At 43.9% G+C, this 72,089-nt stretch overlaps 2 protein-coding genes across 2 annotated transcripts in view; one reads left to right on the top strand and one right to left on the bottom strand.

Moving 5' to 3' along the window:
- The window catches only part of tmem242 (transmembrane protein 242), an 8,695-nt gene extending 6,044 nt beyond the window's left edge, over positions 1–2,651 (bottom strand). Inside the window, exons 1-2 of the mRNA XM_014204864.3 lie at positions 2,532–2,651; positions 2,213–2,313 (exon numbers count right to left, since the gene is read on the bottom strand). Of these exons, the coding sequence (XP_014060339.1) occupies positions 2,213–2,313; positions 2,532–2,616 (186 nt within the window). The 5' untranslated portion in view covers positions 2,617–2,651. The remainder of the gene's footprint in view (positions 1–2,212; positions 2,314–2,531) is intronic.
- A 17,759-nt stretch (positions 2,652–20,410) lies between these two features.
- LOC106607667 (zinc finger DHHC-type palmitoyltransferase 14) lies at positions 20,411–70,101 on the top strand. Its single transcript, XM_014204863.3, has 9 exons — positions 20,411–21,581; positions 45,431–45,591; positions 57,285–57,443; positions 57,696–57,833; positions 61,027–61,075; positions 62,575–62,677; positions 63,097–63,206; positions 66,996–67,098; positions 68,827–70,101. The coding sequence occupies exons 1-9, from the start codon at positions 21,337–21,339 to the stop codon at positions 69,247–69,249; spliced, it is 1,491 nt and encodes a 496-aa protein (XP_014060338.1). The 5' UTR covers positions 20,411–21,336; the 3' UTR covers positions 69,250–70,101.
- Positions 70,102–72,089: the final 1,988 nt, after the last annotated feature.

The raw sequence follows: 72,089 nt of genomic DNA, 5'->3' as shown, positions 1-72,089 counted from the left end.
TTCAACAGTCTCTCATTCACAATTTGACAAGCAAGTGATAATGCCTTGAATTTCACAGCGGCATCCCCTTTGTGGCTGTAATGCTCAATTTATAATGGACCATCATCATGCACCCGTCTCGAAACAGGGGCAGTGGGAACAAAAATATATGTAATCTATGCATTTGAATAGCGAATGGAGGACGCTTTTCCTGTGGGTTATTTTCATGCCAGCCAGGTTGGCTATACTCCTGTTGTAAAGATGAACAATGTGCTTAATATTAGGAAATTTGATAAATAAATATAGTAGGCCTAGTCTATAGAAAGCTAATGGGATCCTCCTCTTTTTAGTAGAGGCCATCACTCTGTTTTCTCGCCCAATTGCATAGCCTATAGAAATGTTGCGCAACATGAGCTCACGAAGTGTTTGATTAGATTTGATTACATTTGCATTGATGTCAGAGTGATTAGAGGGACAATAGAGTTCCGGGTACCAGGCAGTTAGCAAGTTTGGTAGACTACTAATGACCATCAGCAGCATCAGAGCTAGGAGAAGCCTAATTACCGTGACTAAACGGTCACGTGGAATGACTGCCTTCATGACTCGTGACCGCTGGTGTGGCGATAATTTGGTCACAGCAACAGCCCAAAGCAGGACATTCATACAAGCCTTAAAATCCAATTATAAACCAAAAGTAGTGTGAAATGCACTCATAAGCAACATGTAAATAGAGGCTTTTTTTTTTTGGTGCCGTTCTGTAAGAACTCCCTCCCCCTTGTTCTGCCACCAAATTGCACGCATCGCCCTAGTGCGTAAATCTTTGCAAACACAGAAAGGGGTCTATACAGCATGCTTCAGACCACGATAGTGAATGTGACCATCCATCAAATGTTGTAATGGTAAAACTTTTTATAACATTTTTGCCTGACAGGATCACTTTGCCTACTCTTAATTATTGCCATGCATAGCCTTTTTTAATGACATTTTTATGGTTGTTAAGTGTAATTTGCACAATATTACCGTTATCAACACACTCATCGTCACTCCCGTTTAACAACTAAATTGCTTTGGCGCGGTAGGCATCAAGTCACTTGCCGATAATGTTGCATACAACGTTGACAGGCCATCATTTTCATCAAACACTATCAAAGTTAACATAAGCACTACAGATGCCTTCAATTGCACAATTTATAGGCATGCCCAATTTAGAGATATTTTTAACAACGTGATGTTGCGTTCCAAATGGATAACTTGAAATAACATGATCTAGGTAATTAAATAATCCAAAGAAAATCATGTATTTATTAGCCTAGTGGTTATAAGTATTTAGGCATGCCATGTAAAATATGTCTTGTGAAATTGTCAAGAGATACTACTATTACATGTAAGTCTAGATTATTTATGGATTGATAAAATATCAAAACATTATTAACAACTCAAAAGCAATTGCATGTGACAGGAACCACTGACTCGCTGCAATTTTCTATTATCAAGACACCTGCTGGTAACTTTTTATTGGATTTATTTCACCTTTATTTAACCAGGTAGGCAAGTTGAGAACAAGTTCTCATTTACAATTGCGACCTGGCCAAGATAAAAGCAAGCAGTTTGACACATACAACACAACAACACAGAGTTACACATGGAGTAAAACAAACATACAGTCAATAACATAGTAGAAAAATAAGTCTATATACAAAGTAAACAAATGAGGTGAGATAAGGAAGGTAAAGGCAAAAAAGGCCATGGTGGCGAAGTAAATACAATATAGCAAGTAAAACACTGGAATGGTAGATTTGCAGTGGTTAGGACAGCTTATTGGGTGTCCTAAATACTGTAACTGTTCGAATCCCCAAGCAGACTAGGTGAAAAATCTGTTGATGTGCCCTTGAGCAAGGCATTTAACCCTGATTGCTCCTGTAAGTCACTCTGGATAAGAGCGTCTGCTAAATTACCAAAATGTAAACATTATCCCACCAATGTAGCAATTTTGTAGGAACAGCAGTTACAGGGTAAGCACACTTGCTACCAATTGTGCTGTGCCATAAAGATACAGTTGTGCTTGCCTTGCATACATGGAGGTCATGGAATGCAATTAATGCTATACATTTCAGACATTGTCATTATGTAGCCCAGCCCTATACAATATCACTTCGTCATGGGTCAAGGCTAACATGAATGTAACTTAACCTGTATGTAATGGAATGCTATAGCTATATCAAATCATAGCTACCTTGCTAAACCAGCCTGGACTCTTTTTCTTGGCCAAGGCTAACGTGGAGCCGAATCCTGCTATCATCCCAGCAGATGCGACAGTCGTCAGGAAAGCTGCACCTGAAAAAGGTTGATGGGACGTTGGTTATGGGTCACAAAAAAAATTGTCAGGTGAGTAATAATCAACTGTACTAGCTACTGTACTAGCTAGCCAATAATTCAATCATTTGCAGTGAGTATGTCAGGGTCAAGCTAATGTAGCTAACAGCAGCAATACAATTTTTTAAAAAGAATTCTGTGCAAACAGTGAAACAATTGTTAAAGAAGCAGTCGCTTGCCTTTCATTAGCTGTAGTTTGTCGTCGTTATCTGTCACAATTGCAGTAGTGACATTCAAACTCGTGTTTTCTTTCTCAGCTGTCATTTTGTAAAAGGCAAGCCTCTGTCCGTCACTTAAATAATTCCGGTGGAAACATGCTAGGAACATTTCATTCGTTTTTAAGGTTCTGTCTTGAAAATCTAAGCCATTTTAGGGCTACCTAATCAATACATTGTTGTATAATGATTCAGTACTGTGCATTTGAACATGGGAATGTATAGTTCCATTTGAGAGTTAAATACAAATACGGGTACAACGATTCCCATGGCACTACGTCAGTGGTGTAAAGTACTTAAGTAGTACTTTAAATTATTTTTACTTAACTTTTACTTCACTACATTCCCAAAGAAAATAAATGTACTATTTACGCTGTACATTAACACCCAAAAGTACTCATTACACTTAGAATGCTTAGCAGAACAGGAAAATTGTAAAATTCACAGACTTATCATGAGAACATCCCTGGTCATCCCTACTGCCTCTGACCGGTCTGACTCACTAAACACAAATGCTTCGTTTGTAAATATATCTGAGTGTTGGAGTGTGCCCCTGGCTCTCCGTAAATAAATTAAAAAACAAGAAACTGGTGCCGTCTCGTTGTCTTAATGTAGGGAATTTGAAATGATTTCTGCTTTTTCTTTTGTACATTTTGTAAAATGTACTTAAGTACATTTTATATTTAAAACCAAATACTTTTAGACTTTTACTCAAGTAATATTTTACTGGGTGACTTTCACGTTTGCTTGAGTCATTTTCTATTAAGGTTTCTTTACTTTTATTCAAGGATGACGATTGGGTACTTATTCCACCACTGCACTACTTGCGTGCGCTCGTATCTGTCCACTAACGTGTGCGCACCTGTGTTTCTGGGAGCTGCATTACATTATAGACAGCGGCATCGTGAGGCTGGGCGGGCTGTCCTTTTAGTGATACAAATGTCCCAGCTTTCAAATCATGAACACAAAAATGCGCTCCACAAGAAATTATGATATTATACCATAATAATTGGGAATATGTGAGATGTATCAAAGCATCCTGCTGGACACGACTAGCCCACTACCTGTAGGCCTATTCATGAAAGTACAGTATCTTCTGGTCGGGGGAGACCGTTCATTCAGGGCAGGTGGAGCAGAGCCTGTTTTGCATGTTATTTTGGCATTAATATGTGCCACATAACAGTTTGCAAACAATGTAAAATAATATATATCATTGAGTTAATAAAGCTGCATACAAACATGGTCTCTTTTTTGTTTTCTTGAGTAAGGCAGCTCCAAAATGCAGGTGTTTCAGCCTAGCTCAGTGTTTTCTGTGGTGTTGGGGGAGGTCAGAAAAAAATACAAAGCGTTGCGCCGTGATTAGCTCAGTGTTCTGTCACTCATGGGGACTTTACATCACTGCCAAGTGTAAGAGGAGACATTGAAAATTCTAGCCCTTCGGCTGCTGCCATAGAAGTGCCAATCCATGAAGGCTCAAGGTCATTGGTCACAGATAAAATTATGTCAAATCACGTTATATGTACAGTAGCTTTGATTGTGAAAGTATGATGTTGACATGATCAGTCCAATCTTAGCTAGCAGTCATCATCATGAATCAAGTCAACAATCTACTGGCAAATCATTTGTAATCCTTGTCATATGAAGAGAAATAATAGATAAAACGTGTCAGTGCTCATCGGCCATAAACATTACACAACAAGTTGGAAATCGCAAATTCAACGAGTGGTTTCAAAGGAATCGGTGACAGTGGCTCTGTGGTCCCAAATCTGGGATTAAGGGGCTCTTTTCCAAGTTTAAAATGATAAACATTCAACATTGGCCATGCTGTCATTGGCCCATTTGTGCCGCGCACAAAACAACTGTTAACTCGGAAGGCCGAGATCCTACGGTCCTGACTTGGTGAACAGGGAGAACAGTATAGAAATGGCCCATGTTCTGAATTTGGTCACTGTACATTTCAAAAGTGCTAAACAAATAGTTTATATTGACTAACATTACATCCGTCCAAGCTCGCTCATTGTCTTAATCGAAATTACGGATTGCCTCTTATCCGCTTGTCGTCCCCTTATGCCATAGTTTGCACATCTCAATTGTCATTACAAACCACATTTGTTTAAGCAAGTCAGCCATGTTTTTTTAAAAGGCAGTAAATGAGGCTGAATGAACTCTTTCACTGCCAGACAAGGCTGCGCTAATAGCCAGGTGTAGCAGTGGTAAGATGTTGGGACTGCTGTTGGGACAGCTTTATGTAGGCCCTAACAGTTTGTGGGCACCATTTGTCGCCATTATAGTGCAATTAATGCATAGTGTTGTGTTGTGTAGTGGCTTTGCTGGCATGCATCCCACTGGTTTTGGAAACATAAGGAATGTATATTTAAAAGTAATTTTCAAAAAGCAAAAGGTTAAATTAAAGATGCAGTCCAGGATCTTAAGCAATTACAAATTCGAAACATATTGTATGAATTGGAATTCGTAACATATATTAATTGCCCCCCCCCCCCCCAATATAAATACATATAAACTCAGCAAAAAAAAGAAACGTCAACTGCGTTTATTTTCAGCAAACTTAACATGTGTAAATATTTGTATGAACATAACAAGATTCTACAACTGAGACATAAACTGAACAAGTTCCACAGACATGTGACCAACATAAATTGAATAATGTGTCCCTGAACAAAGGGGGGGTCAAAATCAAAAGTAACAGTCAGTATCTGGTGTGGCCACCAGCTGCATTAAGTACTGCAGTGCATCTCCTCCTCCTCATGGACTGCACCAGATTTGCCAGTTCTTTCTGTGAGATGTTACCCCACTCTTCCATCAAGGCACCTGCAAGTTCCCAGACATTTCTGGGGGGAATGGCCTTAGCCCTCACCCTCCGATCAAACAGGTCCCATGTTCTCAATGGGATTGAGATCCGGGCTCTTCGCTGGCCATGGCAGAACACTGACATTCCTGTCTTGCAAGAAATCACGCACAGAATGAGCAGTATGTCTGGTGGCATTGTCATGCTGGAGGGTTATGTCAGGATGAACCTGCAAGAAGGTTACCACATGAGGGAGGAGGATGTCTTCCCTGTAACGCACAGCTTTGAGATTGTCTGCAATGACAACAAGCTCAGTCCGATGATGCTGTGACACACCGCCCCAGACCATGATGGACCCTCGGTGTAACGCTCATTCCTTCGACGATAAACGCGAATCCGACCATCACCCCTGGTGAGACAAAACCGCAACCGAGCACTTTTTGACAGTGCTGTTTGGTCCAGCGACGGTGGGTTTGTGCCCAAAGGCGACGTTGTTGCCAGTGATATCTGGTGAGGACCTGCATTACAACAGGCCTACAAGCCCTCAGTCCAGCCTCTCTCAGCCTATTGCGGACAGTCTGAGCACAGATGGAGGGATTGTGCGTTCCTGGTGTAACTCGGGCAGTTGTTGTTGCCATCCTGTACCTGTCCCGCAGGTGTGATGTTCGGATGTACCGATCCTGTGCAGGTGTTGTTACAAGTGGTCTAACACTGCGAGGACGATCATTTGTCCGTCCTGTCTCCCTGTAGCGCTGTTTTAGGCATCTCACAGTACGGGCATTGCAATTTATTGCAGTCCTCATGCCTCCTTGCAGCATGCCTAAGGCACGTTGACAAAGATGAGCAGGGACCCTGGGCATCTTTCTTTTGGTGTTTTTCAGAGTCAGTAGAAAGGCCTCTTTAGTGTCCTACGTTTTCATAACTGTGACCTTAATTGCTTACCGTCTGTAAGATGTTAGTGTCTTAACGACCGTTCCACAGGTGCATGTTCATGAATTGTTTATGGTTCACTGAACATGCATGGAAAACAGTGTTTAAGAGGACCCCTTCGAGATAGGATCCCGTTAACGGGATTGATTTTGACAACAGCCAGTGGAAAATCAGAGCGCCAAATTCAAAACAGCTGTCACGTCTGATTTGGACTGGCGTAGAGGCGGAATCAAATGCAGGAGACAGAGGTGCTGGAGGTGAGTGTCTTTTAATAAAACTGACACACACAAACGCCGAAAAGCACAGGGCGCTATACAAAGTTCGCCTGGGAGAAACACTTTCCCATAAAACACCAAAATATATATTCCAAGGCACAAAAGGCAAGGAGCGCAGCCCGGTAAATCCTTCGACAAAACTGTCGGTAAACACAACGTGGACAATAAACAATCCCGCACAAAATCCCAACTGAAAACACACATTAAATAAGCCCCCACTAATGACATACACAAAACAGGTGCAGAACAGACAGACAAAACTAAAAGACACAGAAACAACGATCAGTGGCAGCTAATAGGCCGGCGACGACGACCGCCGAGCGCCGCCCGACCGAGGAGGGGCGCCACTTTCGTTGGATCCTGTGATAGTACCCCTCCCCTGACGCGCGGCTCCTGACGCGCGGATCCAGCCGCGCGCCGGCCTCGGGGACGGCCCGGAGGGCGAGGCGCCGGCCGATCCGGTCGGCGACGGTGGAAATCCAGCAGCGTAGAGGGGTCCAGAACGTCCGCCGCCGGAACCCAGCACCTCTCCTCCGGACCGTACCCCTCCCAGTCCACGAGGTACTGCAGGCCCCCTACCCGACGTCGGGAGTCCAGGATGGCTCGGACTGTGTACGCCGGGATCCCCCCGATGTCCAGGGGGGGCGGGGGGGCCTCCAGCACCTCACTGTCCTGCAGCGGACCAGCTACCACCGGCCTGAGGAGAGACACATCAAACGAGGGGTTAATGCGGTAATACGAAGAAAGTTGCAACCTGTAACACACCTTGTTTATCCTCCTCAGGACTTTAAACGGCCCCACAAACCGCGGACCCAGCTTCCGGCAGGGCAGGCGGAGAGGCAGGTTCCGGATCGAGAGCCAGACTCTATCCCCCGGGTTAAACACGGGGGCGTCACTGCGGTGGCGGTCAGCGCTCTCCTTGTGTCGTTCGCTCGCCCTCCTTAAACATTCCTGGACCGCGTTCCAGGTCTCCTGAGAGCGCTTGACCCATGCCTCCACCACAGGAGCCTCTGTCTGGCTCTGTTCCCATGGCACCAGGACCGGCTGATACCCCAGCACCACCTGGAAGGGTGACAGGTTAGTGGAGGAGTGGCGCTGAGAGTTCTGGGCCATCTCGGCCCATGGCACGAACTGCGCCCACTCCCCTGGCCGGTCCTGGCAATACGACCGCAGGAACCTGCCCACATCCTGGTTAATGCGCTCTACCTGCCCATTACTCTCGGGGTGGAACCCCGAGGTCAGGCTGACCGAGACCCCCAGCCTCTCCATAAACGATTTCCATACCCTGGATGTAAACTGGGGACCCCGATCAGATACGATGTCCTCGGGCACCCCATAGTGCCAGAAGACGTGGGTGAACCTGTCCACAACGACCAGGATCGCCGTGTTCCCCTGAGACGGCGGGAGATCCGTAAGGAAATCCACCGAGAGGTGAGTCCAGGGCCGCTGTGGAACGGGGAGGGGCTGTAATTTCCCTCGAGGTAGGTGCCTAGGAGCCTTACACTGAGCGCACACTGAACAGGAAGAGACATAACGCCGAACATCCTCAGCCAAGGTGGGCCACCAGTACCTTCCCTTCAGGCCCCGCACTGTCCGTTCCACCCCAGGATGACCCGAGGAGGGTAGAGTATGGGACCATCGGATCAGGCGATCGCGAACACCAAGCGGAACGTATTTCAGGCCCACGGGACACTGCGGTGGAGTGGGTTCTGACCGACCCGCCCGCTCGATGTCCGCATCCACCTCCCATACCACCGGTGCCACCAGACAGGAGGCGGGAAGTATGGGAGTAGGATCGATGGTCCGCTCCTCGGTGTCGTAGAGACGCGACAGTGCGTCAGCCTTCCGGTTCCGGGAACCTGGAATGTACGAGAGAGTAAAGTTAAACCTCGTAAAAAACATGGCCCACCTTGCCTGACGGGGATTAAGCCTCCTCGCTGCCCGAATATACTCCAGGTTACGGTGGTCGGTCCAGATGAGAAAAGGGTGACGTGCCCCCTCAAGCCAATGTCTCCACACCGTCAAAGCCCTGACCACGGCTAACAGCTCCCGGTCCCCCACATCATAGTTGCGCTCCGCCAGGCTCAGCTTCTTAGAAAAGAACGCACATGGGCGGAGCTTCAGAGGAACGCCCGAGCGCTGCGATAGCACAGCTCCTACCCCCCGACGCGTCCTTCTCCACTATGAATGGCAAAGAGGGGTCCGGATGCGCCAGGACAGGTGCATTGGTAAACAGAACCTTCAGACGATGGAAGGCTCTGTCCGCCTCTGCTGACCATCGTAGCCGCACCGGCCCCCCCTTCATCAGTGAGGTAATGGGAGCTGCCACTTGGCCAAAACCCCGGATAAACCTCCGATAATAATTAGCGAACCCCAAGAACCGCTGCACCTCCTTCACAGTGGCTGGGGTTGGCCAATTACGCACAGCCGTCACGCGGTCACACTCCACCTCCACCCCCGAGGTGGAAATGCGATATCCTAGAAATGAGACGGCTCTTTTGAAGAACTCACATTTCTCAGCCTTGACGTATAGGTTATGCTCCAGCAGCCGCCCAAGCACTTTTCGCACCAGGGACACATGCTCGGCGCGTGTGGCGGAGCAGATCAGGATGTCATCGATGTACACCACCACACCCTGCCCGAGCATGTCCCTAAGGACCTCGTCCACAAAGGATTGGAAGACAGCGGGAGCATTCTTTAACCCATACGGCATGACGAGGTAATCATAATGGCCCGATGTGGTACTAAATGCGGTTTTCCACTCGTCTCCATCTCGGATACGCACCAAGTTATACGCACTCCTGAGATCCAATTTCGTGAAGAAGCGCGCCCCGTGAAATGACTCCACTGCCGTTGCAATGAGAGGTAGTGGGTAACTGAAACCCACTGTGATAGCATTTAGACCTCTATAGTCAATGCACGGGCGCAGACCTCCCTCCTTCTTCTTCACAAAAAAGAAGCTCGAGGAGACGGGGGATTTAGAGGGCCGACTGTATCCCTGTCTCAAGGACTCAGCGACGTATGTATCCATAGCCACTGTCTCCTCCTGAGACAGAGGATACACGTGACTCCTAGGAAGAACCGCGTCAGCCTGGAGGTTTATCGCACAATCCCCTCGTCGATGGGGTGGTAATAGAGTCGCCTTCGTCTTACTGAAAGCGATAGCCAAATCGGCATACTCTGAGGGAATGTGCACGGTGGAGACTTGGTCTGGACTCTCCACCGTAGTCGCACCGATGGAAACTCCTATGCATCTACCTGAGCACTCCCTCGACCACCCCGTTAGAGCCCTCTGCCCCCACGAAATCTGGGGGTTGTGTGTGGCTAGCCAGGGGATTCCCAGTACCACTGGAAACGCTGGGGAGTCAATGATGAACAGGCTGATACGCTCCACATGACCCCCCCATGTCTGCATAACCAGTGGCACGGTGACCTCCCCTACTTGGCCTGACCCTAGCGGTCGACTATCTAGGGCGTGCACGGGGAAGGGGTGTTCCAGCTGAACCCGGGGAATCCCTAACCTCTTAGCTAACCCATGGTCCATAAAACTCCCAGCTGCACCTGAATCGACTACCGCCTTATACTGGAAGTGAGGGGAAAAATTAGGAAAACAAACGGAGGTGTACAAGTGGTCGACAGGGGGCTCTGGGTGTGGCTGGTGCGGACTCACCTGGGGGGTCGAAGCAGTGCTCTGCCTGCCCTCCGAACTCCCGGAGGGACCTCTCCAGCACCGGTCTACAGTGTGTCCTCTGCGCCCACATCGGGTGCAGGAGAGACCCCCCCCTCCGGTCCTCCTCGATGCAGCCCCCCCTATCTCCATGGGCTGTGGAGCGGGAGGACTGGGAGGCGGAACGAACAGGCCCCGACTGGAACGTCCCCGGGCAGCCAGCAGGTTGTCCAATCTAATGGACAAATCCACCAGTTGGTCCAGAGTGGAGGTGTTGTCCCTACATGCCAGCTCCCGGCGGACGTCCTCGCAAAGGCTGCACCTATAGTGGTCTATCAGGGCCCGCTCGTTCCACCCCGATCCAGCGGCGAGAGTCCGGAATTCCAACGCGAAATCCTGAGCGGTCCTCGTCTCCTGTCTCAAATGGAATAGTAGCTCACCCGCCGCCCTGCCCTCCGGGGGATGATCGAAAACCATCCGGAAGCGGCGGGTGAACTCAGGGTAGTCACCCCGGGCCGAGTCTGGACCATCCCAGACCGCATTGGCCCATTCCAGGGCTCGACCCGTGAGACACGAGACGAGGACGCTCACCAACTTTGATCAATATACAAGTGTTATGCACAGAATTATAGATAGACTTCTCCTAAATGCTACCGCTTTGTCAGATTTCAAAAAAGGTTCACGGCAAAAGCACAATTTGCAATAATCTGAGTACAGCCCAGAAGACACCAACAACTAGCAAACAGAAACCCGCCATCTTGGAATCAATAAAACTAAGAAATTACATTATACATATTCACTTACCTTTGATTATCTTCATCAGAAGGCACTCCCAGGGACCCCAGCTCCACAATAAATGTTCGATAAAGTTCATATTTATGTCCAAATACATCCATTTTGTTCACGCGTTAGGTTCACTATCCAAACCCACAATGCGCATGCTTACTTAGTCCAGACGAAAAGTCAAAAAAGTTATAGTACAGTTTGTAGAAACATGTCAAACGATGTATAGAATCAATCTTTAGGTTGTTTTTAACATATATCTTCAATAAAATTCCAACCGGACCTATCCGTTCTCTTTAGGAGTGAATATGAACTCAGCTCGCTCCCAAGTCCTTGCGCGTGACTGTACCCATGCCTTATAATGGGACACCTACTTCCTTGGGCTGTTATTCCCATCAAATTCACCATAGAATCCTCAAACAAGGTTCTAAAGACTGTTGACATCTAGGGGAAGCTTTAGGAAGTGCAAAATGAACCCTAAGTCACTGTATACTTTGAAGGCAATCACTTGAAAAAACTACAACCTCAGATTTCCCACTTCCTGGTTGGATTTTTCTCAGGTTTTTGCCTGCCATATGAGTTCTGTTATACTCACAGACATCATTCAAACAGTTTTAGAAACGTCAGAGTGTTTTCTATCCAAATCTACTAATAATATGCATATCCTACCTCCTGGGCCCGAGTTGCAGGCAGTTTAATTTGGGTACGTTTTTCATCCGGCCGTGAAAATACTGCCCCCTATCCCGAAGCGGTTTTAAACTCTTTACAATGAAGATATTTCGATTTTTACGAATTATCTTTGAAAGACAGGGTCCTGAAAAGGGGATGCTTCTTTTTTTGCTGATATATATATATATATATATATATATATATATATATATATACACACACATTTTTAAAAAATTATTATTCTCTTTTTTTGCAAGACAGAGCTAATAAGCATAAAGGGAGGAAGTGTAGCGAAAGTGTAGCGAAAGTGTAGTTCGTAGGTGGAGGCACACATAGCCTTATGGATCTGTGCAAACCTGCTACAGTAAGTGTATCTTTGTAGTTTGAAAGATTGTTTCTGATAAGTTCCATGTTTTGTAAACCGTATTCCAAGTGATTTTCCACTAGGTCTCATAGATTACACGTAACATAGTAAACGTAAATCCGGGGAATGTAAATCCGTAACTCCAGGATACTGAAATCAGTATGATATGTTATGTTTGGTATGGTAGCATAAGACAGGTTACTTAAGGCAAAAATGAAAGGAGGGTAGTTGGTCGGGGTGGATGTGTAGGAATATAACGCAAATGTCTATCAACCCGATGGTTGTTTAAGTCTCATCAAGGACAACTTTAGAATTTGAGCTAATTAGCAACTTTGCAACTACTTGCTACTTTTTATCTACTTTGCAACTACTTAGCATGTTAGCTAACCCTTCCCCTAACCTTAACCCCTTACCTTGTTAACATTAGCCACCTAGCTAATGTAAGCCACAACAAATTGGAATTCGTAACATATACGAATTGTAATTCGTAAAATATCTAATGAAATGGTTGATGGACATCCACAAATGAATACATACGAAACATATTCTAGCGACCTTAACACAAGACCTCATCTTGGTGTAACGGTTAAGGTGTTGGCTTGACAGTCGCTGGACCTGGGTTTCAAATAAAAATGTAAAATCAAATAAAATCTTATTTGTCACATGCGCCAAATACAACAGTGAAATGCTTAACCGACAAGCCCTTAACCGACAATGCAGTTTAAGAAAATACCTAAAATAATTAAAGAGCATCAGTAAATAACAATAGCGGGGCTATATTTTACCTTCATTTAACTAGGCAGGTCAGTTAAGAACAAATTTGTATTTTCAATGACGGCCTAGGAACAGTGGGTTATTAACTGTCTTGTTCAGGGGCAGAACGACAGATTTTTACCTTGTCGGCTCAGGGATTTGATCTTGCAACCTTTCGGTTACTAGTCCAACGCTCTAACCACTAGGCTACCTGCTGCCACAGGGGGTACCGGTTCAGAGTCAATGTGTCAATGTGCGGAGGCACCCGTGTCGAGGTAATTAAGGTAATTATGTACATGCAGATAGGGTTATTAAAGTGGCTATGCATAGATAATAACAGAGAGTAGCAGTAGTGTGGGGGGGGGGGGGTGCAAATAGCCTGGGTAGCCATTTGATTAGCTGTTCAGGAGTCTTATGGCTTGGTGGTAGAATCTGTTTAGAAGCCTCTTGGACCGGAGCTCTGGTACCACTTGCCGTGCGAGAGGACAGTCTATGACTAGGATGGCTGGAGAATTTTTAGGGCCTTCTTCTGACACCGGCTGGTATAGAGGTCCTGGATGGCAGGAAGCTTGACCCCGGTGATGTACTGGGCTGTACACACTACCCTCTGTAGTGCCTTGCGGTCAGAGGCCAAGCAGTTGCCATACCAGGCAGTGATGCAACCCGTCAGGATGCTATTGATGGTGCAGCTGTAAAACCTTTTGAGAATCTGAGGACCCATGCCAAATCTTTTCAGTCTCCTGAGGGGGAATAGGTTTTGTCATGCCCTCTTCATGACTGTCTTGATGTGCTTGATACCATGTTAGTCTGTTGCTGATGTTGACGCAAAGGAACATGAAGCTCTCAACCTGCTCCGCTACAACCCCGTCGATGAGAATGGGGGCTTGCTTGGTCCTACTTTCCTGTAGTCCACAATCATCTTCTTTGTCTTGATCACGTTGAGGGAGAGGTTGTTGTCCTTGCACTACACGGTTAGATCTCTGACCTCCTCCCTATAGGCTGTCTCATCGTTGTTGGTGATCAGGCCTACCACTGTTGTGTCATCAACAAACTTAATGATGGTGTTGGAGTTGTGCCTGGCCGTGCAGTCATGAGTGAACAGGGAGTACAGGAGGGGACTGAGCACGCACCCCTGAGGGGGCCCCGTGTTGAGGATCAGCGTGGCGGATGTGTTGTTACCTACCCTTATCACCTGTGGGCGGCCCGTCAGGAAGTCTACGATCCAGTTGCAGAGGGAGGTGTTTAGTCCCAGGGTCCTTAGCTTAGTGATGAGATTTGAGGCCACTATGGTGTTGAACACTGAGCTGTAGTCAATGAATAGCATTCTCACATAGGTGTTCCTTTTGTCCAGGTGGGAAAGGGCAGTGTGGAGTGCAATAGAGATTGCGTCATCTGTGGATCTGTTGGTGCGGTATGCAAATTGAGTGGGTCTAGGGTTTCTGGGATAATGGTGTTGATGTGAGCCATGACCAACCTTTCAAATAATTTCATGGCTACAGACGTGAGTGCTACAGGTCAGTAGTCATTTAGGCAGGTTACCTTAGAGTTCTTGGGCACAGGGACTATGGTTGTCTGCTTGAAAATGTCAGTGAAGACACTTGCCAGTTGGTCAGCGCATGCTTGGAGTACACGGCCCAGCGGCCTTGTAAATGTTGACCTGTTTAGAGGTTTTACTCACATCGGCTAAGTTGCTAGATCGAATCCCCGAGCTGACAAGGTAAAAATCTGTCGTTCTGCCCCTGAACAAGGCATTTAAACCACTGTTCCTAGGCCGTCATTGTAAATAAGAATTTGTTCTTAACTGACTTGCCTAGTTAAATAAAGCTAAATTAAAAGTAAATAAAAAACATTGGCAGCAGAGAGCGTGATCACACAGTCATCCGGACCAGCTGATGCGCTCATGCATGTTTCAGTGTTACTTGCCTCGAAGCGAGCATAGAAGTTATTTAGCTCGTCTGGTTGGCTCGTGTCACTGGACAGCTCTCGTCTGTGCTTCCCTTTGTAGTCTGTAATAGTTTGCAACCTTTGCCACATCCGACGAGCGTCGGAGCCGGTGTAGTACGATTTGATCTTAGTCCTGTATTTACACTTTGCCTGTTTGATGGTTCGTCAAAAGGCATAACGGGATTTCTTATAAGCTTCCGGGTTGGAGTCAGATTAACTTTCACTATTGTTATTATGTGTATGTGAATAACTGACGTCGGAGAGAGTGTGGTAAAATGCAAGCATAATCCTTTACTCAGGTATTACATGTTACAGGTCACGACATCCTAATCAGACACTCATAATGCACCTGTTTATATATCCTAGATATGTAGTCCCATCTCTTGGTTGGCATTATACCCATTATCTTAACATCTTCCTTTTCATATATAATTAGCTTGAGCACTTCATACCATTTTAATACCACAGTGAAAATACCTATTTACATTATCATCACCAACATCATTGTCCATCTCTGAAGGGACGTAGTCCCCATACCGCAGGGGCAGTCTTATGTTGGCCCTTGTCCTAGTGTGTCGCACTGGTAGCATATTGTGCACCTCTGGGATGTTGGGAACCTCTGGGAGCCTCAGGGCCTCTCCTTCCTCTTCCACCGCCTCCTGAAATTGTGGAGGCACAGTCGGCAGAGAACTGCCCTGGTGGGGTCTTCCCCATTTCCACATTATGTGTCCTGGCCACACCATCCAGAGGATATTCACAGTCTTCCCATGTGGCCTTCCTGTGCCCTATGCTCTCTTGAACTGGGCGTATGTCCTTCCGGTTCCTTCCATATTTTCGGCCCTTTACTTCCACTTCATATGACCTTGCGCTGATGTGCCCTATACATGTGCCAAGACTCCATGTGGCATCCCTGGTGTGAGGTGACAAGAGCACTCTGACAGGTTGGCTTTGTTTTATTACAGGCAGATTCTTTGCATGCTGGTCATAGTAATGTTTTGACTTGTCCTGACGTGCACGTTTGTGTGCCCGAACATCCCTAATGACCTTTGGTGCGAGGAGCTTGAGAGTTGTTGGCAACAGAGAGTGGGTGCGTCTAGACATTAAGCGTTGTACAGGACTGCTGCCGAAGCCCTCTGTGGTAGTATATCTCCACGCCAAAATGGCTTGCCACATCGGTGCCTACCTGCATAGCCTTTGTGATGACAGTCTGCTATTTTCACTGCTGACTCCGCCTTACGATTATTCTGACAGTGGTAGAATGAGGAGGTCACATGATGGAACTCCGTGGCTTTTGCAAACAAAGCAAAGTCTTGCCTCGTGAACTGGGGCCCATTATCTGTGCCTACACCACTGTCAGGTAATGCAAGCGGCTGTTGTGTCAATCAATTTCTCCACCTCCCAAAAATCTAAATATTAATCCACTATAATCAGGAAAGGAACGTTCTTTACTGTGAACAGATCCATTCCCACATTAGACCAAGGACGTGCTGGTACGTCATGTGGGTGCAGCGTTTTCTTTTGCTGCTTAGGTAGATTAGCGTTACATATGCTGCACACAGCCACAAAACATTTAATTTCTTGGGTCACGTTGGGCCGGAATACTGAGTCTCTGGCTTTGCTGAGACTTGCTTCGACCCCTGAGTGTTCTGCATGGGTATGAGAGAGAATCATTGGGTGTAGAGTTTCTGGCACTACCACCCTGTCGCCTTTGTAGACGACCTCTTCCTTCATTGTGAGTTCGTCTCTGTATGTCCAGTAGTCCTTCACCAGGATGGGCATACTCTTTCTTGTATCCGGCCAGCCTCTTAGGATAAAAGACTGAAGCATTTGAGAAGTATTGTCCTCTGCTGAATGAGCTTTGATAGCATCCTTTGTCTGTGGGGAGATGTTTTGATCAGTAGCATAGTTCACATCTTCAACCTCAGCCTGTAGAGCATATACTGTCTCATTTGTCCAATATTGTGGGTAACTAGCTGTTGGTAGTTCTGCTCTAGACAAGAAATCTGCAATGTGAAGCTCTACTCCTTTCTCGTATACTACCTGTAGTTTGTATTTGTAGTTATTATGGATCCCCATTAGCACTCTTCGGGGGTCCAGCAAAATTAAGGCAGTTTATACCATTTTTAAAAACATTACAATACATTCACAGATTTTACAACACACTGTGTGCCCTAGGCCCCTACTCCACAACATATCTACAGTTCTAAATCTATGTGTGTGTATGTGTGTGTGGTGTGTGTGTGTGTGTGTGTGTGTGTGTGTGTATGTTATCGTGTGTGCCTATGTTTGTTTGTGTTGCTTCACAGTCCCCGCTGTTCCATAAGGTGTTTTATTATCTGTTTTTTAAATCTAATTGTACTGCTTGCATCAGTTACTTGATTTGGAATAGAGTTCCATGTTGTCATGGCTCTATGTAGTACTGTGTGTCTCCCATAGTCTGTTCTGGACTTGGGGACTGTGAAGAGACCTCTGGTGGCATGTCTTGTGGGGTGTGCATGGGTGTCCGAGCTGTGTGCCATTAGTTCAAACAGACAGCTTGGTGCATTCAACATGTCAATACCTCTCATAAATACAAGTAATGATGAAGTCAATCTCTCCTCCACTTTGAGCCAGGAGAGATTGACATGCATATTATTAATATTAGTTCTCTGTGTACATCCAAGGGCCAGCCATGCTGCCCTGTTCTGAGCCAATTGCAAAAGTCATTTTTTATGGCACCTGACCACAAGACAGAACAGTAGTCAAGGTGCGACATAACTAGGGCCTGTAGGACCTTCCTTGCTGATAGTGTTGTTAAGAAGGCAGAGTAGCGCTTTATTATGGACAGATTTCTCCCAATCTTAGCTACTGTTGTATCAATATGCTTTGACCATGAAAGTTTACAATCTAGGTTTACTCCAAGCAGTTTAGTCACCTCAACTTGCTCAATGTCCACATTATTTATTGCAAGACTTAGTTGAGGTTTAGTGAAGGATTTGTCCCAAATACAATGCTTTTAGTTTTTGAAATATTTAGGGCTAACTTACTTGCCACCCACTCTGAAACTAATTGCAACTCTTTGTTAAGTGTTGCAGTCATTTCAGTTGCTGTGTTAGCTGTATAGTGTTGAGTCATCCGCATACATAGACACTCTGGCTTTACTCAAAGTCAGTGGCATGTCGTTAGTAAAGATTGAAAAAAGCAAGGGACCTAAACGGCTACCCTGGGGAGTTCCTGATTCTACCGGGATTATGTTTGAGAGGCTTCCATTAAAGAACACCCTCTGTGTTCTGTTAGACAAGTAACTCTTTATCCACATTATAGCAAGGGGTGTAAAGCCATAACACATATGTTTTTCCAGCAGCAGACTATGATCGATAATGTCAAAAGCTGCACTGAAGTCTAACAAGACAGCCCCCACAATCATTTTATCAATTTCTCTCAGCCAATCATCAGTCATTTGTGTAGTACTGTGCTTGTTGAGTGTCCTTCCCTATAAGCATGCTGAAAGTCTGTTGTCAATTTGTTTACTGTGAAATAGTATTGTATCTGGTAAAACACCATTTTTTCCACAAGTTTACTAAGGGTAGGTAACAGGCTGTTTGGTCGGCTATTTCAGCCAGTAAAGGGGGCTTTACTATTCTTGGGTAGCGGAATTACTTTAGCTTCCGTCCAGGCCTGAGGGCACACACTTTCTAGTAGGCTTAAATTGAAGATGTGGCAAAAAGGAGTGGTAATATCGTCTGCTATTATCCTCAGTAATTTTCCATCCAGATTGTCAGATCCTGGTGGCTTGTCATTTTTGATAGACAACAATACTTTTTTCACCTCTTCCACACTGACTTTACAGAATTCAAAAGTACAATTACCGTCTTTCATAATTTGGTCCAATATACTTGGATATGTAGTGTCAGCGTTTGTTGCGCCATGTCATCCCTAAGTTTGCTTATCTTACCAATGAAAAAGTCATTAATGTAGTTGGCAATATCAGTTGGCTTTGATGAATGAGCCATCTGATTCAATGAATGTAATTTATGGTGCCCCAAAGCCTTTTACTATAATTCTTTATATAATTTATCTTTGTTTCATATTATAGTTTATTTAGTTTAGTCACATGATTTCTTAATTTGCAGTACGTTTGCCAATCAGTTGGGCTGCCAGACTTATTTGCCATACCTTTTGCCTCACCTTTTGCCCTCTCAACCACACAATTTTTCAATTCCTCATCAATCCAAGGGGATTTAACAGTTTTTACAGTCATTTTCTTAATGGGTGCGTGCTTATTAGTAACTGGAATAAGCAATTTCAATTTCCTTTGTCACTTGCTTCACATTGTAGGGTCACTTCTTCAGAGAGGTCATAGTACCTCAGTATTGGTTGGTTGCTTACCAATTTCTTGATTTGCTCCAATGCATCATCACGTTGAGGAAGCCATGCCCACAGCACATTCTTTATTGGTCAGACAACACAATGGCTCACATACGTCAGACATAGGAGGTAAGAATTTGGCTAAGTAATTTACAAAACCAAGCAGTCGCTGCAATGCTTTTGCCTCTGTAGGTGGCGGCATTTGCTGTACTGCCTCCATCTTCTTGGGGTCTGGCTTCAGACCTTCAGCTGTCAAAATATGTCCCATGTATGTAATACTTGTGAACCTGAGCTTAACTTTGTCTTTATCTGCACACTTTAGGAAAATTGTTAGTTTTTCCACAGAATTTGCATACAACCCCATGTGCTGGGCATTTGGCTCTTGCGTGTGTTGATCCACAGTACATGCACCCATCTTTAGTATTTTTCCATCTTGCATCACTGTCCGATGAATGTTTCCATTTTTTATCAACATGATCTCTGTATTTGTTCTGAGTGGCATAATTTACAGATTCTGCCTGTTCAGGGACAGTGTTCATCTTTTTTAATTGGATCGGTGTCTGTTCGCTTGCTTTGCAGATATCTATGGTTTTAGACAGCGTAAGTTGTGGTTCGCGCAGCATACTTGCTCTTACTCTGTTATCTTTACACCCAATCACAAGTCTGTCTCTGATCATTTTGTCTGTCATTGATTCAAAATAACAAGAATCAGACAATTGACGCAGCCTCAACATATTTACCAGACGTCTCTGCTTGAGTTTGTTCACGTGTTAAAAATAAATCTTTCATAAATCACATAACGAGTGGGTTCAAAATGTCTTTGTAAAACGTCAAGGATATTCTTTGATCTTTTTCGATTCTGTTCCTCCAGATCTAGGTGACACTGAAACATATGGCACTCTCTTCCAATAATACTAAGCAGTGTTGCCACTCGCACATGCAGGTCTTTTTATTAATCAGGTCTTTTTTTTAAATCTAAGCAGTAGTGATTTCATAATTCTCCCACTGATCACGGAAAAACAATTTGACTGAGAGACATTGCAGGCTCTTTGCCCTCGCTCAGCTGTCCCACGTTTATTTGACAGCGATTACATTGTCCACATACCTTATCCTATTTTCCATATTCATACCACTTCTGGCACCATGTTATTATGTTTATGTGAATAACTCACGTCGGAGAGTGTGGTAAAATGCTAGCATAATCCTTTACTCAGGTATTATAAATTACAGGTCACACATCCTAATCAGATACTCATAATGCACCTGTTTATATATCCTAGATAGGTGCCCCACTAGCGCCATCTCTGGGTTGGCATTATGCCCATTATCTTAACAACTATGTTACCTCTACCAGCGACAACAATTAACGTTTACTATGATACCTCTACCAGCTGAGTCCAGGTTGGATTATTGATGTTTCTAAATGTTGAAACAGAGCTTCGGGATTGTAGTTTACATGGTCCCACCGGTAAAGGGTGTTTATAGCTGAGAACCTTTGTGATTTGCATAATGCCTTGTTTAATGCCTTGGGTTCTCGAGAGCAAGGGCACGACGTTATTGCGCTGGCGGCTTGCAAGAAATGCCGTGCCACCACTTCTAGGAAATCTAATAGGCGCTATTCTGCAGTAAAATGCTCGTCTTTTATTTGTCGGATATCCTCGTTGGAGAATTGCATTTTTCTACACTTTGAGTGGCTAAAAACATGTGAAAAGCATTCTTCTCTTTTTAAGGACACTCGAAGGACGTATTTATGACTGGGTTTCTTCTCGTTTCCTCTCCAGATTTGTGATTTGCATGGTGTTTACATAAGTCTGGCCACTTGACAGTAACATCGGTCGCCTAGGGTGGCTACAGACAGTTCGTTTTTTTTTTTTTTAAACACAATGGAAGTATTATTCAAACAATTGAGGCAATGATGTTTCTTTTCTCAGACCAAGTGGCATATCTGATCAAATTCAGGATGATGCAAGGCCGAAAAGGAAACGTAATTTAAAAAGTAGGCTATGTTTTATTATTTGAATAAACGATCATCATGATGTTTATTCTTATCCCACTAACCTGAGTGGTGGAAATGTATTGTTCAGTAACGGAACTTTTCTTGCTCTGACAGCATTGCATCACCACTGTGGCAAAGGAGTATCTCTGGAACAAGCACGGAGCACATCTTTACCCCCCATTTATCAGCTTCCCCTTGATTCTTTGTATTGTTGTAAAAGGTGCACTATTTACAGATGTATCTCGGACTTGATGAGCCTGTGCGGGAATGCCAGTATAATCAGATCTGCACGCGCAACTCGTTACCTATGGAGACCTTAGGGCTCAAAAAGAAGAAGATTCCCCGAAGGAAGTGGCAGGTCTTTCCCGGTCGAAATAGATTCTACTGTAATGGAAGGGTCATGATGGCGAGGCAGACCGGGGTCTTCTACCTAACCCTAGTCCTCATCATGGTCACCAGCGGGCTTTTCTTCGCGTTCGAGTAAGTTTAAATTACACACTACAGTTGCTCATGCAAGACCTTAACGCAATTCACTGGTGGAGCACATTTGTGAGCAAGGGGTGGGCTATGTAACCGCAGTCAATTTGTTTTTAATTTCGATATTCGGAGTTCATTCGTCAATAGCTCTCAGACGCAAGGTCCTAGGATGATGATAATTATATAACTACAATCAGATGATGGTAGAGAGCAAGGGACACCATTTGTTTTTACCGACGGTCGAACTCTTCCATTGACAGAGCCGAAAAGGAGGCGATATGCAATTTCTGGCGCTCAGGTGCTTTAGGGACCGTCGTAAAAGTGCAATATCGGTTTCATTCCCATCTAAGAGGGTTAGCCCTATATCAACATTACACATTGCATAGTGCCTCGAGTCGCTAAAGGGCCCAACATGTTTATTAGTTACTTCTAACTACTAAGGGTGCTATATTTTACCTATTTACAAAGATACCAGGTGAAATTGTGATGTAAAGCCACATAATGTGAGGTCACTGACCCCCGTCCCATCCATGCTACATTCATTAGAATTCCAGTTCACCACCCTGATTTTTACCTGAACTTTTCCTGATATTTTCAATAGCTCACTGTCCATATGAGTTACAGATATACAGACAAGTGTGTTGGGTTTCTTGATCTCTTATCAAAAGTACACCTCAGAATTGATTTTCCAAAAATGTTCGCCAAGTACAACTGTGGTTATTAATTAATGTACAGATCTAATTTTCAATAGCTTCGAGTCCAAATGACGTACAGTGCCTTGGAAAGTATTCAGACCCCTTGACTTTTTCCACATTTTGTTACATTACAGCCTTATTCTAAAATGGATAAAAGAAAATAAAAATCTGCAGCAGTCTACAAACTATACCCCATAATGACAAAGCAAAAACAGGTTTTTAGAGTTTTTTTGAAATGTATTATAAATAATACAGAACCTTATTTACATACAGTACCAGTCAGAAGTTTGGACACACCTACAATTTGTTTTATTTTTTACTATTTTCTACATTGTAGAATAATAGTGAAAACATCAAAACTATGAAATAACACATGGAATCATGAGGTAACCAAAAAAGTGTTAAACAAATCAAAATATATTTTAGATTTAGATTCTTCAAAGTAGCCACCCTTTGCCTTGATGACAGCTTTGCACACTCTTGGCATTCTCTCAACCAGATTCACCTGGAATGCTTTTCCAACAGTCTTGAAGGAGTTCCCACATATGCTGAGCACTTGTTGGCTGCTTTTCCTTCAACCTGCGGTCCAACTCATCCCAAACCATCTCAATTGGATTGAGGTCGGGTCATCTGATGCAGCACTCCATCACTCTCCTTCTTGGTAAAATAGCCCTTACACCGCCTGGAGGTGTGTTTTGGGTCATTGTTCTGTTGAAAAACAAATGATAGTCCCACTAAGCGCAAACCAGATGGGATGGTGTATCACTACAGAATGCTGTGGTAGCCATGCTGGTGAAGTGTGCGTTGAATTCTAAACAAATCACAGACAGTGTCACCAGAAAAGCACCATCACACCTCCTCCTCCATGCTTCAGGGTGGGAACCACACATGCAGAGATCATCCGTTCACCTACTCTGCGTCTCACAAAGACACGGCGGTTGGAACAAACAATCTCAAATTTGGACTCATCAGACCAAAGGACAGATTTCCACCTGTCTAATGTCCATTGCTCGTGTTTCTTGGCCCAAGCAAGTCTCTTCTTCTTATTGGTGTCCTTTAGTAGTGTTTTCTTTTTGCAGCAATTTGACCATGAAGGCCTTTTTCACGCTGTCTCCACTGAACAGTTGATGTTGAGATGTGTCTGTTACTTGAACTCTGTAAAGCATTTATTTGGGCTGCAATTTCTGAAGCTGGTAACTCTAATGAACTTATCCTCTAAAGCAGAGGTAACTCTTGGTCTTCTTTTCCTGTGGCGGTCCTCATGAGAGCCAGTTTCATCATAGCGCTTGATGTTTTTTTGCTCTTGAACTTGAAGAAACTTTCAAAGTTCTTGAGGTTTTCCTGGATTGACTGACCTATATGTCTTAAAGTAATGATGTACTGTTGTTTCTCATTGCTTATTTGAGCTGCTCTTGCCATAATATGGACGTGGTCTTTTACCAAATCTTCTGTATACCACCTCTACATTGTCAATACACAACTGATTGGCTCAAAAGGAAAGAAATTACACAAATTAACTTTTAACAAGGCACAACTGTTAATTAAAATGCATTCCAGGTGATTACCACATGAAACTGGTTGAGAGAATGCCAAGAGTGTGCAAAGCTTTCATCAAGGCAAAGGGTTGCAACTTTGAAGAATCTGAAATATAAAATAGGTTTTGATTTGTTTAACAACTTTTTTATTTACCACATGATTCCATATGTGTTATTTCATAGTTGTGATGCCTTCAGTATTATTCTACAATGTTGAAAATTGTAAAAATAAAGAAAAACCCTGAAATGAGTAGGTGTGTCCAAACTTTTGACTGGTGCTGTACGTATTCAGACCCTTTGCTATGAGACTCGAAATTGAGCACAGGTGCATCCTGTTTCCATTGATCATCCTTGAGATGTTTCTACAACTTGATTGGAGTCCACCTGTGGTAAATTCAATTGATTGGACATGATTAGGAAAGGCACACACCTGTCTATATAAGTTCCCACAGTTGACAGTGCATGTCATAGCAAAAACCAAGCCAGGATTGTGTCGAGGCACAGATCTGGCTAAGGGTACCAAAACATTTCTGCAGCATTGAAGGTCCCCAAGAACACAGGGGCCTCCATCATTCTTAAATGGAAGAAGTTTGGAACCACCAAGACTCTTCCTAGAGCTGGCCGGCTGGCCAAATTGAGCAATCTGGGGAGGAGGGCCTGGGTCACGGAGGTGACCAAGAACCCGGTGGTCACTCTGACAGAGCTCCAGAGTTCCTCTGTGGAGATGGGAGAAACTTCCAGAAGGACAAGCATCTCTGCAGCACTCCACCAATCAGGCCTTTATTGTAGAGTGGCCAGACGGAAGCCACTCCTCAGTAAAAGGCACCTAAAAACTCTCAGATCATGAGAAACAAGATTCTCTGGTCTGATGAAACCAAGATTGAACTCTTTGGACTGAATGCCAAGCGTCACGTCTGGAGGAAACCTCGCACCATCCCTACGGTGAAGCATGGTAGAGGCAGCATCATGCTGTGGGTATGTTTTTCAGCGGCAGGGACTGGGAGACTAGTCAGGATTGAGGCAAAGATGAACTGAGCAAAGTACAGAGAGATACTTGATGAACACCTGCTCCAGAATGCTCAAGACCTCAGACTGGGGCATTTAACCATGGAAAGATGACTGGGAATATGGCTGAATACAGACAGTGTAGTTATTTCCTCTGCAAGGCAATCAAACAAGAATGTCGGTATAGGGACAAAGTGGAATGGCAATTCAACAGCTCAGACACGAGACGTATGTGGTAGGGTCTACAGGCAATCACGGACTACAAGAAGAAAACCAGCCACGTCACGGACACCAACTTCTTTCTTCCAGACAAACTAAACACCTTCTTTGCCTGCTTTGAGGATAATACAGTGCCACCGCACAGCCTGCTACCAAGGACTGCGGGCCCCCTCCTCTCCTTCTCCGTGGCCGACGTTAGTAAGACATTTAAACGTGTTAACCCTCGCAATGCTGGGCCGGCATCCCAAGCCGCGTTCTCAGAGCATGCGCAGACCAGCTGGCTGGTGTGTTTACGGACATATTCATTCCTTCCCTATCCCAGTCTTCTGTCCCCACATGCTTCAAGATGGCCACCATTGTTCCCGTACCCAAGAAGGCAAAGGTAACTGAACTAATTGACTATTGCCCCATAGCACTCACTTCTGTCATCAGGAAGTGCTTTTAGAGACTAGCCAACGATCATATCACCTCCACCTTACCTGCCACTCTAGACGCACTTCAATTTGCATACCGCCCCAATAGGTCCACAGACGACGCAATCGTCATCACACTGCACACTGCCCTATCCCATCTGGACAAGAGGAATACCTATGTAAGAATGCTGGTCATTGACTACAGCTGAGCATTCAACACTATAGTACCCTCCAAGCTCATCATCAAGCTGGAGGCCCTGGGTCTCAACCCCACCCTGTGCAAGTGGGTCCTGGACTTCCTGACGGGCTGCCCCCAGGTGGTGAAGGTAGGAAACAACATCTCCACTTTGCTGATCCTCAACACTAGGGCCCCACAAGGGTGCGTGCTCAGCCCCCTCCTGTACTCCCTGTTCACCCATGACTGCGTGGCCATGCATGCCTCCAATTCAATCATCAAGTTTGCAGACGACACAACAGTAGTGGGCTTGAATACCAACCACGACGAGACAGCCTACAGGGAGGAGGTGTGAGCACTTGGAGTGTGGTGTCAGGAAAACAACCTCTCACTCAACGTCAACAAAACAAAGGAGATGATCGTGGACTTCAGGAAACAGTAGAGGGAGCACCCCCCCTATCCTCATCGACAGGACAGCAGTGGAAAAGGAGGAACATTTTAAATTCCTCAACGTATACATCATGGACAATCTGAAATGGTCCACCCACACAGACAGCGTGGTGAAGAAGGCGCAACAGCGCCTCTTCAACCTCAGGAGGCTGAAGAAATTTGGTTTGTCACCTAAAACCCTCACAAACTTTTACAGATGCACAATTGAGAGCATCCTGTCGGTCTGTATCACCGTCTGGTACGGCAGCTGCAACGCCCACAACCGCAAGGCTCTCCAGAGGGCGGTGTAGTCTGCACAACGCATCACCGGGGGGAAACTACCTGCCCTCCAGGACACCTACAGCACCCGATGTCACAGGAAGGCCAAAAAGATCATCAAGGACATCAACCACCCGAGCCACTGTCTGTTCACCCCGCTATCATCCAGAAGGTGAGGTCAGTACAGGTGCATCAAAGCTGGGACCGAGAGACTGAAAAACAGCTTCTATCTCAAGGCCATCAGACTGTTATACAGCCATCTCTAACACAGAGAGGCTTCTTGCCTAAATACAGACTTGAAATCATTGACCACTTTAATAAATGGATCACTAGTCACTTTAATAATGCCACTTTAATAATGTTTACATATCTTGCATTACTCATCACATATGTATATACTGTATTTTATACCATCTATTTTATCTTGCCTATGCCGCTCGGTCATCGCTCATCCATATATTTATATGTACAGTTGAAGTCGGAAGTTTACATACACTTAGGTTGGAATCATTAAAACTAGTTTTTCAACCATTCCACAAATTTCTTGTTAACAAACTATAGTGGTAGATGGTAGAGGCAGATTTGCCGTCGTACCCACTTGCCGTCGGATCCTTACAAGGCACCTGGACCTACGTCCCCGATATCTCTTTCTCATGCGAATTATGGGGATTTGGGACTTGTCGGGTGTCTGAAGTAAATCCTTCGCATCCGACTCATTAAAGAAAAACTCTTCGTCCACTACGAGGTGAGTAATCGTTGTCCTGATATCCAGAAACATTATGTACAAAATAAGTTACAAATAATGCAAAAAAACACACACAATAGCGCAATTGGTTAGGAAACTGTAAAACGGCAACCATCTCATCCGGCGCCAACCTTGTAGCGTCATACCCAAGAAAACTCGAGGCTGTAATCGTTGCTAAAGGTGCTTCAATAAAGTACTGAGTAAAGCGTCTGAATACTTATGTAAATGTGATATTTCAATTGGGTTTTTTTATTAGCAAAATTTTTTTTGCTTTGTCATTATGGGGTATTTTGTGTAGATTGGTGGGGGGGGGGGAAACAATTTCATTTTAGAATAAGGCTGTAACGTAACAAAATGTGGAAAAGGTGTGGGGTCTGAATACTTTCCGAATGCACCGTATGCAGTACATCTAAAACTACTTGATGTTAGGTCAATGACATCCCTCCTTCATAGTATACTCATTAGAATTGCCATTTTTCATTTAATTGAAAATACATTAATATTTCCTGTCCATATGAGCTACAGATCTACAGACAAATGTGGTGGGTTCCTTGACCTCTTATCAAAGGTACACCTTTATTTTCTTAAAATTCAAAGTTTGATGTTCTGAAAAATAAAATATACTCTACACTGTGCATTTTTATAAAATTATGAGACTGGAGAACACATTGGGAGGAATCTTAGACCTTTCCTCCATACAGCATCTTTCTAGATCCTTGATATCCTTTGTATGTGCTTATGGACTGCCCTCTTCATTTCAAACCACTGGTTTTTAATGGGGTTCAAGTCAGGAGACTGAGATGGCCATTTCAAAATGTTGATTTTTTTTGTCGTGAATTTACCATATGTTTGTAGATTTTTATGTATGCTTGGGGTTATTGTCTTGCTGGAAGATCTACTTGAGACCAAGTTTCAGCATCCTGGTACTTGGTAAAGTTCATGCCGTTGACCAGTGTAAGTAAAATAGCCCCATAACGTCAAAGATCTGCCACCATATTTTACAGTTTCTCGACGCCGAAGAGCTCTATTTTCATGTCATCGGACAATAGCACCCATTCCATTCCAAGTGCCAATGTTGTTTATCAAACTCCAGGCGGTGCTATGGTCAGATTTTTTGAAAGTGTTTTACTCAATTATTTCGATCAATAGTGAGCTCACCCGTGATGTGATGAATTACAAATAGTAATTGCTATTAGGTAATTCATATTATGGTTTCTGTCAGCCGAGAGTTATCTAAATATGACTGCTTGTGTTATGTCAATCTTTCCTCAGTTAGCGCTAGGACAAATGTAGCCTATATTTTCCAGTTTGGATGATTGTGTTATGCAGTCGCTACTTCTGCGAATGACATTGTATTCAAAAATAAACCGGTCACATTCAGGACATAACGTTGTAAGGACTGTGTTTGTGCAGAATGTTTCTGTGAAAAAACTGTGGCCGGCTCAAACGTTGACTGTTGCGTCAATCGAAACTGGACTCTAATCACTCCGGTTTGAGCGTACGTTTCAGGGATCACTGTAGATCGATCACATCCGTGTGTTGGTACGTGTCAAAGGGTTAAACCAACTTTGTTTTCCCCACAACAATTTATGTGAAAAAATACATGTTCATAAAACGTAAATAGACCTATGATCTTTCTCACTTTACTGTAGCCTACTTGCATGACCCAGAGAGCTAAAATCACTGGGAGCAAGGTCACTCATGTCCCTAATTCATGATACACCAAAAAACAATTCCCAATTTAAAGTTTATAAATAAATATTTAATGTCATAATTATAAATGTTAATGCAACACATACGCAGGGAGTCATGAAGCAGGTGCAGAAGGTGAGTTTAATAATAAGAAACATGAAGATAATCAAAATTGTAGTAGCGTACTGAACGTAAACAAAACCACTACTGTCTGAAGACTGAGGCTAATGAGAGCTAAATAAAGGGAGAATAATCAGGTTGATGATGAAGTCCAGGTGTGCGTAACAATGGGGAGCAAGTGTGCACAATGATGGTTGCCAGGTGTGTGTAATGTGGGTTGCCAGGACTGGTGGTTAGTAGACCGGCGACGTCGAGCGCTGGAGCAGGAGAGTGTGAGTAGACATGACAGTGCCCTGCCTCCTGACACACGGCTCCAGCCGCAGGACAACGCCGGCCAGGGGGACGGCCTCGATGGCGAGGAGTGGGCTGGTCCGGACGGCGGAGGTGGAAATCCACCGGGACCCAACAGCGCTCCTCTGGACCATACCCCTCCCAGTCCACCAGGTACTGGATCTGACCCCCACGACGTCAGGAGTCCAGGAGGGACCTGACGGCATAGGCGGGGCTCCCATCAATATCCAGGGGAGGTGGAAGGGTGTCGCGGAGGACGGCACCAGCCAGGGGACCAAACCTCCTCTGCGCGCCTGAACCACTCGTCCACCGCAGGAGCTTCGGTCTGGCTCGGGGTCCATGGAGCCAGGGCTGGCTGATATCCCAGGACACACTGGAAGGAGGTCAGCCCGGTGGAGAATTGATGCTGTGAATTCTGGCCGTACTCTACCCAGGGAAGAAACCGGGCCCACTCCCCCTGGCAGTGACTCGTAAGGAACCTCCCCAGCTCCTGGTTCATCCTCTCTACCTGCCCGTTGGACTGAGGCCGGTACCCGGATGTGAGGCTGATCGTGACCCCCAGCTTCTCCATGAAGGCTTTCCATACCCGTGACGTGAATTGGGGGCTGTGGTCGAAGACGATGTCCTCTGGAAATCCATAGTGCTGGAAGACCTACGGGAACAGTGCCTCAGCGACCTGGGCGTTAGGGAGACCAATAAGAGGGATAAAATGGCAGGATCTCGAGAATCTGTCCTCAACAACCATAATAGTAGTGAAACCATCAGAAGAGGGGAGATCAGTGACAAAATCAATGGACAGATGAGACCAAGGCCGCTGAGGCATGGGAAGAGGAAGGAGTTTCCCTGCTGGAGCGTGCCGGGGAGATTTAGTTTGGGCACATATGGAGCAAGAGTTGACATAGCGAGCGACGTCCTGCGCCAAGGTGGGCCACCAGTACTTTCCAGAGATAGATTGAATAGTGCGGGGATACTTGGGTGTCCAGTGATGAGATGTGTTGCACCCAGGTAGGGCTGGGCGATAAATCAATATCAATAATTATCGAGGTAACTAAAACGTTTAACTTTCGATAATGTTGATATAGAATAATTCGGTACAGCAGTCCATTTCACCTCTGTGACGCAGCAGGAATGTGAGGAGAAGTGACAATATGCATGTGGAGAGGTATACGCCAACTAAAAACCACTTAGCACCTCGAGTGATTGAGTAGCCACTATTAACTATGAAAAATGTGTGATTTACATTTCGCTCACACCGCACTGCCTAAACTCTACACCGAGTGTAGGGAAAAAGTTGAGGAACAGCTCAAGACAGATTTGACGTATGTTGCTACTACTACCGATCTGTGGTCTAGTCGCACGCACGTCAGAGCCTTATATTAGCCTCACTATCCACTATATTGACAAAGAGTGGAATCTTCTAAATATATGGCTTCAAACATCATACTTTCCCGACGACCACATGGGTGAAGTTATAGCAGAGGGGCTCATTGACGCTCTCACCTCCTGGGGACTCAGTCAAGACAGACAGGTCTGCATTACAACGGATAGTGGTGCGAACGTGGTGAAGGCCGCTCAAATCAACAAATGGACCTGACTGCAATGTTATGAACATCGTCTGCACTTGGCCATTGGTAAGTAACCTTGTCAATTGTGTATATTGAAGTGATTGGTTAGATGAAACTAAATGTGCATTTTTTTTATCAACTGATTAAGTTAAATATTACATTTGTACATAACTAAAGGGTTTATTGTGATTTTAAAATTGTATTAAAATCTCTTGATTTCTCTTAGAGAGAGTGGGTAGAGACAAACGGATGGATCGAGCAATTGGAGTGTGTAAGAAAGCGGTAGATTACTTTTCCTATTCGTGGAAAAAGGAGACCTGGCAGTTGCTCAAAAAGAACACAACCTACCCCAGCACAAGTTGGTGACAGTCACCTACCAGGTGGGGATCACGCCAAAAGATGTTGCAAAGAGTACTGGAGCAGGAGAAAGCCATTTCACAGGTCTTGTCCAGTGACCAGAAGACCCGGCACTTAGCTCCCACCTATACTGATATAGATGTTCTTGAGTCCATCAACCAGACATTGACCCACTCCTACAATTCACAGATGCTCTGTCTGGTGAGTCTTATGACAGTGTGTCTTACCTGAAGCCAGTACTACACCTGTTCAATACAGAGGTCATGAAACCCGATGATGGTGAAACAGAGCTCACCCAAACCATCAAAACGATAGTCATGAACTATCTGAATGAGAAATATGATGACCTAGCCACAGATGACCACCTGGACATAGCCTCGTTGGTCGACCCTCATTTTAAAACACATTACATCAAAGAGGAGAAGGTGGGCCACATAAAAGCAAGAGCTGTCTCAGAGATGGTCAATGAGGGACATGAAAACCCAAGCCCAGCACAGAGAGACGTTGCTACCGCTTCACCACAACTGACAGCTAAAAAGAGAAAGTAATTGGGCAGTTTTTTTCAGAAATCCATGCTCCATCACCACAGGTCTTACTGAAATCCAGCTGGCAGAGAAGGAACTCAGCTGCTACCTTCAGTCTCCTGATGCTGACAGTGAAACCAATCCACTGAACTGGTGGAAGATCCACCCAAAAAACTTTTCCCAAGTCATCCACCTGGCAAAGCGCTACCTGTGCATTCCTGCGACCAGCTCCCCCTCAGAGCGTGTTTTTAGCACCGGTGGAAACATAGTGACCTGCCATAGGGCAGCTTTAAAGCCAGAGACCGTAGACAAACTTGTCTTTCTTGCTTGTAACTTGTAAGACAACAACTAACCCAACTTCAACTGTGATGTGCCATTAGGCTAACAGTTATAATGCATATTGACTTGCACTATTTGTTTTTAGTTTTTTTTTTTCTTGTTCACAACTTGTAAGGGTTTATAGCTTTAAAAAAAAGGTGGAGTTAATGTTATTTGTGAGTTATTCTACTTCTGACAATAAATAAAAAACATTTAAGCCTTAAGCAGAAATGACCCTTTTTAAACATTAATTGATTAAAATTGTGATAATTATCATTAAAGCTAGAGACAGTAGACAGACTTGTCTTTCTTTCTTGTAACTTGTAAGACAACAACTACCCCAACAAACTGTGATGTGCCGTTAGGCTAACAGTTATAATGCATATTGACTTGCACTATTTTATTTCTTACTCATGAATTGTAAGGGTTTACAGCTTTAAACAAATGTTTTAAATGTTATTTGTGAGTTCTAATTCTGACAATAAATAAGAAACATTAAAGCCTTTGGTTTGTTCAGGCTGCAACGATCGTCGTAGAGAGGTGACCAAGATGCAGCGTGGCACGTGTTCATGATAATTTATTTAAATCAAACAAACACTCGAACAAAATTAACAACGGGAAATGAAAGCACACAGTTCTGTCAGGTACAGAAACACAAAACAGAAAACAACTACCCACAAACACAGGTGGGAAAAGGCTGCCTAAGTATGGTTCCCAATCAGAGACAACAATAGACAGCTGCCTCTGATTGGAAACTATACCTGGCCAAAACATAGAAATATAATGACATAGAATGCCCACCCCACACCCTGACCTAACAAAATAAAGAAATAAACCGTCTCTCTCAGATCAGGGCGTGACACAGGCATTCTTGAGTCTGAAGCAGATATGCACCTTTTAAACATTATTTGATTAATATTGTGATTAATTATCTTTATCGAATGAAAAATATATACATACATATCGTGATAATTTATTTGCCATATCGTCCAGCCCCACGCCCAGGGCAACAGCCGATCCCTTATCCCTGTGGGAACGTGGGTTCCCTCTCCAGAGCCTGGCGAATGTCCACATCTATGTCCCAAAGCACGGGGGCAACGACTCGGAAGGGCAGAATGATGGGTGCACTCAGGACAGAAACATCTCCCACATCGTAGAGACGGGACAGGGCATCGGCTTTGATGTTCTTTGAACCTGGGTGATATGACAAGGTGAAGTCGAATCTAGTGAAGAAAAGGGCCCACCTTGCTTGGCGCTGGTTCAGCCGCCTCGCTGTCCGTATGTACTCCAGGTTCTGATGGTCGGTGAGGATGAGAAATGGGTCCTTGGTGCCTTCCAGCCAGTGTCTCCACTCCTCTAATGCCAATTTCACCGCCAAGAGCTCCGGTCGCCAAAGGCATAGTTCCTCCCTGCAGGAGACAGTTTTTTTGTTGTAGTATGCACATGGATACAATTTCTGTGGGTTACCTTCACGTTGGGACAAGACGGCCCCCACGCCCACTTCTGAAGTGTGTACCTCCACCTCGGAGAGGCAGCATAGGATCTGGGTGTTTCAGCAAAGGGGCGGAGGGGAAACGCCCCTTCAGTATACGGAAGGCCTCATTGACTGCAGGACTCCACACCAACTTATGAGGACCACCCTTGAGGTGGGAGGAGAGGCGATGGAGCTGAAGTTCCTAATGAAGCGGCGGTAGAAGTTGGCAAACCCCAAAAACCGTTGTAGCCCATTTATGGTGGTTGGGACTGGTCATGACTGCATCGCCCTTCCTCTCCTCCATCATAACTCCCTATGGACTGATCCTAAGAAGGAAACAGCGACCTGATGGAACTGGCACTTCTCCGCTTTCACATACAGGTGATTCTCCAGGAGTCGTTCCAGGACTACTCTGACGTTGGCGATGTAATCCTCCAACGTGGCCGAGTAGACCAGGATGTCATTGATATACACAACCACCTCCTGGCACCCAAGCATGTCCTGGAACACCTCGTTAACGAATGCCTGGAACACTGACGGAGCATTGGCTAATCCATAAGGCATCACCAAGTACTCATAGTGACCAGACATCGTGCTGAATGCCGTTTTCCATTTATTCCCCTCCCGGATGCGGATCAGATTGTATGCACTCCGTAGGTCCAATTTGGTATTAAAAGAAACGGGACCCGCTGAGCTGTTCGATCGCGGCCAGCACCAACGGGAGAGGGTAGCAGTACTTGGTGGTGAAGGAATTGAGTTCTCTGTAATTGATGCACAGGTGTAGATCTCCGTCCTTCTTGGCAACGAAGAAGAAGCCCGCCAACTCAGGGGAGGTGGACGTTCGGATGAAACTCTGTTGGAGAGCTTCCTGGATGTACTCCATAGCCTTGGTTTCAGCCACCGACAGAGGGTAGATGTGGAGGCGTAGAGCCTGCAAGCAGGTCGATGCCACAGTCCCAGGGGTGATGAGGACAGAGACAGACAGGTGGCGCAGGTCTTGGAGAAAACGTCCCGGAGATCCTGGTATACTGAGTAAAGGGTCTGAACACTTATGTAAATGTTTTTTATGTTTTTATACATTTGCAAACATTTCTACAAACCTGTTTTTGCTTTGTCATTATGGGGTATTGTGTGTAGATTGATGAGGAAAAAATGATTTCATGAATTTTAGAATAAGGCTGTGATGTAACAAAATATGGAAAAAGTGAAGGGGTCTGAATACTTTCTAAATTTGTATTTAAAAAATATATATTTAACCTTTATTTAACCAGGTAGGCTAGTTGAGAACAAGTTCTCATTTACAACTGCGACCTGGCCAAGATAAAGCAAAGCAGTGCAACACAAACAACAACACAGAGTTACACATGGAATAAACAAACATACAGTTGATAATACAATAGAAAAAGTCTATACACAATGTGTGCAAATGAGGTAGGATAAGGAAGGTAAGCGAATAAATAGGCCATAGTGGCGAAAAAATTACAATATAGCAATTAAACACTGGAGTGATAGATGTGCAGAAGATGAGTGTGCAAGTAGAGATACTGGTGTGCAAAGGAGCAAAATAAATAACAGTATGGGGATGAGGTAGTTAGATGGGCTATTTACAGATGGGCTATGTACAGGTGCAGTGATCTGTGAGCTGCTCTGACAGCTGGTGCTTAAAGTTAGTGTGGGAGATATGAGTCTCCAGCTTCAGTGATTTTTTTTTTTGCAGTTCGTTCCAGTCATTGGCAGCAGAGAACTGTAAGGCAAGGCTGAATGCAGTGTACATAAATGTTAACTAAGTCAGCAAGACTCATAGTCATCCTCTGTGATCCTTTCTCACATGTTGAAGGTCTGTGAAACGTTTTCATAGATCTCTAGGCTTCCTTTTTATTCAAATTGTTTTAATATAAATATTTAAACAATACAAAACATACACATACAAATGACAACAGACACATACAAACATCCACAACATCACCCCTGCCCAGACCCACCTGCTTACACCCCCATCCATCTCCAGCACCCGTGTCACTCTCCGCCACATGGCCTCAAACTGCAGCATTTTATTTCTCTCAGTTGCCCATGCACTTTCAACATTTAGATAATAAAGCATTTGACTTTTCCATTTTGTTAACGATGGAGCATTGGTTGATTTGTAGTTTTGAAGTATACGTTTTTTCAAGATGATTGAGGAGAAAAGGATCGTCCAACCCATCGATCTCTAAGGTTCTGCAGGTTTCCAAAGGGTCATTTTTAAAGGTTTATATAATTGCAATCAAAACAGGTTTCAATTAAGAACCTTTTTGGATGTGCTTAGTGTATAAGCCTGAAAAGCCTGCAATTCAATGGCCTACCCATTGAGTGCTAAAATGTCACAAATATAAGGCAATTAAGTCACATACACAGATGTCTTCAATTAGAATTGTTCATGACAGCTTGTAAAGGCCTAATGTTATCACATGCAAATTCATTCATTTGACATCAATGGTAATATGCAGAGAGTCGAGGGATGACTGACAGAGATTTTCCTGTCTCTCTCCCCATCCCCCACCTTTCCCTCTGTGGTCTTTCATTCCTCCCGCATTCCATACCAAAACATGGCACCGTAGTGTTCCTGTTTCCGTAGTAACAGTTTCCTCTAGAGCTCTTTGTGTCCTGTCGAACCAACAGCTTGCAAGGCAACTGGAGGAGAGTCACCGATTAGTCACAGTTTGATTTGGGTTGTATCCTGTTCCCTATATAGTGCACTACTTTTGACCAACGCCTGGTCAAAAGTAGTGCACTACAGTGCCTTGCAAAAGTATTCATCCCCCTTGGTGTTTTCCCTATTTTGTTGCATTACAACCTGTCATTTAAATGGATTTTTATTTGGATTACATGTAATGGACATACACAAAATAGTCAAAATTGGTGAAGTGAAATGAAAATAATTACTTGTTTCAAAAAATTGTGTGTGAATATGTATTCACCCCCTTTGCTATGAAGCCCCTAAATAAGATCTGATGAAACCAATTACCTTCAGAAGTCACATAATTAGTTAGATTGCACACAGGTGGACTTTATTTAAGTGTCAAATGATCTGTCACATGATCTCAGTATATATAGACCTGTTCTGAAAGGCCCCAGAGTCTGCAACACCACTAAGCAAGGGGCACCAGCAAGCAAGCGGCACCTTGAAGACCAAAGACCTTTTTCCCTGAGACAAAGTTGTGGAGTAGTACAGATCAGGGTTTGGTTATAAAAAAATATCAGAAACTTTGAACATCCCACGGAGCACCATTAAATCCATTATTAAACAATGGAAAGAATATGGCACCACAACAAACCTGCCAAGAGAGGGCCGCCCACCAAAACTCACAGAGCAGGCAAGGAGGGCATTAATCAGAGAGGCAACAAAGAGACCAAAGATAACCCTGAAGGAGCTGCAAAGCTCCACAGCGGAGATTGGAGTATCTGTCCATAGGACAACTTTAAGCCGTACACTCCACAGAGCTGGGCTTTACAGAAGAGTGGCCAGAAAAGCCATTGCTTAAAGAAAAAAATAAGCAAACACATTTGGTGTTCGCCAAAAGGCATGTGGGAGTCACCCCAAATGTATGGAAGAAGGGACTCTGGTCAGAGGAGACTAAAATGTAACTTTTTGGCCATCAAGGAAAACGCTATGTCTGGCGCAAACCCAACACCTCTCATCACCCAGAGAACACCATCCATGCTGTGGGGATGTTTTTCATCGGCAGGGACTGGGAAACTGGTCAGAATTGAAGGAATCATGGATGGTGCTAAATACAGGGAAATTCTTGAGGGAAACCTGTTTCAGTCTTCCAGAGATTTGAGACTGGGATGGAGGTTCACCTTCCAGCAGGACAATGGCCCTAAGCATACTGCTAAAGCAACACTCGAGTGGTTTAAGGGAAAACATTTAAATGTCTTGGAATGGCCTAGACAAAGCCCAGACCTCAATCCAATTGAGAATCTGTGGCATGACTTAAAGATTGCTGTACACCAGCAGAACCCATCCAACTTGAAGGAGCTGGAGCAGTTTTGCCTTGAAGAATGGGCAAAAATCCCAGTAGCTAGATGTGCCAAGCTAATAAAGACATACCCCAAGAGACTTGCAGCTGTAATTGCTGCAAAAGGTGGCTCTACAAAGTATTGACTTTGGGGGGGTGAATAGTTATGCACGTTCAAGTTCTGATTTTTTGTCTTATTTTTTATTTGTTTCACAATAAAAAATATTTTGCATCTTCAAAGTGGTAGGCATGTTGTGTAAATCAAATGATACAAACCCCCCCAAAATCTATTTTAATTCCAGGTTGTAAGGCAACAAAACAGGAAAAATGCCAAGGGGGGTGAATACTTTCGCAAGCCACTGTACACAGGGAATAGGGTGACATTTGGGATGCAGGCAGCCTTGGTCTCTGTTGGTTGTGTTTGACTCAAGGATAAGACTAAAGTAATTACAATCCTCTAGCCTGAGTGAAGAGCCAAAACATTCATCCGTTTATAGTCCAACATGCTCTGGGATTTGCCTGGGAAACATAGCACAAATGGTCAAATGAATGTGTCGTGATTCAACCATGGAATGGATCAACTGCTGGTTAACGTTTGCATGTTGTTTAGTGATTTTTGCATAGAGCATCAGAAAATGAAATGATGGAAAGACGATCATGTCTGAATGTTTTCACTTCTCCTCTTCTCAAGGCTGAGAAACATTCATTTGATTCATTGGGATACATTTATAATAATAGGGCCCAGAACACCATTGCCTGAAATTTTGGGTCAAGAAGATATTGTCCTTGTGTATTTTTAAGCTTCCATTCAGACTATTTTTCCAGTACACTATCTATGACTGTCCATATTCCATAGTCTGTACACCAAGGGCACAGTCCTTTACAAAGGCAGTGGAATAGAGAAGTGCAGCTATATACTGTAGATTGAAAGACTCACTACCATGTCCCTACCCAACCTTTCCCTCCACTGTGTGCCAGATTCACCAAGCCCTCTGACAATTATCCCCGTTTTGGGTAAAATGCCAACAACAACATTGGGAAAGGGAGATACAACTGACTAGGTACAACTGAATGCTTTCAACTGAAATGTGTCTTCCACATTTAATCCAACCCCTCTGAATCAGAGAGGTGCGGGAGGCTGCCATAATTGACATCCACGTCTTCTTGGTTGATAACCCCCTCCTTTAGCAGGACTAAAAAAAGGAAGGACTAAGCTACTACTTGGAAACTTTCTGCAGCTATTTCCAATAACAATTATGACGGACCGATAAGGTCTCTGGGTTTCAGTCTAATTCAATTCCAGTGTAACCGCCTCACAGAGCTAAAGTGGCAGCTATACTGCTCTCATATCAGTCAACACTGACTATGCAACAGTAAGTCGATAAAATAATGATATTTCACTTCATGACTACTACCATTTAAGATTTAATATAGTTTTAGAGGTGCCGCTCTACCCTCTCTGCCTAGGCTATAACCTGCAACCAATTAATCAAACCTGAGCTCAATCAAACCTGAGCCCCCCTCATGAAATGTCGGAGATCTCAATGTCTGATATTGGAACAACCCATAGAGCACTTTATTAAGGGAACCTACATGGGGTTATTTCATGAGATTTTGATTTCGATATTGTACCCACTAAAATATGAATGGACATCCAATCCTTGTTCTAATCAAATCGTTGTATAATAGATAATACTGAATCTAATTTAGGAAGGAACATTCCAAATCTTTCCAAACCTGTACAGTGAGGGAAAAAACTATTTGATCCCCTGCTGATTTTGTACGTTTACCCACTGACAAAGAAATGATTACTCTATCATTTTAATGGTAGGTTTATTTGAACAGTGAGAGACAGAATAACAACAAAAAAATCCAGAAAAACGCATGTCAAAAATGTTATAAAATGATTTGCATTTTAATGAGGGAAATAAGTATTTGACCCCTCTGCAAAACATGACTTAGTACTTGGTGGCAAAACCCTTGTTGGCAATCACAGAGGTCAGACGTTTCTTGTAGTTGGCCACCAGGTTTGCACACATCTCAGGAGGGATTTTGTCCCACTCCTCTTTGCGGATCTTCTCCAAGTCATTAAGGTTTCGAGGCTGACGTTTGGCAACTCGAACCTTCAGCTCCCTCCGCAGATTTTCTATGGGATTAAGGTCTGGAGACTGGCTAGGCCACTCCAGGACCTTAATGTGCTTCTTCTTGAGCCACCCCTTTGTTGCCTTGGCCATGTGTTTTGGGTCATTGTCATGCTGGAATACCCATCCACGACCCATTTTCAATGCCCTGGCTGAGTGAAGGAGGTTCTCACCCAAGATTTGACGGTACATGGCCCCATCTATCGTCCCTTTGATGCGGTGAAGTTGTCCTGTCCCCTTAGCAGAAAAACACCCCCAAAGCATAATGTTTCCACCTCCATGTTTGACAGTGGGGATGGTGTTCTTGGGGTCATAGGCAGCATTCCTCCTCCTCCAAACACGGCGAGTTGAGTTGATGCCAAAGAGCTCCATTTTGGTCTCATCTGACCACAACACTTTCACCCAGTTGTCCTCTGAATCATTCAGATGTTCATTGGCAAACTTCAGACGGGCATGTATATGTGCTTTCTTGAGCAGAGGGACCTTGCGGGCGCTGCAGGATTTCAGTTCTTCACAGCGTAGTGTGTTGTTTTCTTGGTGACTATGGTCCCAGCTGCCTTGAGATCATTGACAAGATCCTCCCGTGTAGTTCTGGGCTGATTCCTCACCATTCTCATGATCATTGCAACTCCACGAGGTGAGAGCTTGCATGGAGCCCCAGGCCGAGGGAGATTGACAGTTCTTTTGTGTTTCTTCCATTTGCGAATAATCGCACCAACTGTTGTCACCATCTCACCAAGCTGCTTGGTGATGGTCTTGTAGCCCATTCCAGCCTTGTGTAGGTCTACAATCTTGTCCCTGTCATCCTTGGAGAGCTCTTTGGTCTTGGCCATGGTGGAGAGTTTGGAATATGATGGATTGATTGCTTCTGTGGACAGGTGTCTTTTATACAGGTAACAAACTGAGATTAGGAGCACTCCCTTTAAGAGTGTGCTCCTAATCTCAGCTCGTTACCTGTATAAAAGACACCTGGGAGCCAGAAATCTTTCTGATTGAGAGGGGGTCAAATACTTATTTCCCTCATTAAAATGCAAATCAATTTATAACATTTTTGACATGCATTTTTCTGGATTTTTTTGTTGTTATTCTGTCTCTCACTGTTCAAATACAAATAAAAATTCTAGACTGATCATTTTTGTCAATTCTAGACTGATCATCTTTGTCAATGGGCAAACGAACAAAATCAGCAGGGGATCAAATACTTTTTTCCCTCACTGTATGTTATGGGCTACGTCCCAAATGGCACCCTACTTACTACACAGTGCAGTACTTTTGACCAAGATGCCATTTGGGACACAACCATGATCTGAGAATGATTGAAGTCTTGTGAGAGGAGCCAAAGTGGAGTATTTTGATGAATCTCCCCACCAAGCCAAGAATAACAGGGTCTGGGGCTGTTCTTACTAAGACCAGTCGCTCTGTCCTCTCAGTCTTGCAGACAGAGGCAAAGTTCTTAATGTTAAGGTTACCTAAGAATATGGATCATCAGTACTAATTGATGTTTTAAGTATATTGACCAGAGTGCTAAAGGTAAGATATTAGTGATGTGGAAAAAAATCGATACAGTAGAGTATCGCAATACATTTTTTTACGATATCGATTTATATGACAAAGTGTTGATTCCAAAAATGTTCGCTAAGATGTTACCATTAAAGAGGCAATCTGCAGTTTCTACATCCATTTTTTAGACCTTTAAATTGATGATATATACCCATTGATTCTTGAAGAATATAACTTAGATGCCTATGAGCTTAGTTCAACTGTCCTACCCCATCAGAACCCAAAATATAAGCTTGTTTTTGTCTTTATTTGTAAACTAGGTAAATATAAACAAACACTGTGTAATTTTGATATCATGGATGGTCAGTCCTTGTATCCATAACTCTATCCATGAGTTTGAGAATGGTTACATTTCTCTAGCCCCATCCCTCAGCGTTCTACCAAAATAGTGGCTTAGAGACTGCTTTGTTATTGTTTGAACTGCAGATTTCCACATTAAATTGTGAGCTAATATGTTTTGATCACTTATTTCCATGACTGATCAAACTCATTTTCTCATGACTCTCTCTTGTCCCTCTACAGGAGAAATATAGTGACCAATGTTTGGAACAGTGAATTGCATTGAAATTGCCATATCGAATCGTAATACATATAGAATTGTCATACATATAGAATCTAGGGCTGTCCCAGACCAAAATGTTGTCTGTTCTTTCAACCAATCAGTTGGTTGAAATTGTACCATATATAGACACACCCTATGTGGTTTAATAAAATCAACTATATGCACTGAGCTTAATGCTTTAAGTGCACTGTTTGAATAAATAATTAAGACACACAAATGACTCGAGGCAGCCAGAGATCAAGATAACCCCATGGGAACAAACTGTTCCCGACCCTCCTGCTCATGCCGGCCTTCGCAGATTCTGCCGTTATGCTCCTGAAGTTGCTGGTAATAGGCTACACCAGGGGTCTGAAAACTTTTTCATGGGGAGTGCTAACCTGACAATTTATCAATTTTTTTTTTTACATACATCATTTATCTTACAATTTCTAACCGATCTGCATGCCAGTTATGATTTTCATATACACATTTTCGTGGAACATTTCAATTATAATAATGTATTTTTGTACTATTGCCAACTAGGTAAAAAAATAGCCTACATAAAGCCAACAAATAAAAACATTGTAGGTAGAAAATATCATGATTTAAAAATAAATATCCTATAGGCCTAAATCACATTGGCTACACATGGAGGTTTGTTCATGTTCTTTCAATCGCATTTGTCTCTCTACTCTGCCTGTCTGCATCGAACTTGAAACATATCAACTATCAAACTGCAAGTTCATATCAACTATCAACTGGGTCGGCCCTCAGGTCACTCTAGCAAACTTGAAACATTGTATCAACTATTCTGGGCCCTCAGTTTACCCCAGCAGTGAGCTCCAGACAGACACCGCTGTATTTGCAGAACTTCGCAAGGGATAAGAAAGTAGCCTAATCAGATATTTTACGACGTTTTCACTGCATGATATTTTCCCCTTTCACACCGAGGCTTGGTGGTTATAAGGGAGAGAGCTGGTAAGAATTGTCAAATACATTGAGGAGCTATTGTATATCATTCTCAATGGATGTAAAAACAGACTTTGTTTACTTGCTGTTTGAGGTGAAGAAAAATACTTTGAGAAGCTCCACAGCTCATTAGCAGTGGTGAGTTAAGACAATCAGAAATACTATCAGACATCCCCAAATGTGTACATTTGCGCGCAGGCCAGGTAGCCTAAGCTTACTTCCATGCGTAATCAGGTGCGCGTCTTTACTCAACATTGACAAGAGCGCTCCAAACAAAAGACAATTAATAAATTGACAACACGTAAATGGAATGAAATAAACCAAAACTTGTTTCTCACAAGTGTAGCATAGGTTGTGAGCTCTGCAATCAACATGTCCACTCCGCCAATGAGAACGGTGAACGACTGTATGCATTAACAGAAATGACTGTAGCCAAACAAACATTGTAGATTAGAAAATATGGGAATTAATGGTAATTGTATTACTGGTGATATATGTAATGAGGAATTGATAGTCACTAACAATAAAATGGCAAATAATTCACACAGTTAAGTTATGAAACAATGTATGTGCACAAACTGGCCAGAGAGAGCATTCTGGAGAGAGACGCGCCTTGTGCAGAGTGATGGACCGAGCCATCCCCGCGGCCTCCGCAATGGATTAGTCCACGCTTCATGTCCACCAGATGCATCATAGTCTTGCATTCCGGCGGATGTCATTCATTTTCAATGGAGCGGTCCGCAACACTACGTTGGGGGTGTCCCACTAGGCTGCGTTCTGTGTACCACATGCATTCAATATTTTCAACTTGTGTGTTGCTTTACCGTGCGGTGGTACAAATGGGAGTACACACAGACTCCAACTACCTAGCTTTTAGAGAGTTGAAAAGCGAAGTACATGTGCCTCAGTACATAAAATGCGGGCTAGACATTCGACAAAACAAAACACATGCATCTGGTGGACATCGGGCATGACATATTTTTGATAAATTTGCGACCGCAAACTAAATAAAATCTCCGTCAACTAACAGTATATAGACCAAACAATAGACCAGTCGACTAAATGGGGTCAGCCCTAATAGAATCGCAATACAAATCGTATCTGCATCTAAGTATCCTGATAATATCGGATCGGGGGCTTCCTGGTAACTCCCAAGCCTACAAGATATGGAGTGTACTATTTGCATTAGAGCTGAATCCACAGCAGACAGCCAGTGACTGTTGTTGTTCGAGGCCATTCCATTTGAATGGAAAAATGCATATAAGGCCATAACATATTTATGGAAAGCGCCCAGTCCAGGGGGTGTACTTATAGCCTACATAATGCTACCTCACGCTATAAACAGGAGATTGGCCTACAGGGCAGGAGCCTTTCTGGCTCAGACAAGGCTTACTTTTACTTCACTTCATTCATTTTTCTTCTAATTGCACAGAAGGTCATGCCCCTTATAAGGGAAAATTCACGTAGCGCCATACCATTGCCATATGCACAGAATGTGCTACTAGATACCCAGACAGCAGCAGGCTTTGAAAAGAGAAGAAGGGAGCCTCTGTTCATATCTATAAATAATGTGAAATAAACATGAGGGCGTACCTTTTCATTTCATGGCTTTGTCACGGATGCCAGTCGAGTAAGATGCTTGGAAATTGTTTTTCTTTTCAGCCCTAGGCCAGTAGATTTCAGTCAGTGGATGCATTCCAAATGGTCTCTTATTCCCTATATCCTCCTGAGACCCGAAAGAAAAAACGTTTGGGATACATTTAAAAAAAAATTATGTACATAAGTGTTTGGGGGTGAAAAACAACATTTTACGAAGAAAAAAAGTTAGAAGACATTGTTATTTATCTTTTATTGTAAGTGCAAAATTGTCCTCTGTAGTGGTCATTAGGATGTAAACATGAAAACATTTACATTAAAGCACAGAGTTTCTAAACCCAGAGGCGAAAACATAGCTAGACTTCCGGGAACGCTTACAAAACAGGCGAAACAGACCAGGCCGGGGTTTGAGAAGTCAATGAAAGAAGTGAACAATTCTTCTTAAGTTGTTCATTTTCTTAAACTAAAGGCACAATCTAGATTTGAACCAATGTCTTAAGTAGTTGAACATGTTATTACTCCAACCTTGTGAAAGTGACACACTGACACGTTTTAATTTTCATCAAAAACACTTTTATATCGAAGGATTGTGTTAATTAATAATTACACACACTTCTTTTCAAATTTCTATAATATCTACTAATTTTGATGGCAGACATTTTTTTAAGAACCAAGAAGATAAAGATGTCAAGGTCACACCCACACACATCTCACTGAATACTGTGGCTTATATGGCCTCAGCGATACAGACCAAGAACTGACGTTCACTAGAGACGACAAAAATGAAATGCACTACTTTTCACCAGAGCCCTATGGGGTGTGTTGAATTGTGCCACTGAAAAGCAGACTATTCATTTTCACTTTCCAGGAAGTTCATTACTCATTGGCCCTGGCCCTCTTGTCTTGTCATCTAATGAAGTCAGATACAAAGGACATGACAGTAGTGCTTTAATGTGATTGCACTAACCAACATCTGTTCATGAACAAAACACTGGGATTGGTATAAGTGAGTTAGCTAATCAAATGATTGCTGTGTCGTGTGTGTGTGGGGGGGCTGTGTGTGTGTGCGCGCATGTCTGTTTGTTCTAACAGTTTTATTAGTTGTAAACATTCCACCCACTCAACTACAGAGACCACACTAAGAACAGCTACCAATTAGGCCTACATACTTTTCCATTCTTAAACCTTTCTTTTTATCTTCTCTCATGCAGCTGTCCGTTCCTGGCGTCCAACCTGACCCCAGCCATCCCAGTGATCGGAGGGGTGTTGTTTTTCTTTGTGCTGGGGATGCTCTTCAGGGCCAGCTTCAGTGACCCGGGGGTCCTGCCCCGCGCCACGCCCGACGAGGCTGCCGACCTGGAGAGACAAATAGGTAACTATGGAGACAACCTCGTTTCCTGACGGTCCAGAGTCCAGGGGATGGTTTCCCAAATGGCACCCTATTCCCTATATAGTGTATGTGAGTAGTATACTACTTTTGACCAGAGGTGGGTTTTGGTCAAATGTAGTGCACTATGTAGGGAATAGGGTGCCAAGGTCCTGGTCAAAAGTAGGGCACTATGTAGGGAATAGGGTGCATTTTGGGACTTGGACCAGGCAGGACTCTGACTCAGAGTCTCTGATGCTGCCTCTTCTCCTTGTTTGTGTTCAGCTAATGAGGCAGATAGATTTGAGGTCAACGTAAACTTCACCCGACCACTGTCAAACGGTTTGGATCGAGCCAATCACATGCGGCCTCTAAACGCCTTTGGTGTCTGTGTGCGCGTGTGAGAGGATAAGGTATTCAGTGTTGTTTATGTTTGGAGATGACATCAGCTTCGAGAGGCGCTTTGCCCTGAGCACCAATGGCATGTTGTTCAAACAGTCTGACTAAGGGCCTCGTTTTAGAGTTCAATCTATAAAATATCTCACCAGAAGCCCAAATGGTTCCATATTCCCTGTATAGTGCACTACTTTTGACCAGGGCTCATAGGGCTCTGGTCAAAAGTAGTGCAATATGTAGGGAATAGGGTGCCATTTAGGATGCAACCCTCTATCACAGGAGCAAGCCACTAGTTCCGTTTTGTTATGAGATGTCCAATCCAATGCGTAGCAAGAAGAATCAGTCAGTGATTTTCAATGAGCGAAATCTGTGCTATATAGACAGAACAATCTGGATGTATTTTTGGAACTCTGTTTTTTCCTGTGAATACAGCATTCCAGAACTGACTTGTCAATCACAAAAGATCCAGTACTAAGAGAATTAGCAAATTTGGGCGTTGTTTGCTCTGTTTATCTAACTCCAGCTTTCTTAGAGCAGCAGAGAAAGCGTCTCTCATGGTTACGTCACAAATGCCCCCCTATTCCCCGTGTAGTGCACTACCGTAGGGCTCCAGTCAAAAGTAGTGCACTATATAGGGATTAGGGTGCCATTTGGGACACAAGCCTGTGTCTCACCACATCAACAGTGTTTTATACAGCCGTTGAGGAAGGGTAGAAGTAATTTACTGTTATATTTACTCAATTCGGTTGTATACTGTCTGTGGTCGGTCACAATGTGCTGCACTAGAACTAACATACACACATCCTCTAGTACAGGATCTGGAGGTTCAGTACTGTATAGTCAACTCTACAAACAGCGAAATTGGTACTAATTGCCATCAAAATCATACCTGTAAACAATACCTATAAACAATAATTACATTTTGTTTATTAAACGTTGATGAAAAGTGATATTACAGGCCTGCACTGAAAAAGCAGTGAACTTTTGGAGAAGTAGTCTAGTCCTATTTATTGTCTGTTTCACAACCTTCCCTAGCTTTTGCAACCTCGAAACTCCTTCAAACGGCGTTCTTTCCCTCTCGTTGTCGCTCCCTCTCTTCAGTCTCGCTCACTACAAATGCTTGCTTTCGAGTAGCTCAATATGTTTTCAATTCTAAGCTGCTTTATTTGCTGCTTCCCACAACTCACTTGCAGTCAAACAAATCCTTCTGTCTGATATCTGCTTTGTCTCTCTCTTGCAGTGTGTGTGTGTGTGTGTGTGTGTGTGTGTGTGTGTGTGTGTGTGTGTGTGTGTGTGTGTGTGTGTGTGTGTGTGTGTGTGTGTGTGTGTGTGTGTGTGTGTGTGTGTGTGTGTTCTCCTCTCCTTTATATATATATAAATCTCATCATTCCTGCACTGTCTTCCAGCAGGAGTCTTGTTGTTATATGCATTCACAATCCTCTGTGTATAAGAACGGCATCTGAAAGTGACAGGAAGTGATCTCCTTCCCTTTCCACAATATACATAATGTATGCTCTGTTCCAACGCAACTGCCGTCACCACCACAGTCAATGTCTTGTTTTTCATGTACACAAAGTCGTGGTTAAGTATTGAGGCTAAATCTCAGTCCCACAGATGTTCGCCACATTGACGCATGGTGTTGCCTGAAACTTTGATCCAAAAACACATTACAGCCTCTTTAAAATCTTCATAGTTAACTTTATACACTCAGTTTATATTAAACAATAAACCAGTGGCACAGTGCTATGAAATGTTACAAGGAATAGCACAGTATATGAAAATACTTGTCCAAGGAAGGCAGTGATGCTGAGTGATGGCAATGGAAGCCTGTTTAAAGTATCCTCCTTTTTAAAGGAAGCCATACAGAGTTGGCTACATATTTTCAATTTCCTCTTCCAGAAAAAAGCAGAACAGATGTGTAAGGGATAAACGGAGATGTTCTGTACATTACCTTGGAAATAATGGACGACACAGCAGGACAAGGCAGAGCCAAGTAATAGCGATAATATGCATAGTAATAATGAACTGTACTTCAAATCAAAGTTTATTTGTCACGTGCGCCGAATACAACAGGTTTTCACCTTACAGTGAAATGCTTACTTACAGGCTCGAACTAATAGTGCAAAAAGGTATTAGGTGAACAATAGGTAAGTAAAGAAATTAAAACAACAGTAAAAAGACAGTGAAAAACAGTAGCGAGGCTATATACAGTAGAGAGGCTATATACAGTAGAGAGGCTATAGAAGTAGCGAGGCTATAGAAGTAGCGAGGCTACATACAGACACCGGTTAGTCAGGCTGATTGAGGTAGTATGTACATGTAGATATGGTAAAGTGACTATGCATATATGATGAACAGAGAGTAGTTGTAGCGTAAAGAGGGGTTGGCAGGTGTTGGGTGGCGGGACACAATGCAGATAGCCCGGTTAGCCAATGTGCAGGAGCACTGGTTGGTCGGGCCAATTGAGGTAGTATGTACATATGTACATGAATGTATAGTTAAAGTGACTGTGCATATATGATAAACAGAGAGTAGCAGCAGCGTAAAAGAGGGGTTGGGGGGGCACACAATGCAAATAGTCCGGGTAGCCAGTTGATTACCTGTTCAGGAGTATTATGGCTTGGGGGTAAAACTGTTGAGAAGCCTTTTTGTCCTAGACTTGGCACTCCGGTACCGCTTGCCATGCGGTAGTAGAAAGAACAGTCTATGACTGGGGTGGCTGGAGTCTTTGACCATTTTTAGGGACTTCCTCTGACACCGCCTGGTGTAGAGGTCCTGGATGGCAGGCAGCTTAGCCCCAGTGATGTACCCGGCCGTACACACTACCCTCTGTAGTGCCTTGCGGTCGGAGGCCGAGCAATTGCCGTACCAGGCAGTGATGCAACCAGGCAGGATGCTCTCGATGTTGCAGATGGAGAACCTTTTGAGGATCTTAGGACTCATGCCAAATCTATTTAGTTTCCTGAGGGGGAATAGGCTTTGTCATGCCCTCTTCACGACTGTCTTGGTGTGTTTGGACCATTCTAGTTTGTTGGTGATGTGGACACCAAGGAACTTGAAGCTCTCAACCTGCTCTACTACAGCCCTGTCGATGAGAATGGGGGCGTACTCGGTCCTCCTTTTCCTGTAGTCCACAATCATCTCCTTAGTCTTGGTTACAATGAGGGATAGGTTGTTATTCTGGCCCCACCCGGCCAGGTCTCTGATCTCCTCCATATAGGCTGTCTCGTCGTTGTCGGTGATCAGGCCTACCACTGTTGTGTCGTCTGCAAACTTAATGATGGTGTTGGAGTCATGTCTGGCCATGCAGTCGTGGGTGAACAGGGAGTACAGCAGGGGACTGAGCACACACTCCTGGGGGGCTCCAGTGTTGAGGATCAGCGTGGCAGATGTATTGTTACCTACCCTCACCACCTGGGGGCGGCCTGTCAGGAAGTCCAGGATTCAGTTGCAGAGGGAGGTGTTTAGTCCCAGGATCCTTAGCTTAGTGATGAGCTTTGAGGGTACTTTGGTGTTGAACGCTGAGCTGTAGTCAATGAATAGCATTCTCACATAAGTGTTCCTTTTGTCCAGTCCGTCCTGCAGCAAAGCAACCCCGTGCTTCACGGTTGGGATGGTGTTCTTCGGCTTGCAAGCGTCCCCCTTTTTCTTCCAAACATAACGATGGTCATTATGGCCAAACAGCCCTATTTTTGTTTCATCAGACCAGAGGACATTTCTCCAAAAAGTACGATCTTTGTCCCCATGTGCAGTCTGCCTTTTTTACGGCAATTTTGGAGCGGTGGCTTCTTCCTTGCTGAACGGCCTTTCAGATTATGCCGATATAGGACTCGTTTTACTGTGGATATAGATACTTTTGTACCCGTTTCCTCCAGCATCTTCACAAGGTCCTTTGCTCTTGTTCTGGGATTGATTTGCACTTTTCGGCACCAAAGTACGTTCATCTCTAGGAGACAGAACGCGTCTCCTTCCTGAGTGGTATGACGGCTGCGTGGTCCCATGGTGTTTATACTTGCATACTATTATTTGTACAGATAAACGTGGTACCTTCAGGCATTTGGAAATTGCTCACAAGGATGAACCAGACTTGTGGAGGTCTACAATTTTATTTCTGAGGTCTTGGCTGATTTCTTTTGATTTTCCCATGATGTCAAGCAAAGAGGCACTGAGTTTGAAGGTAGGCCTTGAAATACATCCACAGGTACACCTCCAATTGACTCAAATGATGTCAATTAGCCAAACAGATGCTTCTAAAGCCATGACATCCTTTTCTGGAATTTTCCAAGCTGTTTTAAGGCAAAGTCAACTTAGTGTATGTAAACTTCTGACCCACTGGAATTGTGATACAGTGAATTATAAGTAAAATAATCTGTCTGTAAACAATTGTTGGATAAATGACTTGTGTCATGCACAAAGTAGATGTCCTAACCGACTTGCCAAAACTGTAGTCTGTTAACAAGAAATGTGTGGAGTGGTTGAAAACGGGTTTTAATGACTCCAACCTAAGTGTATGTAAACTTCTGACTTCAACTGTATATATATATATATATATATATATATATATATATATATATATTAACTCAGCAAAAAAAGAAATGTCCTCTCACTGTCAACTGTGTTTATTTTCAACAAACTTAACATGTGTAAATATTTGTATGAACATAACAAGATTCAACAACTGAGACATAAACTGAACAAGTTCCACAGACATGTGACTAACAGACATTGAATAATGTCTCCCTCAAAAAAGGGTGGGTCAAAATCAAAAGTAACAGTCAGTATCTGGTGTGGCCACCAGCTGCATTAAGTACTGCATTGCATCTCCTCCTCATGGACTGAACCAGATTTGCCAGTTCTTGCTGTGAGATGTTACCCCTCTCTTCCACCAAGGCACCTGCAAGTTCCGGGACATTTCTGGGGGGAATGGCCCTAGCCCTCACCCTCAGATCCAACAGGTCCCAGACGTGCTCAATGAGATTGAGATCCGGGCTCTTCGCTGGCCATGGCAGAACACTGACATTCCTGTTTTGCAGGAAATCACGCACAGAACGAGCTGTATGGCTGGTGGCATTGTCATGCTGGAGGGTCATGTCAGGATGAGCCTGCAGGAAGGGTACCACATGAGGGAGGAGGATGTCTTCCCTGTAACGCACAGCTTTGAGATTGCCTGCAATGACAATAAGCTCCATCCGATGATGCTGTGACACACCGCCCCAGACCATGGCGGACCCTCTACCTCCAAATCGATCCCGATCCAGAGTACAGGCCTCGGTGTAACGCTCATTTCTTCGATGATAAACGCGAATCCAACCATCACCCCTGGTGAGACAAAACCGTGACTCGTCAGTGAAGAGCACTTTTTGCCAGTCCTGTCTGGCCCATAGGCGACATTGTTGCCGGTGATATCTGGTGAGGACATGCCTTGCAACAGGCCTACGAGCCCTCGGTCCAGCCTCTCTCAGCCTATTGCGGACAGTCTGAGGACTGATGGAGGGATTGTGCGTTCCTGGTGTAACTCGGACAGTTGTTGTTGCCATCTTGTACTGTCCCGCAGGTGTGATGTTCGGATGTACCGATCCTGTGCAGGTGTTGTTACACGTGGTCTGCCACTGCGAGGACGATCAGCTGTCCGTCCTGTCTCACTGTAGCGCTGTCTTAGGCGTCTCACAGTACGGACATTGCAATTTATTGCCCTGGCCACATCTGCAGTCCTCATGCCTCCTTGCAGCATGCCTAAGGCACGTTCACGCAGATGAGCAGGGACCCTGGGCATCTTTCTTTTGGTGTTTTTCAGAGTCAGTAGAAAGGCCTCTTTAGTGTCCTAAGTTTTCATAACTGTGACCTTAATTGCCTACCGTCTGTAAGCTGTTTGTGTCTTAAGGACCTTTCCACAGGTGCATGTTCATTAATTGTTTGTTTATGGTTCATTGAACAAGCATGGGAAACAGTGTTTAAACCCTTTACAATGAAGATCTGTGAAGTTGTTTGGATTTTTACGAATTATCTTTGAAAGACAGGGTTCTGAAAAATGTACGTCTTTTTTTGCTGAGTTATATATGTGTATATATACACTGCTCAAAAAAATAAAGGGAACAGTTAAACAACACAATGTAACTCCAAGTCAATCACACTTCTGTGAAATCAAACTGTCCATTTAGGAAGCAACACTGATTGACAATAAATTTCACATGCTGTTGTGCAAATGGAATAGAAAACAGGTGGAAATTATAGGCAATTAGCAAGACACCCCCAATAAAGGAGTGGTTCTGCAGGTGGGGACCACAGACCACTTCTCAGTTCCTATGCTTCCTGGCTGATGTTTTGGTCACTTTTGAATGCTGGCAGTGCTTTCACTCTAGTGGTAGCATGACACAGAGTCTACAACCCACACAAGTGGCTCAGGTAGTGCAGCTCATCCAGGATGGCACATGAATGCGAGCTGTGGCAAGAAGGTTTGCTGTGTCTGTCAGCGTAGTGTCCAGAGCATGGAGGCGCTACCAGGAGACAGGCCAGTACATCAGGAGACGTGGAGGAGGCCGTAGGAGGGCAACAACCCAGCAGCAGGACCGCTACCTCCGCCTTTGTGCAAGGAGGGGCAGGAGAAGCACTGCCAGAGCCCTGCAAAATGACCTCCAGCAGGCCACAAATGTGCATGTGTCTGCTCAAACGGTCAGAAACAGACTCCATGAGGGTGGTATGAGGTCCCGACGTCCACAGGTGGGGGTTGTGCTTACAGCCCAACACCGTGCAGGACGTTTGGCATTTGCCAGAGAACACCAAGATTGGCAAATTCGCCACTGGCGCCCTGTGCTCTTCACAGATGAAAGCAGGTTCACACTGAGCACGTGACAGACGTGACAGAGTCTGGATACGCCGTGGAGAACGTTCTGCTGCCTGCAACATCCTCCAGCATGACCGGTTTGGCGGTGGGTCAGTCATGGTGTGGGGTGGCATTTCTTTGGGGGGCCGCACACCCCTCCATGTGCTCGCCAGAGGTAGCCTGACTGCCATTAGGTACCGAGATGAGATCCTCAGACCCCTTGTGAGACCATATGCTGGTGCGGTTGGCCCTGGGTTCCTCCTAATGCAAGACACTGCTAGACCTCATGTGGCTGGAGTGTGTCAGCAGTTCCTGCAAGAGGAAGGCATTGATGCTATGGATTGGCCCGCCCGTTTCCCAGACCTGAATCCAATTGAGCACATCTGGGACATCATGTCTCGCTCCATCCACCAATGCCACGTTGCACCACAGACTGTCCAGGAGTTGGCGGATGCTTTAGTCCAGGTCTGGGAGGAGATCCCTCAGGAGACCATCCGCCACCTCATCAGGAGCATGCCCAGGCATTGTAGGGAGGTCATACAGGCACGTGGAGGCCACACACACTACTGAGCCTCATTTTGACTTGTTTTAAGGACATTACATCAAAGTTGGATCAGCCTGTAGTGTGGTTTTCCACTTTAATTTTGAGTGTGACTCCAAATCCAGACCTCCATGGGTTGATAAATTGGATTTCCATTGATTATTTTTGTGTGATTTTGTTGTCAGCACATTCAACTATGTAAAGAAAAAAATATTTAATAAGATTATTTCTTTCATTCAGATCTAGGATGTGTTGTTTAAGTGTTCCCTTTATTTTTTTGAGCAATATATATACACACAGTACCAGTCAAAAGTTTGGACACACCTACTCATTCAAGGGTTTTTCTTTATTTTTACTATTTTGTACATTGTATAATAATAGTGAAGGCATCAAAACTATGAAATAACACATGGCTCATGTAGTAACCAAAGTGTTAAACAAATCATAAATATATTTTATATTTGAGATTCTTCAAAGTAGCCACTGTTTGCCTTTATGACAGCTTTGCACCGCCTTGGCATTCTCTCAACCAGCTTAATGAGGTAGTCACCTGGAATGAATTCATTTAACAGGTGTGCCTTGTTAAACGTTAATTTGTGGAATTTCTTTCCTTCTAAATGCGTTTGAGCCAATCAGTTGTGTTGTGACAATGTAGGGTTGGTATACAGAAGATAGCCCTATCTGGTAAAAGACCAAGTCCATATTATGGGAAGAAGAGCTCAAGTAAGCAAAAATAAATTACAGTCCATCATTACTTTAAGACATGAAGGTCAGTCAATCCGAAGCATTTCAAGAACTTCTTCAAGTATAGTTGCAAAAACCATCAAGCACTATGATGAAACTGGCTCTCATGAGGACCTCCACAGGAAAGGAAGACCCAGAGTTACCTCTGCTGCAGAGGATAAGTTCATTAGAGTTACCAGCCTCAGTAATTGCAGCCCAAATAAATGCTTTACAGAGATCAAGTAACAGACACATCTCAACATCAACTGTTCAGAGGAGACTGAGTGAATCAAGCCTTCATGGTCGAATTCCTGCAAAGAAACCACTACTAAAGGACACCAATAATAAGAAGAGACTTGCTTGGGCCAAGAAACACGAGCAATGGACATTAGACCGGTGGAAATCTGTCCTTTGGTCTGATGAGTCCAAATTTGAGGTTTTTGGTTCCAACCGCCATGTCTATGTGACACGCAGAGTAGGTGAACGGATGATCTCCGCATGTGTGGTTTCCACCGTGAAGCATGGAGGGGGAAGTGTGATGGTGTGGGGGTGCTTCGCTGTCAGTGATTTATTTAGAATTCAAGGATTTGGCCAGTCTGAGATATGTATTTTTCTTTGCAACTCTGCCTAGAAAGCCAGTCGCCTCTTCACTTGAAGCCTGTAATCGAACCCACAAATGCTGATACTCCAGATACTCAACTAGTCTAAAGAAGGACAGTTTTATTGCTTCTTTAATTAGCACAACAGTTTTCAGCTGTGCTGACATAATTGCTAAATAATTTTCGAATTAGAAATTAGCCTTTTAAAATGATAAACTGGGATTAGCTAACACAACGCGCCTTTGGAACACAGGAGTGATGGTTGCTGTTAATGGGCCTTTGTACACCAATGTAGATATTCCATAAAAAATCTGCCATTTCCAGCTACAATAGTCATTTACAACATTAACATTGTCTACACTGTATTTCTGATCAATTTGATGTTATTTTAATGGACATAAACATTTGCTTTTCTTTCAAAAACAAGGACATTCCTAAGTGACCCCAAACTTTTGAATTGTAGTGTGTGTGTGTGATATATATATATATATATATATATATATATATATATATATATATATATAATGTATATGTGTATATATAATTTGTCAATTACATTTACAGTACCTTACCTGTAAACAGTAAAAGCTATAAGTAGTATTATTTTATTCGTATTATTAAGTAGTATAATTTTTTGGGGCTCCCGAGTGGCGCAGCGGTCTAAGGCACTGCATCTCAGTGCTAGAGGCATTACTATAGACCCTGGTTTGATTCCAGGCTGTATCACAACCGGCCGTGATTGGGAGTCCCATAGGGCGGCACACTATTGGCCCAGCGTCATCTGGGTTAGGGTTTGGCCGGGGTAGGCCGTCATTGTAAATAAGAATTTGTTCTTAACTGACTTGCCTAAATAAATAAAGGTTAAATAAAATAAAATAAGTTCTCCTGTCACGGGAGTAGGGAAATAAGTGATGCTGAGTGAGCCATATGCAGGGCCGTAGAGGTGTGGCCCCCCCATCTCCAAGCTTGAGGAGCAGGCCGTGTGTGTGTGTGTGTGTGTGCGTGTGTGTGTGTGTGTGTGCGTGTGCGTGTGCGTGTGCGTGTGCGTGTGTGTGTGCGTGTGCGTGTGTGTGTGTGTGTGTGTGTGTGTGTGTGTGTGCGTGTGCGTGTGCGTGTGTGCGTGCGTGCATGTGAGTGTTTGCTTGTGAGTCTGTGTGTGTATGTGCCTCTTGTCTCTGAGTGGAGTGCTAGGTCCTGCTGAGCAGATGAATAATGTAATGCCAAGTAAACACCATGCCCCAGCGGCCCGCCGCTGTAAAATGCATCAGTGAGGAAGCCAGTAAAATGTGCTGACTGAATATCAAGCTCCGAAAGCCTATGTAATCAAATCAAATCAAATTGTATTTGTGGCATGCGCCGAATACAACAGGTGTAGACCTTACAGTGAAATGCTTACTTACAAGCCCTTAACCAACAATAAAGTTTTAAGAAAAATGCCCCCAAAAAATAAGAAATTAAAGTAACAAATAATTAAAGTTAGCGGTAAAATAACAGTAGCGAAGCTATATAATGTACAGGGGGTACCGGTTGTGGTGGTTAATGTCTTTACTATCAAATGAGGAGAGACAAACTTATCACACAAGTCAGAGTTATACTTCAACTAAATCTTTAATCACTTATTAATAAGGGAGCAGGTCAATACAACGCACACATATAAAGTGAATCGATTGAGTGCTCTACGATAATGTTGGCTGGTCAACGATTCACGCTCAGATGATTCGTTGAGAGCCCCGAGACAAAAGTACAAAGGTATTTTATGGCCAAGATACAACCCTTTCAACCTACATGACGAACAACAGATGTATAGAATGGGTCACAAGGTTAAGATTTGTATGAAAGACATCTGTAATTCATAGCAGACAGTATCTGCTGTGTCAACAGTTTTCATTATGTAGAGACCAGTGTCTGGCCCCCCAACTCCATACTGGAGCCATGTCTCCCTGGTACGGTATAGAACAGAAACATTAACTCATGCTTTGGAATGCTCTTTAGGTTTTATCACCCAAAAGACATCGTAAATCTCCTGTCAGTGTTATCTCCCAGAGGCCCATCCTCAGTAGAACACACACACAATAGTTATAAGAATCCTCTATTCTGTTGCATAAAACAACCATTTGATGCAATAAAAGTATTATAACATAATCTTGCAATTTTCCACCATACGGTTCAGAGTCAATGTGCGGGGGCACCGGTTAGTCAAGGTAATTGAGGTAATATGTACATGTAGGTAGAGTTATTAAAGTGACTATGCATAGATAATAACAGAAAGTAGCATCAGCAAAAAAAGAGGGGGGGGGGGGCAATGCAAATAGTCTGAGTAGCCATTTGATTAGATGTTCAGAAGTCTTATTGCTTGGGGGTAGAAGCTGTTTAGAAGCCCCTGAAATGTGATGGCGTGACTTGCTTTGTTTATCACAGGGAAATAAAAACAGAGCCTGAAAATTGCCCAAACTCAAACCCCCTTGGATACAGGAACTCGTATCTGGCCCCTAACGGACTGGCTGTGCTTTAGGAATAAGATACAGCTCTGAGGCGGCACTGAATATCCACCATAGGAGAACAAAGGAACATGCTTCCCTTGTGAACTAAATCTGACTTGCTCTTGTTTGGTCCTCCTCAGACGCGGCTAACGGCCCCAGTGGTCCAGGGTACAGGCCGCCCCCGAGGACCAGAGAGGTGGTCATCAACGGGCAGACGGTGAAGCTCAAGTACTGCTTCACCTGCAAGATCTTCAGGCCCCCACGGGCCTCGCACTGCAGCCTGTGCGACAATTGTGTGGGTGAGTACTGTAGTCCTGAAAACAATAGGAGAAGCTAACTGACTCGATGGCTGTTCCATATGCATGACTTTTAAACCATCTACTCTCTCCCATCTCTCCCTTTCCCTTTCCACTGTTTTATTTCCCTTTCTATCTGCTTCTCTCTTCTTTATTTCTCTATTCCACTCTTTCCCTTCCCTCTGTCCGACCACTTTTCTATTTCCCTTTGTCTAAACATACCTTTCCTCTCTCTCTCTCTCTCTCTCTCTGCAGAGCGTTTCGATCACCACTGTCCCTGGGTGGGGAACTGTGTGGGAAAGAGGAACTACCGTTTCTTCTACCTCTTCATCCTCTCCCTCTCCTTCCTCACTGTATTCATATTCGCCTTCGTCATCACACACGTCATCCTGAGTGAGTATAATACCGACCAGAGACTGAAACACACACACACACACAAAGCGGTGATGCCCTGAAATACACACAACACTGTTTTTCCCCAAACAATGTCCCCCAGGTGCCCAGAACATACTCGTTGTTTTCCAGATAATATCATCAATGACAAGATGAGTGAATGCATAACACTGGTATTTCTCTCACACGTAATCAAGTTTTTTTTTTGCCCTAGCCTTCTCTAATTGTAACTCTAATTATCCTTACCCCATACACAGCAGTTGAGCCGAAGTTACCCACAACCAGGTTTTCAAGCGTATTTCACCGTCAGCAGTATCCACCCATAAACAAAGGGCCGCTAGCCCTGAGCAGCACTACCTCCGAGGGCACTTCATCTCGATCAGCACCACCTCCCACTTCCCCTCCGCCCCTCTACCTCTACCCCTCTTCAGAATACTACCCTCCCTCTCTCCCTGCTTCCCAGCGCCAGTGGAGGCTGGCTGTCAGGAAAGCTGCTGACACGGCTGGTCTCGCTCTCTATGGGGGAGAGAGGGAGCGCTGTTTGTGGTGCTTTACTGTACACACAGCTCAATCAAGCAGAGCAGAAGCAGGCCAGGGGTCGTATGTATCGAGCCTCTCAGAGTAAGAGTGCTGATCTAGGATCAGGTCCCCCCCATGTAATCTCATCTAAAAGGATGAACTGATCCTAAATCAGCACTCCTACTCTGAGATACACTGAGTTGTATACATACGGCCCCAGGGGTTTGCACTGTGCAAACCCAGTCTGGGGACCACCACTCACTGTGCAGAGAGAGAGGCAACGAACACATATCCTGGCTTTACTTACCTGTTTGTTTCTTAGCCATTTCCACAAATCCCACGATGGCTTTTCTGGGTGATTAAGGCTTTTCTACAGGCAATAACGAGTGGATTTAGGTTTAATCTGTATCAGTCATCAGCATTCGGCCCATTGATTACTGTGACTAACAGCGTCAGTTGTGGGTATTGATTTTGGTTAGTTCTTATTTTTAGTGTTTCTGTGTGTAGCCTAGAGATGGGGTTTGGGGAGCTTCTTCTGAACCATTAGCTGTCAGTCATTGTCTGCATCCCAAATGGGCCCTGGTTAAAAGTAGTGCACTATAGGATAGGGTGCCATTTGAGATGCACACATTCCCTGCTGAACCACAGTAGAGGTGTTTTGATCAAGACTAGAGTTCCTGGTAGGAAATCCTTGACCGATTTTAGCCTATTGACCCTTCACATTTAGGCCTGACTTAAACCTATTTTGGTGCAGTCAGTGTGACTAGCATCAGTTACAGCTGAAGTCGGAAGTTTACATACACTTAGGTTGGAATCATTAAAACTCGTTTTTTAACCACTCCACAAATTTCTTGTTTGGCAAGACGTGTTTGGCAAGTCGGTTAGGGCCTCTACTTTGTGCATGACAAGTAATTTTTCCAACAATTGTTTACAGACATATTATTTCACTTATAAATCACTGTATCACAATTCCAGTGGGTCAGAAGTTTACATACATTAAGTTGACTGTGCCTTTAAACCTGCTTGAAAATTCCAGAAAATGATGTCATGTCTTTAGAAGCTTTAGATAGGCTAATTGACATCATTTGAGTCAACTGGAGGTGTACCTGTGGATGTATTTCAAGGCCTACCTTCATTCTCCGTGCCTCTTTGCTTGACATCATGGGAAAATCAAAAGAAATCAGCCAAGACCTCAGAAAAAAAATTGTAGACCTCCACAAGTCTGGTTCATCCTTGTGAGCAATTTCCAAATGCTTGAAGGTACCACATTCATCTGTACAAATAATAGTACGCAAGTATAAACACCATGGGACCACACAGCCGTCATACCGCTCAGGGAGGAGACGTGTGCTGTTTCCTAGAGATTAACGTACTTTGGTGCGAACAGTGCAAATCAATCCCAGAACAAGAGCAAAGGACCTTGTGAAGATGCTGTAGGAAACATGTACAAAAGTATCTATATCCACAGTAAAACGAGTCCTATATCGACATAACCTGAAAGGCCTCCCAGCAAGGAAGAAGCCACTGCTCCAAAACCGCCATAAAAAAGCCATGGGGACAAAGATCGTACTTTTTAGAGAAATGTCCTCTGGTCTGATGAAACAAAAATCTAACTGTTTGGCCGTAATGACCATCGTTATGTTTGGAGGAAAAAGGGGACGCTTGCAAGCTGAAGAACACCATCCCAACCATGAAGCACGGGGGTAGCAGCATCATGTTATGGGGGTGCTTTGCTGCAGAAGGGACTGGTGCACTTCACAAAATAGATGGCATCATGAGGAAAGGAAAATTATGTGGATATGTTGAAGCAACATCTCAAGACATCAGTCAGGAAGTTAAAGCTTGGTTGCAAATGGGTCTTCCAAATGTACAATGCCCCCAAGCATACTTCCAAAGTTGTGGCAAATGGCTTAAGACAACAAAGTCAAGGTATTGGAGTGGCCATCACAAAGCCCTGACCTCAATCCTCTAGAGAATTTGTGGGCAGAACTGAAAAAGCGTGTGCAAGCAAGGAGGCCTACAAACCTGACTCAGTTACACCAGCTTTGTCAGGAGGAATGGCCAAAATTCACCCAACTTATTGTGGGAAGCTTGTGGAAGGCTACCCGAAACGTTTGACCTAAGTTAAACAATTTAAAGGGAATGCTACCAAATACTAATTCAGTGTATGTAAGCTTCTTACCCACTGGGAATGTGATGAAAGAAATAAAAGCTGAAATAAATAATTCTCTCTACTATTATTCTGACCTTTCACATTCTTAAAATAAAGTGGTGATCTAACTGACCTAAGACAGAGCATTTTTACTAGGATTAAATGTCAGGAATTGTGAAAAACTGAGTTTAAATGTATTTGGCTGAGGTGTATGTAAACTTCTGACTTCAACTGTACGTAGACATGTTTTTCCAGACATGAGAAATACAGACATTAACAGGCGTTTGAGTCGGAGGCAGAATAATCTCCTTTCGGAGCATACAGCTTCTTGTCCTACTGTGGGTGCTGTGAAGCAGCTCTGAGATATTCCGTCACCAGGACTGAGAAGCTCTAATTCAGTGGGAAGTAATGCTGTGTATGTACTGACTAGCTCATCATCGTGGTGCTCAGCGGACCTTTGGATGTTCCCCCTCCTTACGTAACAAACCCCCGTCGTTTCTCTGCTCTCTCTGCTCTCCGCAGGATCCAACCGGACAGGCTTCCTCAGCGCACTCAAAGACAGCCCTGCCAGATATCTTTTTACTGGGGGGGAGAGTGTGTATGTGTGCATGCGCACATTTAGATGTTGGACTTCTTTATTTGTGTTTATATACTCGCCCTTTAAGTGGAAGGAGATAGCCGAGAACGTCATTAGCATGATCTCTGAATGGCAGATAACACTGCCCTTATCTCCCTCTTTCCAACTGTGGGAGTCATCTAAAGGTTATCACTCACACACACTCAGTTTCACACACACACTAACACACACTCAGAAACGATAAACACCATTTGAGGGGGTAAATTCTGCACTGTAAATTGTAGTGCAGGTTTTGGTTTGATTTGAGGGGAGTGCTAGATGCCGATATTTCATTTCCATTAGGGAGCAGCCAGATGCACTGCCTCTGTTTCCATTAGTCCCCATCCAGCCACCCCGCTGCTTTTCTGAGAATCATGCACCTGTCACGCATCATTTGGGCCTTGATCGCACACACACAGGCAGGCCCCCTACACACACACACACACACACACACACACACACACACACACACACACACACACACACACACACACACACACACACACACACACACACACACACATACACACACACACACACACACACACACACACACACACACACACACACACAGGCAGGCCCCCAGTCAGCCTGCAGAAAGGCAACGGATTTGACACGCACACAATCAGAGGGCTGAAATACACTAAGTAAATGACAGGGAGAGAGAGAGAGTCATTGATGTGCCTTGTGTGTGGCACGTGCGTTGGGTTAGATGTGTTTGTATGCATTGACCGTGTATGTTAGTCGATTGGCTGGTATGTATCCACTTTGCCTGGAGTCATTCAGGACATTACAGAGGACATAGCAGTTATTTCATGTAGCCGTACCACATGTTTCGAGCATTGCCGAGTCTTCTGGTAGTCCGTGCCACTATGTCCAACTCTGTGCATTAGCATGGTCAAGTGCAAGAGCTCTCTCCATCTCTCACCCACATTTAGATGCTGTTCATCTCAACTTGGTCTAATTGATTGATGCATGCATTTTACATTTACGTTTTATTCATTTAGCTCTTACCCAAAGCGACGTACAGTTTGTGCATTCATCTTATGATAGCTAGGTGGGACAACCACATATCACAGTCATAGTAATTACATTTTTTTTCTCAAAGTAACTATCAGAAAAGTCAGAGCTAGTAAGGGGGAAATAAGTGTGAGTGTTAGTTCACAAAATTATTTTATTTATTTATTTTGGGGAGAGGTGTGAGGAGGGGGTCTGAGGGGGGGGGCGCTGGGGATTATTTAATTAAGATACTCTTTGAAGAGGTAGGGTTTCAGATGTTTTTATAAGATGGACAGGGACTCTGCTGTCAGGGGGAAGCTGGCTCCACTATTACGGTGCTAGGACAGAGAAGAGCTTTGACTGGGCATGCATGCATGCATGGGTTTTGCGTTGCCATGACAACGCATAGGTTGTTATGGTGATGGTGGTCTCTCTTCCTTGACTGTTTGTCTCACTGTGCTGGAGGTGCTGGTGTGCTTCTTCTCGGTGTGGTCCATTGTGGGCCTGTCGGGCTTCCACACCTACCTGATCAGCTCCAATCAGACCACCAATGAGGATGTGAGTACACACACAAACAAGCACACAGATGTACGTACACACAAACAAAGACACACTCACACACACACACACCACATCTCTTCCCCCTCTTTCTCTATCAGTCTTTGACTTTGACTGCTGATAACAATTCTGTCTCGCATTAAGGGTCATTTCATGCTTGGGCCTCCATGTAATAAGTCGCTGGCATGATTTTTTTCACTTACGCTGCTGAGGTTCTGGTAGATTGAACACTCCAGAATCCTCCCTAATCCTTCTTAACTGTCTCATCTGGTCTGATTGGTCAAGTTCCACTGTCCTCCAAGAGTTTCTGAATTTCTCTTCACTTCAGTTTTCTCCTCAATTCATTAACCTTGGTTGGAGAGCGAAGTAGCTGCAGTGTTCTCCTTCCTTTGCACTGATTGGTCATGTTGCCTCTCCAGATTAAAGGGTCGTGGTCGAACAAACGGGCGAAGGACAACTACAATCCCTACAGCTACGGGAACATTCTGACCAACTGTTGTGCTGCCCTCTGTGGTCCTCTTCCACCCAGGTGAGTTGCTCTCTGCCAGGGCCAAGCTAACAGCAAGGCTGGGTCTTGTTCAGTTGGGAGAAAATGTTTTGAAACAGGGAGGTACTTGCTGAAACGTATCAAATGAGAACTCAGCCTTTTGTTTTTGCTATGGTGTGCACAAGAGTTGTGGACTTGAGTCACATGACTTGTCACAAAATTGATGATTTGAAACTCGACTTTCTAGAGAATAAAATAACTTGAGACTTGACTTGGACTTGAAACCTCAAGACTCTACTTTGACTTGAGACTGATGACTTTAAATTATCTAGCCAGGTTTTGTAATGTTTTGTCACTCATTTTTTGGCACAGAGTCTACGTGGATTACTTTACATGCAGTCAGAGACAGTAGCCGCAGCATCGCCCTTGGCTAGTAAAACACACACTCAGCCCTCTGATTGGACCAGCAAACTGTCAATCAACACAGGTCGGGTGAGCTAGCAAACGGATTGCTGATTTGCTGTACAGCTATAGGATCGGGTGCAGCGCAAACATCAAATTGTAGGGAGAGAGGATTGCTATAATAAATAAATATGCAACTCCAAAAATGGTTTGGTGATCAAGAATATTAACTGTTTACTTTGCAAGCTCACCAGCAATGGGGCAACCATTCCGAGCATATGCCTACTGGTCTTTTGTAATGTAAAAATAGCTCTCATTGATAATTTACTTATAAAGCTTGCATTTGGAATTTGTTGGTAAAATTGAATCGTTACTTTGACGAAGACGCACCATAGGCGCCAGTGGAGAGTGATTTTCTCTTGATTAAATGTTTTCTGTTGCTTTCACACATTTAAATGCATATGTGGTAAATCTATATTTCATATAATACTACAATCATTTCTAGCGTTTCATCATTTCATCCCCGTACCGTTTATTGCAACACTTATTTCTGTTTCATGTTTGATAGTTATGTCGGAAGTTCCGTGTGCCTGTGTCCTATGTCTCTGTCATTTTTGTTGTGCGTAGTAGGAGCACACGCGCCTCAGTGCACATAGAAGTAGGCTACATGGTCTGCGTTCCATAAGAAAATGATTGTTCCATGTATGCGTAGTGTTTAAATATCAGTAATAATCATTAAGTTTGATTAAGACGAATGTACCAATGGATGTGGAAATGGTCTTTTACATTGTAGAACCAGCTGATTGGTTGGAATTGCCAATTGGGTGCCAAGTTCTTATATTACCTGTTTGAGCTCCTATTAGACAGATTCCATTTGGTTTCTCGAGGGGAGGCTGTGCAGTCTTGCCCTCTACCTGTGTCAATTCAGATAGGACTGGTCCAAGGAAAATTCCATCCCAAAACACAAATCATCCACGTATGATGGAAAATGCATCATACGGGGATGATATATGTATTTTGAATGTGACATATCTTGAAAACTTGATTGCTGACATGCAAAACATTTTGGGACTATGTCAACAATCGACTAATGAAACAAAAGATCATTTTTGGGTGGAGTTTTCCTTTAAGCCTGATACAGAGGCTTTTTCTTTTTGGCTGTTGTCCGTGTATATTTGGTAAATCTACTTGTATATTTTGTATGATATGACTCTTTCACGATTGGATAACCAAAGTCCCTATTTTACAATTACATAGGCTAATCAAAATATGTTGTAGACAAAATAATGAAAAGGGCTGTCTGGTAGCCTCAATAAACAGACAAAGATTTGTAGTTGAACAAGCCGTTTCATGTATAGATTTTTTTTTAACTTCACTTGACTTGACTTAAATAACTTGACTCGACTTGCACTTGGAATGCACAACTTGGACTTGACTCAAGTCTTGACCCGTTCTACTTGGGACTCGACTTGTGACTTGAGACTTGCTTGGGATTCTAATAATAGCAACTTGGTCCCACCTCTGGTATGCACTAATGAGCGCACACCCTGCACTGAGGATCCTCACCAGTCACGACTGTAGCTATAAGGGATTTTAGATTCAGCTCTCCCTCCTCCTCCTCCTCTCCCCTTGTCACGTCCTGACCATAGTAAGTTGTTATTTTCTATGGTAGCGTGGTCAGGGCGTGACAGGGGGTGTTTATCTGTTTTTGTATGTCTATGTTCAGTTCTAGTTTTTGTATTTCTATGTTGGTCGTTGTTTGGCATGACCTCCAATTAGAGGCAGCTGGTTGTCGTTGTCTCTAATTGGAGGCGATATTTAAGTTGATGTTTGTCCCACCTGTCCTAGTGGGTGATTATATTTTGAGTAGTGTGTTTTTTCCCTCTCTGCGTCATGGTTTCTTGTTTTCTGGTTAGTTTAGGTATTTATGTATTGCATCACGTTTCACTATAATAAATATGTGGAACACAAACGCTGCATCTTGGTCCGCTCCTTATGACACCCCTCCTCCATTCCTCTCCCGTTCTGCATTAGTCAGCACCGACAGACGGAGCTCCACTTATGAGAATCACACAGCCTCCCACTGTTTTTAAAAAGCAGCACTTTCAATCAAGATATCCATCAGCGCACGCAGGAGTAATTACTGTACACTCTGTTTCTGCTGTCTTTCGAGGGAACTTGAACTAGCTTTGTCTTACACGTTATTGGGGATGAGCTCCGCACATTGTCTGCGTCCCTAATAGCAACCTATTCCCTATGTGTAGTGCACTATATAGGAAATAGGGTGCCATTTGGGACACATCCATTGTTAGCATCCTCACAGCATACCGTTGGTTATGACGTTTAACATAAATGGTCTGGCTAGAGGAGATAATGTCGTTCAGCCAGTCATTTATGGAGTAATTAGTGTGAATTTAGTGTCAATGTTATTTTTGGCACTAATTTGACTCCATACACATTACGATACCCTCAGATACAAAATCAGGTTAGTTTGTCAAACATCTGGTGGAGAAACATTTATCATTGATTCATTAGCAAGTTCTATTACATGAATGGGTTACAACTGAGAGTTGAGCAATGGGATGTGTAATAATAGTTGAGTTATTTGTAAGGTTTGTTCAGTAGGTAGTTACAGGTAACTGCCAAAAAAATGGAAGCACTTGAGTAAATGAGGGATACAAAGTTTACTGAATGCAGGTGCTTTCACACAGGTGTGATTCCTGAGTTAATTAATCAATTAACATCCCGTCAAGCCATAATGCTAGGCAAGCCATTATTTTGGCTACCATGGTAATGCCCCTATAGGATGACAATGCCCTCATCCACAGGGCACGAGTGCCACTGAATGGAGTTTTAGGATGAAAAACGATGTAAACCAAATGCCATGGCCATCTGTCACCAGATCTCAACTAAATTAAACACTTGTGGGAGATTCTGGGGTGGCGTCTGAGACAGTGTTTTCCACCACCATCAACAAAACACCAAACAATTACATTTCTCATGGAAGAATGGTGTCGTATCCCTTCAATAGAGTACCAGACACTTGAAGAATCTATGCCAAGGTGCATTGAAGCTGTTCTGGCTCGTGGTGGCCCAATGCCCTATTAAGACACTTCATGCTGGTGTTTCCTTTATTTTGGCATTTACCTGTACATTGGGTTGGATCCTCTGGGAATTTCACACATCATTAACACATTTGCCGTTAACTCAAGGGAATGTATTGGGGATCGTTCTCCATCTGGAGAAAGGTGGCTGCTCTGTGTGTGGGTATGCATGGAGGGATGGGGCCTGGAGGCTTCTCACACACACTCAAACAGACACACAGACACTTTTGCAGGCACACACACATCCAAACAAACTCACACATGCTCTTGCCGACACACACACACTTCAAGACCTCTGCTCATGTGCCCTGTCTTCTCTACCTAGTCTTATTGACAGAAGAGGCTTCATCCAGTCAGACACACCCCAGCCTGTGTCACACTCCAACGGAAGCAGCATGTACGCCGCCACCCAGCTTCACACTCACATGGTAGGTTGTGTGTGTGGTTCTTTATGCATTCTGTAAAGAGATGTTTAGTGTTTGACAGGACTGAGTTGACACTTCAGTATTTATATCTACTGAGAAACGCTTTGAAATACATTTTTCGCTGCAAGTGATCAGACTCCCCCCTTTTAAGAATCGGACCCTTTTTATCCATTTTCGCCTAAAATGACATACCCAAATTTAACTGCCTGTAGTTCTGGACCTAAAGCAAGGATATGCATATTATTGATACCATTTGAAAGGAAACACGTTGAAGTTTGTGGAAATGTTAAATTAATTTAGAAGAATATAACACATTAGATATGGTAAAAGATAATACAAAGAAAAAAACGATGAATTTTTGGGTATTTTTTTTGTACCATCTTTGAAATGCAAGAGAAAGGCCATAATGTATTATTCTAGCCAGGCGCAATTTAGATTTCGGCCACTAGCAGTGTATGTGCAAAGTTCTAGACTGATCCAATGAACCATTGCATTTCTGTTCGAAATTTTGTATCAAGGCTGCCCAAATGTGCTTAATTGGTTTATTAATATATTTTGAAGTTCATAACTGTGCACTCTCCTCAAACAATAGCATGGTATTCTTTCACTGTAATAGCCACTGTAAATTGCACAGTGCAGTTAGATTAACAAGAATTTAAGCTTTCTGCCAATATCCGACATGTCTATATCCTGGGAAATGTTCTTGTTACTTACAATCTCATGCTAATCACATTAGCCTACGTTAGCTCAGCCGTCCCGCGGGGGACCCACCGATCCTGTAGAGGTTTTAATACTGTATGTCAGTAACTCACTCAAGGGCTCTCGCTTACAAATGACAAATTGAACCAGGCTTTGATGTTATTACAGGCCAACAGAGAGCAGTAATCTGTCTATATCCATGTCATTATTGGGCTCTGAACTTCTTTCTCTCTCTTTCTGTCTCTCTCTCTCTCTCTCTCGCTCTTACTTCTCTCTCTTTCTTGCTCGCTCTCTGCCGATGGCTGCCGTGGGCTTTACCCTCTGATCCAGAGAGCAGTATTTAATAGTAAATGAACACAGCTCATGTGTTTGTATTCATTAATTCAGCGGGGTGTAGCTTCTCACTTCTCACTCTGCTTTTAAGTGTGATGGATGAGGAACTCCTATCACCCTCACTCTGAATATATCCATGTTTTAAATCACCGGTACTCTGCTGAATAATGATGAATATAATTCCCCCAACGTCGGTGGATCCTCTCCCTACATTGCTATTCAAAAAGGTTGTTTTATATCTCAAGCAGAATAATCATAGTCTTCTGGATGGTTCCACATTTGCATACAGCCTTGTTTGAAGCTGGCAGCTGTGAGAACAAGTAACTTTGGCCATATGCCCGTGGAGAGATTATGAAAATGTTCCATTTTTTTTACTAAAATAATCAATTTTGGGCAATCTCAAAGTGTGTCAAGTTGTTTGAGTTGAAGTAGTGAGTTTAATTAAGTGTTGAGTTGATTTGATATGCTAATGGATCGGTAGTCATTGCATGTTCTATGTAAGACTTGTTAACTTCATGTTATTTTTCTTCTTTCTGTTTTGTCTGTTAACCTTTTTATTTGTGAGTATTTCCACTCCCCCTATAATTTCCTTCCTTCATTTCCTGTCTCCCATCAAAAACATATAATTCTCCTACCGTTTCTTTTACCCCGTCTCTTATCTTCATCTATCTCTCTGTTTCACTTTCCCCGTCTCCTCAGTGTGACCAAGAGCACTGCATTCAGAGCACCAAATTCGTTTTGCAAGCTGCCGCCACCCCCCTGCTCCACAGCAACCCCGTCATGATTGGTGGAGGGGGACCCCCTTTCCCTGGGAAGAGTTCCTTGGTGGTCCCCTGTGCCTCCCTGGCCCCCAGCCAGCCCTCCCTGCCCTCCATGCCCGGGCTGAGCTGTGCAGGGGACATGTTGACTCTGAGGGACCCAGACACCCACTGCCACCACCATCACTTTGCCAGCCCTGAGGAAACTCCCTCGCCCTCTGGCCCTATGCCTCTGACTTTGCCCTGCGCTGCCCACATGACCCACGGGGGACACATCCACCCGGCCCAGCTCTACGACCCTGCCAGCCAGGACTCTCTGCACGAGGACTCTGTCAGGGGCCTGGTCAAACTCAGCTCTGTCTGAGACTTGGCCCCACTGCCATTTCCCCCTGGCTCTTTGGAACCACTAGCCAGACTCTGTTAGTGTGCCAAATGGCACCCTATTCCCTATGTAATGCACTTCTTTTGATCAGAGCCCATGAACTCTGGTAAAAAGTAGTGCACTATATAGGGAATAGGTTGCCATTTGGGACGCAGCCTCTCCCCTCTCTATCTCTCCCTCCCTCCACACCCAGGACCAAAGCCATATTTCCCCTAACATTCCACCCGAGCCCTCCCTCCATCCCACCCAGATTTGCGCCCCCACCTGTTGAGTTAAGCTATTCTAGTGCCAAACAGACAGACCCTCAGTCTCCACTGCACCTGACCAGGACCAAAGTCACACTTCTGACTCCCACTTCCTCTTCACAGTAGTATAGCTGGTGCTCTACCAGGTGTCTACCAGGCCTGGATGCAGGTTCAGCCTTCTGCCAAATGTTCATGACTTGTGCTCTATTCTCCAATGACATGTAGAGGAAATCACCTACCTAGACCAGGCTGTGTCATTGTCCGAAAATGACACTGAATCTCTCTTCTCTCTCTCAGCTAAAACCTACCAAGGCAGTTGCTGGTGTCTATGTGACGCTAGTCGCATTACATTTTTGTTTTGTTCAAATGTGATGCCAAAACATCATGACTGCATCCCAAATGTCACACTCTATTTAGTGCACTATTTTTGACAAGGGCCTATAGGGCTCTGGCAAAAGTACCGCACTATATAGGGAATAGGTTGCCATTTGGGATGTAGATAATATGTAGACTGTGCCAAGAAATTCTCATTGACTTCCAGCTTTATACATTAATGCCTGTGGATAATTAATAAATTCACATATTTTTATGTACAAGAGTGGATTTTATTTATTCAACCAGCCGGTGCGCAGTCACTTGGCAGAAGGGCAACACAATATCCAATACCCTTTTCCGGGAATACCCTTTGCAGACGGAAATTAGCTACTAGCTAAATCTGGTACAACTGTTGACAAAATTCCCAGGTTTTCCAGACGTCACAGTTGGAAGATTCGCAGAATCAGGAGGAATATGCAGGAAATCCGGATACCTCCAACCAGGATTTCTAGAAAACCTGGGAATTTAGGGAAAGTTACTGGCATTTTGCAACTGTAATCTGTTGACCAAAATTGATTTGGAGTAGACAATGCCATTCCAACAGCTTCTTCTGTACCATGCTACCAAGTGTATGAATATGTATCATGCTCTCTCACAAGTCTATGACTGAATGCTTGCAGGCCAGTTCAAGGCCGGCCCTAGACTTTTCGGGGACCTAAGCGAGATTTGGTTGGGAGACGTCCAGAGTTTTTATTTTTAAAGATCATTTCCTGCAATTCTACACATTTTGCCGTGTTCTTTTGGAGTTTAATATATTTGGTCATTTAAAACAAGGTACACATACAAAATGATGCACTTGATTAAGAATCATCGAGAATAAACAAAAAAAGTATACAACATTTCCATTGGGGAGTAGAGAAAATGGTGCAGTTTTAAAGTAAGCGTTCTACAATTCTACACATTTTGCCATAGGGTGGAGAAATATTTTTGCAGTTTTAAAGTACTTTCCTGTGATTCCCCTAGCGGCCGCTTATATCACTTATGCCTGGAGCCGGCCCTGAGTCAGCTGATGGCAGTGACTGATATCTTATTTACAGTGTGTAGGTACTGGTAGGTCTACATAGCAAAGCCAGCTGTGAGGGATCAGCTGCTGGCTGGATGGTTAGTGAGATAATGATGTGAATGCTATTTTTAGGGCTGATAGAGGCTGTATACTGCTCTCTAGTGGATACACTGAGGACTGAGATTCACTTGCCCTCAGACTTATCATCTGTACTGAAAGTACTATAGCTTGGTCCTAAATCTGTTGGCGCTCTTGCCATTGCTCATTGTCAAGACAAACAGTGCTAAGGAGTTGGCATGATAGCACAAACAGACTGGCACTCAGTCTATAGTCAAAGAGAATACACAACGCACAATCGATAAAGGATATATTAAGTTTACATTTATTCTTGCTCACAGATAAAATGCAGAATTGACATTACTAAGAATTGCAAAACACTCATTTAAAATACATAGCACATAATACGTGACATGAATAGAATACAGGACACTTGAAACATTAAAGGACACTTGAAACATTAAAGGACACTTTACATGATGGAAATTGAAATGTTAATGTGTGATTGTTAAAAATTGAATTTTAAGGAAAACCATTTAAGAGCTAGAGTTATTATACAGTCTGATAGCAGTGGGTAGAGTGGTGTTTCACAGTCGGATCGTATGGGCAGTTATACAGGACAGTCATACAGGACAGTTTGTGGCTGTTTCTCAGGAGCCTGGTGGGTACATTTACCTCTTTTTGGAGGGAACAGGTCATTCAGTGGGTGGTCAAAAGTTTGCATGTCCTTCACCAGGTACGCAGTCACTTGGCAGAAATGCAACACAATACCCAATACCCTCTTCAGTGAATACCCTTTGCAGACGGATATTAGCTGCTAGCTAAATCTGGTACAACTGTCGACAAAATTTCCAGGTTTTCCAGACGTCACAGTTGGAAGATTCCCAGAATCAGGAGGAATATGCAGGAAATCCGGATACCTCCAACCAGGATTTCTAGAAAACCTGGGAATTTAGGGAAAGTTACTGGCATTTTGCAACTGTAATCTGTTGACCAAAATTGATTTGGAGTAGACAATGCCATTCCAACAGCTTCTTCTGTACCATGCTACCAAGTGTATGAATATGTATCATGCTCTCTCACAAGTCTATGACTGAATGCTTGCAGGCCAGTTCAAGGCCGGCCCTAGACTTTTCGGGGAC

The sequence above is a fragment of the Salmo salar genome, chromosome 06, assembly GCF_965601325.2.
Source record: "Salmo salar chromosome 06, fSalSal1, whole genome shotgun sequence".
NCBI lineage: Eukaryota > Metazoa > Chordata > Actinopteri > Salmoniformes > Salmonidae > Salmo > Salmo salar.
Note: the sequence above shows the minus strand (reverse complement) of the source record. Positions and strands in the feature narration are given on the sequence as shown.

Bases quoted from the DNA above. Each gene is read 5' to 3' on its own strand.
- LOC106607667 (XM_014204863.3), top strand. From the start codon at position 21,337: ATGTATCTCGGACTTGATGAGCCTGTGCGGGAATGCCAGTATAATCAG. The intron at 57,444-57,695 runs GTGAGTACTGTA...CTCTCTCTGCAG, and splicing joins CCTGTGCGACAATTGTGTGG to AGCGTTTCGATCACCACTGT. The intron at 67,099-68,826 runs GTAGGTTGTGTG...CCGTCTCCTCAG, and splicing joins CCCAGCTTCACACTCACATG to TGTGACCAAGAGCACTGCAT.